The sequence below is a fragment of the Musca autumnalis genome, unplaced genomic scaffold (genome assembly GCF_047663935.1).
Source record: "Musca autumnalis isolate F117 unplaced genomic scaffold, ASM4766393v1 scaffold_1, whole genome shotgun sequence".
Classification (NCBI taxonomy): domain Eukaryota; kingdom Metazoa; phylum Arthropoda; class Insecta; order Diptera; family Muscidae; genus Musca; species Musca autumnalis.
The window spans coordinates 222,993,424-223,065,512 of NW_027411644.1; positions in this window are offsets into that span (position 1 = coordinate 222,993,424).

Sequence of the window (72,089 nt, forward strand, 5' to 3'; positions counted from 1 at the left end):
TAATAAATCATTACTCGCGGTTCGTTTCAACTGCAATGAAAAAACTAGTACAGCGTCTTCGTTTTTGCGAAAACAGAGATTTAAAAGTGTCACTGATAAGGGAGCTACATTCATTTGATCCCAAAATATAGTGTGTGATGCTACATCCACGGTTCTTGATTGATCGCCTTGAAATAGATATATATCGATGTAGATTTTCGTGGCGACACTGAAACCGGATGACGAACGAAATTGTATGCATTTTGGGCAAATTAGCGATATTTTATAGGTTTTTTTAATGCTAAGATGCAGCCGATGCTACATATAAATATATTCAGCAAAATCAGACCAGGAGTTTCAAGAACAAGTAAAAAAGTATCAGTCGGCTTTGCCTACAGAGATATACCCTCAGCCTGTGTATATTGAAAAAATTTTTTCCCAAAATACGTTTTAACAATTTGGGCGTTTGAACCGACAAAAATGTTGATTAGGATTAAATATCAAAAGTTTTGCGGAGGAGATACTAAAAGGGATGGATCGACATTGACCGTTATGGAAGTGGATCTCCAGCCACAACATATGGTGCCATAGGGGGTTTTTACACTCTTCGTGCTGTTTGCTCAAGAGGTATGGACTCGCCCCTAAAAAAAACTTTTACCATCGTAATTGAGGCTGCGAATGAAAGTTGCTTCAACAAAAATCAAAGTGATTCGATATTAGGTCTTAAAGTGAACTTATCCGAAATTTTGTGTGGGAAGTACCGGATGGAGTGGACAAATATAGTCCATAATTAAACCTGATTTAGATCTAGTATATATATTAGGATGTGTAAAGTATAGACCAATTCGGCCACTCCCTTCAAGAGTTACCGTACGAACAATTTTTCCGAACATTTTTGAACTTTTGTGGGGGAGGTACCCGAAGGAGTGGACCGATATGGCTTATCTTCAAACTTAAACTATGTTTGGACAAAATATTACTAAGGCCATATTGTGGACCGAATCGGCAGATCCGTACGAGAGTTATTTTGCGCTCCAACCACCTCACACGGTGTCATAGGGGTTTTTTGCAACTTTCATGCTATTTTCTCAGGAAGTATGGACTTGCCCCTGATGAAACTTGAACTGTCGTATGGAGGGCAGTGTATACAAGCTGCTAAAACAAAAATCAAAGCGATTCGAGAGATGGCCCTAAACTGAACTTTTCCGAAATTTTGTGTGGGAGGTACCCGAAGTAGTGGACCTATTGAGACCATATTGAAACTTCAATATACTCTGGTAGAAAGTTTACGCTATACAAAGTATGGACCAAATCGGTAGCTCCCTTCAAGAGTTATAGTGCGCACAAACTTTCCGAACATTTTCGAACTTTTGTGGGGGAGGTACCGGAAGGAGTGGACCGATGTAGCTCATCTTCGAACTTAAACTAAGTTTGGACAAAATATTACGAAAGCAAAAATTTGAACCGAATCGGTTCATCCGTTCGAGAGTTATCGTGCGCTCCAGCCAGCAGGACAGACAGACGGAGGGACATGGCTAGATCGACTCCAAATTGTCTGAAACACATTTGGTCTAAACATACTTGGGGTCTAAAACCATTATTTCGATGAGGCACATTTTCATCGTATCAAAGTGTATATACCCTCCTTAGCCTAAAGGCTGAGGGTATAAAAATAGTAGAAGTACTCCTTTAGATTTTTACCAATACTTTCAACTCTAGAATGCATGTGAAAACTATTTTTTTCAAACCAAAATTTATTTTTTGTTGCCCAAATATGTGCTTATTTTGCCTAAACATCCAAACTATTATCCCGATCATTATAATTTTAGTCTCATTTGATTCCCCGTGAAGTTTTTATTTAGAACTAATTTTTTGTAATTTTTGAAGATTATGTTGGCCTATGTTTTGAAATAAAGTCTGATTACATTAAAAGTTTTGTAATTTTTTATAAATTCCGCGAATACTGAGTAACATTTTACAAAGATTATGCAATCTACTCACTGACGTCTCTTCGTGTTAACTTTTTAGGGACAATTGTGTTCATTAAAATAATAAGCGTTTCTATACCCTCAGCATTTATGCTAACGAGGGTATATACACTTTCATACGGGCAAAATGTGCCCCAAAAGCTCGAAAATGTTCAGAAAATTTGTGCGCACGATAACTCTTGAAGGGAGCAGCCGATTTGGTCCATACTTTGCGCATCGTGAAATATCTACCAGACTTAGATGAAGTTCCAATATCAACTCAATCGTTCCGCTCCTTCGGGTACCTCCCTCACAAAATTTCGGAAAAGTTCAGTTTAAGGCCTGCTCTCGAATCGCTTTGATTTTTGATGTAACAACTTGTATTCACTGGAGCAAGTCCATACTTCCTGAGAAAATAACCTGAAAGTTGCAAAAAATCCCTTTGACACCGTGTGTAATGGTTGGAGCGCAAGATAACTCTCTAACTGATCTGTCGATTCGGTCCAAACTTTGGCCTTCGTAATATTTTGTCCAAACTTAGATTAGGTTCGAAGATATGTTATATTGGTCCACTCCTTCCGGTACCTCCCCCACAAATGTTCACAAATGTTCGGAAAAATTGTGCGCACGACAACTCTGGAGGAGAGTATCCGATTTGGTCCGTACCTTGAACATCGTAATATTTCTAGAAGACATAGATCAGGTTCGAATATGGACTGCATATGTCAACTCCTTGGGGTACCTCCCGCACAAAATTACAAAAAAAATAAGTTTACGGCCTTCTCTCGAATCACTTTGATCTTTGTTGTAATAAATTGCATTCGCTGTCGCCATTACGACGGTACAAGTCCATACGTCTTGAGAAAATAGCCCTAAAACTATAAGAACCCCTATGGAACCATATTAAGTGTCTGAATAAAGGGCACGAAAACTTTCGATCGGATCAGCAGATCTCGTCCAAATTTTGGCTTCCGTAATATTTTCCCAAGCTTTGTTTAATTTCGAAGGTGGGCACTATCGATGCGCAACATCCTTTCGGTTTGTAGAAACTCAATGCAATCCCGATATAACGAATATGTCGTATAGAGTTACAAAGGGGATTAATGTCATAGAGGTTATAAAAAGTTCGGTTTTTCTTCTCTAAAGTTCATTTCCAGTTATCACAATCTAACTTCAACATTTCACCATTATTATATATTATTGTTCCACAAACATCCCATAAGGGACAAGGGAGACTTCTCTCATATCAATGAGTTCACCCCGATTCATATTTAGCTCAATGATATGGGACCTACTGTTTATCGCCGAGTCCGAACGGCGTGTCCTAAGACACCACTTGTAGAGAAGTTTTACATGGCTGAAATACTCAGGAAAAGTCACCAACATTACGGGGTATTTTGCCAACGTTGAAAATTTTGATGTTTGCCTGGCCGGGAAATCGAAGCCACGACCTTCTGTGTGCAAGGCGGGCGTGCATACCATTGCACCACGTTGGCATCTTATTTACCGTTTAATGGTATTTGGTATACAGTAATCCGACATGGTATTTTATTAACTCAGTATTTTTCTCTATATAAACTACATTTATAATATTCATCTGAATATACTCTGCATGGTTTTATTAATTCATGAGTACAGCCTAAACGACTTCTTTGAATTAGGTACCTCGAAAAATATGAATAATTCGAATTCGAGAATGCAGATTGGACTTGTATCAAATATTTCCAATTCAAAATTTGGACATAATCGGCTGATTCGTTCGAGAGTTATCATGCGCTCCAGCCATATAGACAGACGGGCCGATTGGGCTAAATGACACCAAATTGTCTGAAACGGATTTTACCTACTGTTTATCACTAAATTTGTCTAAAATAAGATTACAATATTTTGAAACAAATTTCTAATTAGGTTCCGAGATATACTTTACGAAAACCAATATATGGTACATGTTATCCAATATATATTTCATTCCATGAACGTCCCCCTGCCCCTCCCCCCCCCCCTGCGTACGTCCCTGTTAGGACAAATAAAATAGCTCGCTTCATGTAAATTCTACGTTAATTTATTAAAACGTAGCGAGATACAATTATTGCGTTTGCTAGGCCATTTGAAAAGAATAAGTGATGATGAACCCTCTAGAAAGGCGTAAAAATACGGGCCGCATTGTGGTACACGCTGAACTGGAAGGTCAAGGCTTCGATGGAGTAAGTGGAAGACGAGATCAAAAAGTCCGGTATTCTAAATTGGAGAAATTTTTTTGTAGCTTAATATAGAAGAATGAAAATTTTTTCTTAGTCGGCTTATGGGACAAATGTTTTTTGACATAGCCTCAGTCATGACTATAACAGAAACTTCATTTATGATGCATAAATTTCACCAAATTCCATGCATATTACAAATTGACAAAGATAACATCAATGATTAGATCACATATTCCCTTGCACTTTGTGAAGATTATGGCTTACAAGGATAAGAAAAAAGCGAATCCCCCAAAAGGATGCACACATTTCGGAATTACACCAAAACGTAATTCCGTTAACAGCAGATGTTACCACAGAGTCACGTACATGATTTAAGGTGTAAGGAAATCACAAAATGATGAACTATTACACGTACAATCGATTTTTTTAACACGTGCCACAATTTCATGAGTTTTTTTCTTTACTGATATCAAAAAAAAAGAAACGAAAGGGAATTGTGAAAAGGAAATATTGGATAACTTTATATGAGGATTCAGAAATTCATTACAATTTACAAAAATTCTTCTCCTTTCTCAGACTTGAATGATAACATCTAAATTGCTTTTATGATAGTAGGAACTGAGATTTGAACTGCCTCTCGCACTACTAACAAACATTAAACCAGTATTGTAGTAAACCAGTATAGTAGTCAATTCATTAGAAAACGAAATAAAAAATACGGAAAACTTATTTACTGGAATAAAAAATCATTAAGTCAAGAACTTAAAATGGAAACATTTCTTAGAAAAAAATATTTCCTCTAAATTATATTTATGACACTATGAATTGATATCTGAACTTTGTGTCCCCTTCCCCTTTCCAACACAGTAACATGACTCCAGTAATGTAGTACATTTTTTTCTTTTACTCTTCATCTTCTTCTACTTTCTCTGACTTGAACGTTCATTATAAATACATACAACAACGACAAAAAAATAAAGAAAAAAACAAATTACATGTATTTTTCACTATCATCTTCATTCCTGGAAAATGACATGAAACAGTTTTGTACTGCAAGAAACATACCTCAAAATGTATCTTCATTCAAGAAAAGATTGCGTGTTCTCCAAGAAAACTGTCTAGGTTTTTGCAATTCATTCAGTTCATATCATCAGCATCAGCAAATGACTATCACCACCTACAGCACAGAGTGGAGTATCATCATCATTGGATGTCTTTTGTATATACAATGTAAGAAAGTTCTAAGTAAAAGAAGTTCATGGCTCAGCAGAAACGATTACATTTAAAATGAAGCCAACAACAACAACAGCAGATGTCTTTTTGTTCATCCAGTTTTGCGAGAAAAAAATATAAAAATTGTTAAATGTGTTTTATTTTCTTCTTTCATAGACAGTTTTGTAAAGTGCATTTCTGTCACAGCTGATGGCAAAAAAGAGAACGTTGATAATAAGAAAGGGAGCTGCTCCAGTCACCGTATCTCCACAACCTTAAGGGCATACTTTATGAAATTAATGTAGACTTTTATTTTCAGTTTTGTATTCCTAAAAACTTTCATAAATTATTTATCAACAGACATGGATTTGTTACAGTGCAAAGAACGTATTCTTTTAAATACAATTGAAGAAAAAATAACAGCAGCACCAATGGGACAGAGGGAGAGCGTACTTTATGAAATTAATGTAGATTTTTCAGTTTTGTATTCCTAAAAACATCTATAAGTAACACTGTACACCACAAAAAATAACACTATGCAACACTGAAAATGCAAACAACTTCTAATGGGCATTTTCTGAATGTACATACTGAGGCTACAAAACCCCTAATTGGGTTTCGTGTTGTTAAATCGGGTTTGGATTTTATAGCCTCATCTAAACCTGCTAAAACTTACTTAGTTGGCCCATTACAGAACATTTGTTCCATAGACCGAACTAAGAAAAGATCTCCATTCCTCTCTGTTTTTCGCTTGACTTTTTGGAATACCGCGCCTTTTCATTTCTTCATCCACTTGTATGCTCCATCGAAGCTTAGGCCTGCCGATTCTGCGTGCGCCGCCATGTGGCATGTATTCATACGCCTTTTTAGCGGGTTCATCATCGCTCATTCTCATGATATGGCATAGCCAACGCAATCGTTGCATCTCGATAAGTTTAACTATATGCATGTCTTTGTATAGTTTATATAGCTCGTGGTTCATACGACGTCGATATTCACCGTCAACGCAAATCGGCCCGTAGATCTTTCGAATAATTTTTCTCTCAAACACACCAAGCACTGCCTTATCTGCTTGCGCAAGTACCCATGCTTCGGAGCCATACATTAGCACGGGTAGTATAAGCATTTTGTATAGTGTTATTTTTGTTTGACGAGATGTGGCTTTGTTTTTAAATTGCTTACTTAGACCATAGTAGCATCTGTTGGCCAATACAATTCTTCTTCTTATTTCACAACTGATGTTGTTTGTTGTGTTTATGGCAGTGCCGAAGTCTTTAACTACCTCAAAATTGTAGGTACCAACTTCCACAGTTGGTCCGAGCTCTATGGACGCTATGCGCGTCGACACCATCAATTTGGTCTTTTCGCCGTTTACCGCCAGACCCACTTTCGCAGATTCTGCTTCGACCTTCCTAAAGGTATCAGTTACTTCCTTTACTGATCGTCCCATGATGTCTATGTCATCAGCATAGGCAAGTAACATGTGGCTATTGGTGTAAATTGTGCCATTTCTTTTGACATTGGCATCTCGTATTACCTTTTCCAGCAAAATGTTGAATAGGTCACACGAAAGGCTGTCTCCTTGTCTGAAACCTCTTTTGGTACAAAATTCTTCGGAGAGGTTCTTTCCAATTTTAACTGAAGACCTGGTATCAGTTAAAGTCATCTTACAAAGCCGGATGAGCTTTGCGGGGATACCAAATTCAGACATTGCGTGGAATACCTTTGATCGGAGGGGACTGTCGAATGCTGCTTTATAATCGACAAAAAGGTGAAATGTGTCGATCTGCATCTCTTGGGTCTTCTCTAGGTCAATGGTGGACTTGCCAGGTCTAAAGCCATTGGCTTTAGTCGTTCGCACAATATCCCTGACACTATCTTATAGACAATAGGGAGAAGACTTATGCCCCTATAGTTGGAGCATACAGTCTTATCTCCTTTCTTGTGGACGGGACATAGGATGCTCAGGTTCCAATCGTCGGGTACGCGTTCTTCCTGCCAGATGGTGCTAACTAGCTGATGCATACACCTTATCAGCGCGTCGCCTCCGGTTTTAAACAGCTCGGCTGGTAAGCCATCGGCTCCTGCTGCTTTATTATTCTTCATCCGGTTGATTGCTGTTTTTACCTCATCTGGGGCAGATCAACATAGGCTTTGAGTAGTCCTATATATACTCTTTTTATAATCAATCCTCTTCTAAATCTGGTATTTTCATCTACATTCACTCATTCTTTTTATTTCTCTCTCTCTCTCTCTCGTCTCATCACTCTCCACTTCCCTCCTTTCCCGTCTTTCCTAATACACCTTCTCCCATACAGCTAACTTCATCATCATCATCAACAGCCCCTGTATCACCATCTGCAGGCAAAAAAGCACCATTCAGAACACACATCACAGCCATGTCTCTTGCCATCATCACCGTATGCACAAATCACCATATACCCATAATACACATCACAGGCATGTCTCCTGCACACCATCATCTCCGTATGCACAAATCAACAATTAACCCAGAATATACATCACAGTCATGTCTTTTGCACATCATCATCACCGTATGCACAAATCACCATATACCCAGAATATACATCACAGCTCATGTCTCTTGCACACCACCATCACCGTATGCATAAATCACCATATACCCATCACCGTACATCATCATCTATAGACACGTAACATCATACAGCCTCATCCATAACAAACATCACATCACACTTCTACTTCACATCATCACCATTTATTTGTACACATAACCATATAGCCGGATCCGCAATTACTTCATCCATAGCCGACTTACATTCCCATCACATCATCACCATATACAACACATATACCTCAATAGTCAGGATGATCACAATGGACCTCAAGGTCTCCGAGTGGAGTGGCTGCCAGCACGGCAGCTGCGCATCCTAAACCTAACCTAACCTACCTCATCTTGGCCGGGCGGTATACATTCTATACCATCTTCTGGGATTGGATCTGTGGTATCATCGTCTTCGCTACTATTGGATACCAGCAGATTGGAGAAATGTTCCTTCCATATCCTGAGCACGCTATCTGTATCTGTTACCAGATTACCTTGCTGGTCTCTACAGGAGGATGTGCCTGTACCAAAGCCATCTGTTTGATGTTTCACTCTTTGATAGAATTTTCGGACCTCATTCTGGCTCCTGTACACCTCGATGGTCCGAATCAATGTTTGCGCCTCGGAACGATCGTACATCCAACACGCTGGATGAATGTCTTCCATCTATTACAACATGATCAATTTGATTACTTGTTCTTTGATCTGGAGACAGCCAGGTGCCCTTATGAATATCGAGATGATTAAATCTGGTACTGCTAACTACCATGTTTTTTGCAGCTGCAAAGTCTATCAGCCTCACACCATTGTCAGATCTTCCATTGTGGAGACTGAATTTCCCGACTGTTGGGCCAAAGATATTCTCCTTTCCAATTTTGGCATTAAAATCGCCTAGAATGATTTTAATGTCATGGGCAGGGCAACGGTCATATGTTTCTTCTAAGCGCTCGTAAAATATATCTTTGGTCTGTTCGTCCTTTTTTCAGTGGGAGCATGAGCGCAAATAAAGCTGATGTTGAAGAATTTAGCTTTTATTCGAATTGCAGCAAGTCTTTCATTCACTGGGGTGAAGCTTGATACCAGATGTTTTAGCCTCCGACTAACTACGAATCCGCAACCAAACTCATGCTTTACTTCATGGCAGCTATAATACAGTGCGTCACCTTTAGGTGTTGTTGTGACGCCTTTCCCAATCCATCGTATTTCCTGTATGGCAGTAATATCGGCCTTGTACTTTTCAAGTACGTCTGCCAATGCGAAGACTGCACCTTCTCTATAAAGAGAGCGAACATTCCAGGTGCAGATTCGCAGATCATGGTCCTTAAAACGTTTGCGTGGTACCCCAACTTTAGAGGGGTTTGTTTTTCTTTTCTTTCGTTTTTTCATAGTAGGATGTTTTTTCTAGGGGAGGGTTACTAACCCGACGCCCAAACCCAAGTTTTTAACGTTCTTATGGGTGAACGCGCGGCACATGTTAGCTCACTACCTTTAACGGGTGTTTAAGGCAGTTCCCCAGGTGACACCACGGGGAGGTCAATGTCCACTTGAGATGAAAGAGGGACCAAGATAAATCCTGGGCTTTGCCATGTTAAAGCCGGTCAAGACCGTTGCTTGGTATCATTCATCCCCTACGTCACCCTAAAAACGACACTTTATTCCCTTATCGGCGTTTTATCTCAGAAACTAAAAATAATTTTACTTCGCGGTCTTCAGCAACATTATAGCTCGACAGTAGAAGAACTTACGTGTTAAACGGACGAACTAGAAAAACTGCATGTAGAGCATCAAAATCGATAAAATATATGGAAGTTTACATAATTTCTGGAAATATGGTCAGTAGCAGCTAAACTATTGGGAGTTGAACCAAGTAACCTTTAAATGAGTTCACATTTTTAGGGATTCTTTAGGTTTTCACGATTTTGCTTGGAAACCGCGAGTCCTAAGTAAATGGGCCTAAAGAAAATTTTGTAGCTGTGAAAATTATCCACAAGATTGAACTTTATGATATATTAAATTAATTAAACTTATATATCTTGAAAATGGTACAACTTAGGAAAAAATAAATCATTCAATCTTATAAAGAATTTTCACAGCTACAACATTTTCTTTAGACTCATTTCGATACGACTTGCGGTTTCCAAGCAAAATCGTGAAAACCTAAAAAACCCTAAAATTGTGAATTTTGATCGCGATTTATTTAATGATCCCTCCGGCGATTTTTTCTGTTTTTTTTTTATTTTTCTTATCTATGAACATTGCTGTTTCAGAATCCACGAATTCTTCCCATGTGTAAGCGGTTTTCATCAAAAGTTAGTGAACTGAGCATGATATTGTTTTATAAGGAGGCGATACAGTCAGTGCATTGTCTCAATTTGAACTTCTATATATAAAAAACGGTAAAACCTACGAAAATATCATAAAGGTCAATCTGGTGGAGAATTTTCTTTAGGCCTATTTACATAGGACTTGCGGTTTCCAAGCAAAATAGTGAAAAACCTAAAGAACCCCTAAAAATGTGAACTTAAATCGCGATTTATTTGGAAAGCCCTCCGGCGATTTTTTTATACCCTCCACCATAGTATGGAGGGTATATTAAGTTTGTTTTTCCGTTTGTAACGCATTGAAATACTCATTTGCGACCCTATCCGTCTGTGGTAATCACTCCAGCATCCACAAAAATGGAGATAGAACGCTGAAATTTTTGGAAAATGCGTCTTTTGTTTGCAGGCAGGTCAAGTTCGATGATGGGCTATATCGGCCCACGTTTTGGTATAGCCCCCATATAACGGAACCCCCAATTTACGGTATTTTGCCGTTTTTAGCTACATTTTCAGACCGATTTAGCTATAATTTGACATTTAGGGTTCTTAAGTGTCAATATACTTATATAACAAAAGTTGTGGACATAGGTGCACGTTTTGGTATAGCCCCCATATAACGGTAACCCCCGATTTACGGTATTTTGCCGTTTTTGGCTACATTTTCAGACCGATTTAGCTATAATTTGACATTTAGGGTTCTTAAGTGTCAATAAACTTATATAACAAAAGTTGTGGACATAGGTCCAGGTTTTGGTATAGCCCCCATATAACGGTACCCCCCGATTTACGGTATTTTTAAGTTTTTAGCCACATTTTCAGACCGATGTAGCTATAATTTGACATTTAGAGTTCTTAAGTGTCAATAAACTTAAATAACAAAACTTGTGGGCATATGTCCACGTTTTGCTATAGCCCCCATATAACGGTACCCCCCGATTTACGGTGTTTTGACGTTTTTAGCTACATTTTCAGACCGATTTAGCTATAAATTGACTTTTAGGTTTCTTAAGTGTCAGTAAACTTATATAACAAAACTAGTGGACGTAGATAAATTTTTTCGAATAGCCCCCAAATAACGTTACTGCCCGATTTCAGGTATTTGGACGATTAAAGTCGCATTTCTAGACCGAATTAGCTATAATTTGATATTTAGGGTTCTTAGTGACCAAAAAACTTATATTCGAAAAAATTATAAACATAGGTATATGTTTTGGTATAGCCCCATATAACGGTATTTTGAGATTTTTACCTACAAGTTTTAACCGAATTAGCTGTAATTTGAACATTTGACATTTGAAGTTCTTAGTGGTCACCACACTTCTCCACCAAAATTGTCTGAAATTTTGGGAAAATGCGTCTTTTGTTTGCAGGCAGGTCAAGTTCGATGATGGGCTATATCGGTCCACGTTGTGGTATAGCCCCCATATAACAGTACCCCCGATTTACGGTATTTTGACGTTTTTACCTACATTTTCAGACCGATGTAGCTATAATTTGACATTTAGGGTTCTTAAATGTCAATAAACTCATATAACAAAACTTGAGGACATAGGTCCACGTTTTGGTATAGCCCTCATATAACGGTGCCCCCCGATTTACGTATTTTGACATTTTTAGCTACATTTTCAGGTCGATTAAGCTTTAATTTGACATTTAGGGTTCTTAAGTGTAAATAAGCTTATATAACAAAAGTTGTGGACATAGGTCCACGTTTTGGTATAGCCCCCATATAACGGTACCCCCGATTTATGGCATTTTGACGCTTTTAGTTACATTTTCAGACCGATTTAGCTATAAATTGACATTTAGGGTTCTTAAATGTCAATAAACTTATATAACTAGTGGCCATAGATCCATGGGAACAAATCTAGTTTAGTAAAAACTCTCCGATTTTTTTGAAATTTTTTCCAGAGGTAGGTATTTTTACGCTGATTACGGGAATATAAAATTTTCTTGGGGGACGGACCCGGTTACCCGGTTATTCGACCCGAAAGTCCGGGTACCCGGTACCCGATAGACCCGGTTCTACTGAACCGATTCTTACAAAATGGGTAGCGTTGGAAAGCTTATGAAACTACCTATCCAACAAGTGGTCATATGATGGGGTTATCTCCAGGGGTTCAGAAGTTATAACCAAAATACCTCTTTTTGGACCCGGGTTTTTCCATAAAACCCTCAAAAAGTCGAAAAAGGGCCCATTATGGGTGCTCAATTAATTCACGTAATTTTATAGCTCATACTTCAACCTTTCCAAAATGGTGCCATTTGTTATAATACCTTCACTGGGTCCAGAGTTTTTCTAAATTCATCACTTTTTTTAACTAAATTTTTTTCTAAGTAGCCGGCCTTCGGCCGGGGATTTAAGACTTTCTCCTATGGACAGGTTCAAATCTAGGGAATGGGAACAACATTTTCTTTTAAATTATAAATTTTCTCTAAGTAGCCGGCCTTCGGCCGGGGATTTAAGACTTTCTCCTATGGACAGGTTCAAATCTAGGGAATGGGAACAACATTTTCTTTTAAATTATAAATTTTCTCTAAGTAGCCGGCCTTCGGCCGGGGATTTAAGACTTTCTCCTATGGACAGGTTCAAATCTAGGGAATGGGAACAACATTTTCTTCTAAATTTTAAATTTTTCTCTCATTCTAAGGTCAATATCTCTGGACCCAGTGAAGGTATTATAACAAATGGCACCATTTTGGAAAGGTTGAAGTATGTGCTATAAAATTACGTGAATTAATTGAGCACCCATAATTGGCCCTTTTTCGACTTTTTGAGGGTTTTATGGAAAAACCCGGGTCCAAAAAGAGGTATTTTGGTTATAACTTCTGAACCCCTGGAGATAACCCCACCATATGACCACTTGTTGGATAGGTATTTTCATAAGCTTTCCAACGATACCCATTTTGTAAGAATCGGTTCAGTAGAACCGGGTCTATCGGGTACCGGGTACCCGGACTTTCGGGTCGAATAACCGTGTAACCGGGTCCGTCCCCCAAGAAAATTTTACATTCCCGTAATCAGCGTAAAAATATCTACCTATGGAAAAAATTTCGAAAAAATCGGAGAGTTTTTACTAAACTAGATTTAAGCCGATCCATGTTTTGGAATAGCCCCCATAAAAAGTTACCGACCGATTTCAGGTATTTTGACGTTTAAATTCACATTTCTAGACCGAATTAGCTATAATTTGATATTTAGGGTTCTTAGTGACCAAAAAACGTATATTCGAAATAGGTCCATGTTTTGGTATAGCCCTATATAACGGTACCTCGGTATAACGGATTTCGGTATCCCCATATAACGGATTTTCGGAATTTTGAGAATTTTACCGACAAGTTTTAACCGAATTATCTGTAATTTGAACATTTGACACTTCAAATTCTTAGTGGTCACCACACCTCTCCACCAAAAATTGTCCAGAAAGGTCGATGTATTGATAAAGCTCGCATATAAAAGTACCTCCCGATTTTCAGTAATTTGATGATTTTAGCTACAATATTAAACCGAACTAGCAGTAATTTGACATTTGAAGTTTTTAGTGGTCACAACACCATAAAAAATTGTCAACATAGGTCCATGTTTGGATATAGCTCCCATATAACGGCACCTCCCAATTTTCAGTAATTGGCAATTTTAGCTACAATTTTTAACCGAACTAACTGTAATTTGAAATTTGAAGGTTGTAGTGGTCACCACACATCTGCATCAAACATTTTCAACATAGCCCCAATATAACGATACTTCCCGATTTTCTGTACTTTGAGGATTTACTTAAAATGTTTATCCCCAAAACAAACCTCCCGATTTTCCGTTCCTTAGCTTTATTTTTTGGACGAACTTACAGAAATTTAAAAGCCAACAAAAATTCTGCAACAAAAATTGTTCATTTAAGTTCATATTATACGAAAATCGTATAGCCCACATAACTCCGAACTAGCTGTTAATAACATTTGAAGTTCCCACGTTATGTACCGATTTTCGGTATTTTGAGGATTCTAGCTACAATTTTTAACCGAATTAGGAGTTATTTGACATTAAAGGCTCACATCAAAAACTTTCAACATAGGTCCATGTTTTATTATAACCCCTATATAACGGTACCTCCCAATTTCTCGCACCAAAAATTGTCAACATACATAGTTAGATATAGGCAGCATAAAAAAGGGCCTCCCGAATGAATCATTTTATGTACATTATCTGACATTTTAACGTACCCATTTAAAGTTGGGGACAGGAATGAAAACTAATTATTCCATTTTACTTCAGAATATTTTATGGTGGAGGGTATGAAAAGTTCGGCCCGGCCGAACTTAACGCTTTTTTACTTGTTTTTTTTTTTTTTGTTTCTTGATATTTCTCATCTATGAGCATTGTAGTTTCAGAATCTGCAAAAACTTTCCAGGTGTAAGCACCTTCCATTTAAATTTGGGTAAGGCACACCGTGACGGTGTTTGTCGATTGGGTCTGTACTTTAATAAAATCCACATTTGAAGTTGTTTGCACAAAATTACCTTTAATCGGGCAGATAATTGAAGAGGCCCGAAAAATAGAAGACATGTGTATCGGCGTTTTGAAAGTTTACTTCGGGAAGTACCCTAAATGCATAGGGGAAATTCCCCCTACTTGTATATTTTTGGAAATATTCGAATTATGATTCCTTGGAATCCTTGCATTTTAGGAATATAGTGTCTTTGGCAATATTACTGCCAACAAAGCGAGAAATCTTTTTCCTACTAAATTTAACCCTCAAGCGAGTCATTAAAGGGGTTTTTTTGGTGCCTTTTTCCAACAACGTTTTAGACCCCCTTTAAAAAGTGATCGAATCGGATCCGAATATTCTACAAAATTTCACTGTAGGCCTTGGAATATATCAGAACCCTATATATTACCTGAAAGCCCAGAATCTGTTAAAATCAAACCACGTTTTAGGGTTAACGTTGTACTTTATCTATGTCATGGCGGAATAAGAAGTTGTTACATTGATAACGTTGTACCTTTATTATTGTGCCATGATCTATATTTATGCTAAGTTGTCCCACAAAACATCATTCTAGATGGATGATGTCAAAGACAAAAATATTCTCCGTTAATGAAATGAAATATTTGTTTACATTATATCACAATGAAATATCTATATTAGTTTTGCCAACAAAACACACAAATATTTTTTAATGAAATTTGTTTCGTTCATTTTTCGATGTGATGCATGAAACTAACATCAAACTTAATTGGTATCGCTAGTTGTTTGTGTGTGCGCTAGGCACTTAAGATTTTATGGCACATGCATTGTGGGAAAATTCTTCAATTATAAAATGTTTGTATTTTAAGAACATAGAGTTTAGTGATAAGAATTGTAATGAAAGGGTAGCCTAAGAAATATTTTGTATTGATACAGTTAAGTGAAATATTATTGTTGTTGTTGTAGCAACGCATATTCGTTCGTTCGTGTATTATTTCAGTTATCAAGTTCCTCTGTATCCAGACTCAAGAATTCTGCAACCTGGACTGGTTGCGTCACATGCTGGGCATATGTTGGGTATCGTGGCGTCAATTCTGGCCCAATACGAATTGAGGCGGCTGCATCGATGGGGATGGTTTCCAAGTACGGCATTCACACTGTATCTTCGTACTGCTTGCGTAACCATGTTGGTGTGAATGCGATTCAAGCCTGCCTGATAGGCTCGTTGATCTAGCGGTTCTCTTTTATACCTTTGGACCTCTCTCTCTAGATCATGAAGGTCTCTTTTGACGTGCCTGGGTGGGGGGCGCCTGTCCATTAAATCGTGACAGGTACTGCATCGACAACATCTTATTGTGCTGACGCACCGGTAAAACCTTCGCCTCCTCATGAAGATGGTCCACTGGTGTCATGAGGAGGCACCCTGTTGCAGTCCTCAGGGCGGCATTCTGGCAGGTTTGAATCTTCTTCCACTGCGATGCGCTAACCTTTGCGGACCACGCTGGCGCCGCATAGCTTACCACAGACCGGCCTATTGCATTGTAGGTGGTCAAGAAGGTTTCTTTATCAGCACCCCAAGTGCTGCCGGCCAGCGACTTGAGAACCTTGTTCCTACTTCTGATCTTATTGCAAATAGCTGTGGCATGCGCGGACGACTTGAACATGCTATCGAACGTTACACCCAGTATTTTAGGGTAGTTAGTGGTCGGAATCAGTGCACCATCGACCAATATGTTCAGTGGGAGCCTCATCTCAGCCGTCCATGTGGTAAACAGCGTGGCTGTGGATTTAGCGGCGGATATTTTCATATTCCTCAGATGGAAGAACTGCACTAGGTCAGCTATGTAGACATTTAACCTATCACATATGTCATCGACGATAGGACCCGACGCCAAGATCGTACAATCATCCGCATACATCACGATCTCTATGCCGTCTGGAGGGTGTGGAATTTCAGAAAGTTAGAGGTTAAACAGTTCCGGAGATATCACCCCTCCTTGGGGAACTCCCTGTTTCACTCTACGGGTTTTGGACTTCTTGTTTCTGAATTCTACAAACGACTGGCGTCCACACATATAGTTGATTACCCAACGTTTCAAACATGGCTGGAGATTAGTTTTCTCTATATCCTCGAACAGCTTGGCATGGTTGACGGTATCGAAGGCCTTCGATAGGTCAAGAGCCACCATGACTGTTCGGTCGCACGGCCTTTTCTGGTTCAGTCCTCTACTGATATGTGTGGATATGGCGTCTAATGCTGTTGTAGTACTATGCATTTTCCGAAATCCATGTTGATGTTGGGCAACTGGAAAACACCTTCTCATCGTGGGGAGGAGTAGCGCCTCTAGGATCTTTGCTACTGGCGACAGGAGTGAAATCGGCCTGTACGATTCACCTCTGCTGGCATCCTTGCCAGGCTTCAGTAGCGGGACCACCCTGCAAACTTTCCAGGCATCCGGTACAACATGGGTGGCTAACGATAGGTTGAGAATACTAGTTAAATACTCAACTCCAGGTTCATCCAGCAGCTTAAGCATTACCATCGATATTCGGTGCGGGCCCAACGCTTTGGATGATTTAGCGTTTCGGATGGCATCTGCAACATCGCTCATCGTAAATTGTGGTGGTACCACCTCGGCTGGAAGAGTTCTTCTTATACGGCGTAGCACACTTCTCTTCGCCCTATCATTCTCGGGGTGCTCTATGAACTGCCGGTTAAAATAACACGCGCACCTCTTTGGGTCAGTTACTGTCACGCCGTTGAAAGTAACAGCCGTTCTGTCATCCTTCTTTTCCGGACTCGAGAGTGATTTAACCGTTGCCCACAATTTACTTATTCCTGCACCAATGTTGCACTGCTTCAGATGGTCCAGCCACTTTTTCCACTTATGTTCGCCCACTAGCCTGTTGACTTCAAGAGTAAGTTCTCTAACTCTTGGGTCTTCGGGGTTCGTACGACGAAGCTCATCACGTTCATTTGCTAGTCCCGTCGCCTCTGCTGGGAAATTTGGTCTTATTTCGGGTATTCGACCAGCAGGTATGTAGCGAGCGGCTGCTTCAGTGATGATGTCTCGGAAAGTTCTCTCAGTTCCCGAGGATCTGAGGGGGTGGGCAATTGACTGAAGCGGTGATTGGTAAATTCTCTGAAACCTTGCCAATCAGCTTTCCCATGGTTCAGGAAAGTACGGCGTTCAGAGGTTATGAAGTCGGCTGGTCTGTTTACGGAGACGATGATAGGGAGGTGGTCCGAACTAAGGGAAATGACGCATTGCCAGGTTACGTCATTTATCAGACCTGGTGCCACAATGGTGATATCTGGCGAGCTGTGGCAGTTTCCTCTAATCCTCGTAGGAGCGTCTTCATTCACCGTGCAAAACGTGGAGCTATCGATTTGCTCTGCCAGCGCTGTACCCCGCTGGTCATTACCTAGGACGGAGTGCCAAAGCTCATGATGAGCATTGAAGTCCCCTAGCACCAGACGCTTATCGCCCTCTAACAGCGAACTAATATTGGGCATATAACGTCGGGCACAGCTTTTCATCGGCGGTATGTACACATTAAGCAGCTCTACCTCGGCAGTACCACACTTTACTGCTACCCCCAGACACTCCATGTATGGGTCACTAGAGCCAAGCTCAAGCGAGATACGTCTGTACTGGACAGACTGGTGTATTAGGAAGGCAAGTCCTCCTCCTACGCTTCTTGTGCGATCCTTCCGCAAAACGTTGTAACCATCACAACGTAAGCTACAGGTGGCGGTGAGCTTTGTTTCCTGGATCGCGGCGATCATGATGTTTTTCCGACTCATAAAGTCCACAATTTCACTGACCTTATTGCGGAGACCGTTGCAATTGAATTGCAGGAATGATGCATTTCCGGGCCGTTGAACAACAACATGTGGTGTTAGATGCTGTATTTGTTGTTGTTGTTGTTGGGGAGACTGCGGGGGCGTCTCGTATTCCGACGACGACGAAGAGTCAGACGACGACGTAGAAGACGCACTGGGTGATGCGCTGATGCAGCAAGCAGCAACATACCTGTCGCTGTAATCCCGGGTGCTACTAAAGGCCAGAGCACCCACGAAAATACACCCATTCCATACATCCATTACAACTCACCATTGTTGACATGTGGTGGATGCGGATCTGGCAAACGGAACAGATCCATACTGGCCCGGGGTTCATTTCTATCCCGGCACGGACCAGAAGGGCTCGGAGCAGGCATTCCGGGATAAATTGCCGCTCCCATGGTGAAAAAAATACACGAACACAAACACATAATTGTTGAGGTGACGGCCCCTGGTCGAAGATTCCTCCGAGTCAATCCGGTGCATAGAACCGGCCGTCGCGGGATTGATATTATTGAAATAAATCAGTGACTTACGACCACTCATTGTGTTAAGACGTCTGCGTCTTTTCTTATTTTTTACAGACGAGCTGCGGCTGTCTGTTGGATGCTCCGGCATCAAATTTATATTTATTCATTTTGGTCCTTCGAAAAATTGAGTTTTCCCCCACCCGTGGTAAGAGACTCAATGGAACTAGCGAAGGGATTTTTAAGCAGTTGACTTAAAAATCAAAACTGAAAAAAATACTCTAGCAATTGGCTTAGGAATTGCTAGAAGTGATTTTTAATTAACCGATTTATTGTTCGGTAAAGCGTTTGTCGTGGCTTGGACAACGACATAAAGTAAAAAATATTAAAATGGTCTCAAAACTGGATTTTAGCATTGAAGGTTTTGAGAAGAGGCTCCAGGAGCTGGAGTTAAAAGAACAAACTTGGCGATTTGCTCGAAATGTCGAGGAGCTCATCGCAACTTGTTCTCAAGTATGTGAAAGGGTATCCGTATACAAAGTAAACCAACTGAAGGAATGGGTCGACATCATAGAGGAAAATTTAAATCATCTGGAGCAGTTCGCGACCAGAATTAGTGCTGAAGTTTTCATACCTAGGATGGAAAAGTTAAAAGAAATTTGTGACCCGCTAATAGAGAAGATGTATAAAATCATAGTGCGTTCGATAAAATGGGACTTTCCATGAACCAGTAAATGAAAAAAAGTCGAATCTGAAAAAGTTTTTTTCGGAAAGCTGACAATTTGTTAGACCAGTGCGACTATGTGTCAAATAAATTGGAAAATATGGCAACGTATCTAGCTGAAGGATGGATTGTCACATTGAAGGAAATATATATAGAGCTAAATCTGTTATTTCCAAAGGTGACCGAGAATGAGTATTTGGGAGATTTGTTTTTCAAGTTAAATCGTGTTGAGATTATCTATAAGAAAACAATGTATGAGATAGATAGAATGCTCAGATCTCCAATCAAAATGTTTGTGCCCCCGGCAAGCCCTGACTGCCTAGGGAATCCCCTGTGGGACAGTGCACTTGAAAATGATGTAAATGCTGTCGAAGAAGAGATAGTATATAAAGATGAGAAAGAAGTTGCACCTGCGTTTGGATAGCGAACATATAGCGTTGCAACGCAAGATAGAATCTACGTCAAACGACAATAATGAAGAAAATGTTGTGTGCCAGCAGAATTTAAAAGAACAAATTATACCGAATTCCGATGAAGAAGCCGTTGTTGATTTTTTGTTTTATCCTATGGAGAAAATCAACGTTGAAGAAATAAATGAAACTACTTTGGACGAAGATGAAAAGGCTGGACAACAATTTGTACTAGAGCAGAAGCTGTTACAGGCCGACCAATTTGTTGACCTAGTAAAGCAAGATGACTTTAACTTAAACAAGTAATACAGTCCACTGAAAGAGAGAGAATTTATATGCAACCAAAAGGTACAGCACAAATACAGTACGAAAGATCCAAGAAAAAGGCAGTGGAGAAATCCAAATATAATAAGATGTCCAAAAGAAACCCAGGACGAACTCCGGCAAAAGGAATCACCAATGGTAAAATTAAGTCTTTTGCATTTTATAAATTCTCTAATTTTAGAAGACATTTGGAGCGTCCTTATACGTGTTCGAATTCGAAGATGAGAACTTTTGGTTCAATAAACAAGGAGTCACCTGGCAATTGAAGCATTTTTGGTGGTGGCATGACTGCCGGTGATGCAGACGCTACAAACGAGTTGAGAACTGATGTATCTGAACAAATTCAAGTGTTTAAAGATCCTGACCAGCAACATTCCCAAATTTTCATTGTGAAGTACCCGCATGTCGGGATCGATATAGTCCATATTCCAACCTGATGCACGACTGGATGAAATAATACAATGTGTAAAGTTTGCATAAATCAGAAACTCCCTGTGAGAGTTATCTTGAGGATCTGTCAATTTAGTTGGTGTCATCAAGTTTCTTTATGATTTTCGGCCATTCTCTCAGGAAGTATGGCTTTAACTTCTGCCGTCGTAAAGGAGGCTGCAAGAACAACCTGCTTTCAACTTCATGTTCACCGAATTTTGTGTGAAAGGTACCAGAAGGAGTGGACCGCTATAGTCCAAATTCGAACCCTACTTACGTCTAGAAGAAATAATATGATGTGCAAAATTGGGACCAAATCGATTGCTCTCTTCAAGAGTTAACGTTCGCACAATTTCACAGAAAATTTGGAACTTTTGTGTGGGAAGAAGGAGTGGGTCCATGTGGCCCATTTCCGAACTTAAACTAATATCGAGAAAAATATTACGAACTTCAAAACAGGGCTAAATTGACTCCAAATTGTCTGAAACGAATTTCCGCCAAACATACTTGGAGTTTAAAATCATTATTTCGATTAGACACATATTTGGTCGTATCAAAGTGTATTAACCATCTTTAGGCTAAATGCTGAGGTGTAAAACGACTAATATTTCGAGGTATTGCATTGCTTTTAACAAAGGTGATACACAAACTTCAGACCCAGTACAGAATTGTAATTTCCATCAGTTAAAAAAAAACAGGGAATTTCTGTATCATGATTTGAAAACTTTTCTATAATGATTGCGACATTTTTTAGCATGAGGTAAATGTAGTTCTTTGCAAACAAACCAAAACCATAAAGTTACCGACTTATATGTTCGACAATAGTAGTTCTGTTATTTTACAGGTATATTGCTACCATTTGCATCAACGGATAGGTCAAGAGTTAGTTTTCAAGTTTCGCCTTTTGAATTTGTCGGAGCATGCCCCCAAGAATTCAAAATATGGAACAAGAACTAGATTTGTATATTTTTTCCCACAAAAATTAGGGTCAATTTCACCCACTAACAACTATCCTATTTAGTCCGGTCAAAATAGACATGCGTATAAGGGGGAAATAGCAAAAATTCCCACAAAGCTGAATTTTGGTGGAGAGCTAGGGTTGGCCATTAGAAGCAACGTCCGAAAAGTTCCCATCGATCCCATGTGTGCAAAACAAGTTATTCGGGGTCAAAGGTCATTTTTGGAGGCATTATTCAGTTTTTTTTAATTTTTCTCATAAACGGTAATACTTAGCAAATGCCCGCTAAAGTAAAAGTTGTAGATTCAATAATTGTCTACAAGATTGGTCTTTATGATTCTTAAAAAAGACTTACCATTTTCGAGATATCTCGATCTAAAGGTCAAATAAAAAATTAGCCGCGTAAGTACATTATGAGGCGAACCGGTTAAAATAACGACACTATGTGTTAGATACTTCCGTAAGCTTTCAAACGATATCCACTTTGCAGTAATCGGTTCAGTAGAACCGGGTCTAACCCGGTTTTTAAATTTGGCCTTTCGGGTCTAATAACCGGCGAACCGGATCCGCTACCGTTGAAAATTATACATTTCCATAATCAGCGCAATAAACCCTACCATCGGACAAAACTTGACAAAAATCGGAGAGTTTTCGTTGGGGTCGTTCCCGTTGGGCTTTCGATTATACATGTGGGTTAAATGGGCTATTTTTGCATAAAATGACTCTAACATTGAACAACTCTACTAAACCCACTCCGATTTTGTTGGAATTTTTTTAAAAGATAGCTATAATTTCGCTCTTCAAGAAAATATTTTTTTTTTTTTGGGCGACAGACCCGATTACTTCGCTTATTTTAGCCGGTTCGTCTGAATATGTGCATATTTCCCTTATAAGTGCATAAAAACCATGTGTTTCTTAGAACAGCTATATCTCAAGAATGGTTCCTTCTAAGAAAGAAATTATAAGGATAAAACTTGTAGATAATTTTTCTGTCTACAATATTTACTTTAGTCACTTTTTAATTAGATCAACCGTTTTCAAAAAATAAATCCGAAAACCTAGTTTTTTTATGAACAAAAACTGGGTATATGCAAAAAGGACCATGAAATCGCAACAATATCGATTAGTTATCAATAAAAGCCGTACCTAAAATTTTCTGTGCGACATTTTTGCAGAACATGTCGAAGCTGAAAAATATCTTCTTGTGGTACTTTAATTGCGGTTCTTGAAATAATGGACGAAAAGGAAATGTAAGTAAGCGAGTTAGAAGGTCGAAATGTTCTACGAAAAATATCCTCATTAGCTTTGACAGAAGACATGTCATATGAAAAATAAGACAAAACAACAGAGAACAAAGATATAACGCAAATTTCTGATGCCTTATAGGTTCTCCAGTGAAAAATTCATTACGCCATAACTCAAAAGTTCGACTCACGGCGGATCTGCCATTTGGGGTTCTGTATATACTCATAAAGGGCTTTCACCCCCAAGAGGAATTTGCCATCCCCCAAAATTTCGGTTCAAGTGGTATCAGACCGTGAAGATGATTTTAAATGATTTTAAATAAACTATGTTGCCTGCGCTCAAATTGAAAGATGTAAAACTCAAAAAATCGCAGAAGGACCCCAGAATGTGTTAGATGAGTTCAAATTGTAGGGATCAATTGTGAAGATTGTTGCCGTAACAACAAGCGTGAATACCAGCTAAATGACAGGCTTTGTGGTTTGACTGCAGCAAATGTTCGAAGAGAAAGGTCGACCCACACCCACGCTTAGCATCATGTGCTGGATCGCGTTATTCGCATTGTCATGGATTATGAGCTCCATGGGTAGACTAAAACAATGCGAACAATGTATATACGTTGAGGAACGTCAGCCGAATAATAAAAATTGCTAGTCGCATGAGTATGAATTCATATTTAAGCAATAATGTTGAAAGTTTTGACCAAAATCCACGCAAATGCTGGCAATTTTTGAACGAATGCTTGGGAAGGAAGCTCAATAAGGAGATACTATTAAGAAATGATATGGGAGAAGTTGTTGATGACAATGCTGTTAAAACGAACACTTTCAATGACTATTTTCTGGATATTCCAAGAATGTTAAGAAGTAAAATACCATACAACGTTGGAGACCACTTTAACGATTTGCATAGCATAACACAATGTCCATCAAGATTTTGTTTATATTATGTCAATAGATCAGAGATTGATATTTTAATAGCAAATATAGATCCTAGTAAAAGTCCTGGTCATGACAGAATTTCCGGCAAAGTGTTGATTGCTTCGAAGTACTATATTAGTGAGCACTTAACATCAATATTCAATAGTATGATAGACACATCAATTTATCCGGAGATTCTTAAAATATCTAAGATAACTCCTATTCCTAAGTCTGGGAATGCAAGCAAAGTTTGTGATTTCCGTCCAATAGCGTTACTATCATTATTTGATAAAATATATGAAAAAATAATATATCAACAGTTGTCGACCTTTTTGGAGGAGACGGGACAGATGTATGCAAGACAATATGGATTTAAAAAACGAAGCGGCACTCAAGAAGCAATAGTAAATGTGGTAAACTTAATATGTGAGGGACTGGATTCGAATTTTGGTGGTGTCGGTGCAGTGTTTTACGATCTATCAAGAGCGTTTGATTTGGTCGATCATCAGATTCTGCTATCCAAGCTAGCACTTTATGGAATTCAAGGGAACGCGTTTAAACTAATAGCGAGTTATATTGCGAACAGAAAACAATATGTAGAAATCAACGGCATTAAAAGTGATATTGGTATTGTGGAGCATGGAGTACCGCAGGGCAGCGTATTGGGTCCCTTGTTATTCACAATTTATATAAATGACATATCTAATTTAGATCTATATGGAAAACTAATTATGTACGCAGACGATATTGCACTTCTATATCCATATAATCACGAACTAGTGCTAAAATGTCAAATGGAGCATGATGGTAACACTGTGCAACATTTTTAAGGTGATCTTGTGCAAACAATTCGAACTGTGGATTTTTTGAAAGTACAGACCCATACGACAAGAAACCCTAGTTGGGTTTTGTTGTGTCAGATCCACCTCGGATTTTATGGCCCCATCTAAACATGGTTAAATATTGAGTTTTTAAAGAAATTCGGGGCTATATCTCTGAAACCAATGCGAATCTTCTTCTGACCTCTGAAGCAAATTTGTAGATAAGGACAAGAATACAATATTTGGAAAAATAATTAACTCGAAAAACTACATTTATTGCCTAAAATTTCAAAATATATGCAAAAATACCACAATTTTTATACATTTCGCACCGTATCTCCAAAACCGTTAATTTTTTCTGAATATTTTCTTTTGGAAAAATATTCCCTGGAATGTAATACACAACTCTTCGGAACATGTCATTGTTATAAAATGCTTCTTTCCCGTTGTTTTCAGTACATTTCTCAACGACGATTTAATAAAATTGTCAATAATGTAGTGAAATCCGAAATGCGAGAATAAACCCTTGGTGTGAACTGTGTTTGAAATACGTGTTGTAAAAGATATGATGCAAAATACCCCTGAAACAACATGAAGTAAGTATTTTAGAGTTTCAGAATGTTCTAAAAGAATTGTTGAGAACTTTATTTGGAAGATTTGCAAAAGGTTACTTGGTTCAACTCCCAATAGTTTAGCCGATACAGACCAGAATTTCAGCAATTATGTAAAATTTTCTATATTTTATAGATTTTGATGCCCTAGATGGAGTTTTTCTTATGTGGCTTCTTCAAAAGATAAGTTCTACTAGTTTAGTGCTACAATATTGCTAAAGACAGCAAGGCCAAATTCCTATTCGTTTCTGAGATAAAGTCCTGATAAATGCAAAAAAGTGTAGATTTAGCCCGGTTTAGATGAGGCCATAAAATCCGAAGTGGATCTGTCAGGACAAAACCCAACTAGGGTTTTTGTAGTCTAAATGTGTACTTTCAAAAAATCCATACCAGAAGTTGTTTGCATTTACAGTGTTGCATAGTGTAATCTTATCATGGAGTACTGTCGATTGAACAAACTTATAGTTAACTCTAATAAGACGAAAATTATAAGGCTTCGACCCCGCTGTTCACAACATGACGCAACATTTAATATAACAATTGCCGATACGATTATTTATGAGAGTCTACCTCTTAAGTATTTGGGAATATATATGCAACATAATTTAACATGGAATCTGCATATTGATGAGTTAAAAAATAAGATTGCTCCTGCTGTAGGAATTCTACATAAATTCAGACAAAAATTTGATACCAGAACCAAACTTTTATTATACAATGCATTAATACAAAGCCATCTAAACTACATGGCACTGGTCTATGCTCATAGGAAAACTGCGCAATTGAAATCGCTCCAAAGAGTACAGAACAAAGCTCTTAAAATTTGTTTACAATTTGCCAAGGCTTTACCCAACTTTGCAGTTATATAGCAATGTAACCAAAAACATATTGCCATTGTATGGTACTTATAAATTACAACTGATAACATATATATATAAAGCAATTAATAATATTGGCCCACGTTCCATTCATTTTGACGTCAATCAAACTATGATCAACACCAGAAATAGAGCAAATCTAAGAGTAAAAAGATGCAGACTGGAAACATCGAAACAAAGAATAGAGCACAGTGGGTGCATAGAATTTAACCATATACCCGACAACATTAAAAATCTTTCTAGAATTTCCTCATTTAAACGAGAAATAAAGTTATACTTGTTAAGAAATATCGAAATAATTCTGATGTAAATTTTTCTTATTTTCTTAAATTTTCGTACCAGTTTCATGTGAATTGTTTCCATATTCAAAATTTTAAATGAGATAATACAGAATCCGTTCTTTATGAATTTTTGTACTTTTAGTAAGCCCCTATAAAGCTTTAAGGCGCTGGGGCAACAAATAACTTTTGTAATGAATTAAAACAGAAATAAATGAATTAAATAAAAAAAAATCACCAAACATAGAGTAAATCTTTGCACTGCACTTTTTAATGCTTAAATAGAAATAAAGCAAACTGGCAACTGTAGAGACGACATGAAGTTATTCTACCGTCATTTCACCGAGACGTGTGAAATTCTATTTGAAAAGTTTAAGCAGATCTCAAACATCAGCAGTTCACGCTGGAAGTCTCGTACCCGAAACAGGCTGTTCATTCATTTCATACTCATGGGCTGATCATTAGTTCAGTAGCCAATTGTTCCGCGCTGAAGATTTTGAAGAACTATCTGTAGTTCTGAAGAGCTCTGAATCTACATTGTCCGAAGAAACCAGTAATGTGAGCGTATGATCAAAGCTATGCAAGATTTATAAAAATATAAAAAATTGGAATGAAAGGACGATTCTTAGGCGAGAAATATCGTAGAAAACACAAAGGGTTATGATATCTCCGACTGCTGTAGTACCTGTTTTCAAGTCATAAGACAAACACTAATAAGCATAAAAGAATGGACTACACAGGTGCCATAGGATTCACAACTGGTATATTATGGATATGTAATCCAAACGCAGCAGAAGAGTCTTTAACATATAAAAAGAAAAGCGTCAAACCTTTTCAGGTGTTTTTATGTGGTGCTAAAGCTTGTGATTTATGAGAATTATATTTCTGCTTACAGTTACTTCAAAATTGCCCAAAAAGTTAAAAAAATGCATAATTCATTTTTATTGAATCACCTTATATGCATGTTTCAAACCACCAACACAAATTTCTGTCTAATGCTAACCTGCTAATCATTACCCCACGTTGGTGCATATTTGCTATGAACGTCACAAAATGTTTAAGGATAATCTATTGATATTTTAAAGAGTGCACTCAGTGTACAAAATACTCAAAAACGTCACCTTTAATTGATATTAACTTGCCTCACAGCAAAGGCTTTGCAGCTTCCTTCCTTAAACAGGACTCATTTCCATCAAACAAGAACGTCATTTATGATACAAACACTATTCAGAATTTTCAATTTGCCATTCATTAAAAGCTATGTAATCAGACTTTTGTGAACAAGAACAAAAGCCCTGTAGTTTTATGCTATGCGACCGTTACATGTCTTCGTTTCCTTTAGAACACTGTTTGGGAAATGCTATTGTCATGTCACATGATTTAATTAGGCCGAATCGAAGACATCTCTGACTGTTTGTCAATATGCATTTGGTTGTTTTGCCACAACTCCATTTTGAAAAAGGCTAACGTGCACGTAACAACCGAAGACTAAAAACAAACAATAGAAGGCGAAAGTTTCTTTTGAAAACAAAAAAAAAACAAAGGCACAAAATCCATAGAAAAAAGCATAAAAGAAAAATCAATGGTCCACGTATTAAGTCCAAAGCCATACACAAATGAAGACTATGCCAGCAAAGCCAAATTGGATGCAAGTCATTTTAATGGATTCAAAAATACACAAGGTCTCTTTAAATTTTTAAAGTTTGGTTCACAACTTGTGCGAAAAAGGAATTGGACCAGAAATATCTTTCTACGCCCAACAACGGATAATTGCATTTTAGAAAGGGGATTTGTTAACAATCTTCATTATGATGGACTCTTGTTATTGTGTCCAAATAATGTGATGTATTTTCTGGGCATAATATATTCTTATATGCAAATATAGATGAGGAACAAAGTCGTAATGTATCCTACAGCAAAAATAATGAAAGAAAAAATGTTTTGAAAAATTCACGTTTATTGGTCATTTGGTCCTTGAAAAAATATTGTATAAAAAATCCAGGGTTATTGTTGTGATGGTCCTTGAAAAATATTGTTTAAAAAATCTACGTTTTTGTTGTGGAGGTCCTTGAAAAATATTGTTTAAAAATTCACTTTTGTTTTTGTGGAGGGCCTTGTAAAAATATTGTTTAAAAAATCCAGGTTTATTGCTGTGGAGGTCCATGAAAAAATATTGTTTAAAAAATCCACGTTTACTGTTGTGGAGGTCCTTGAAAAAATATTGTTTAAAAAATCCACGTTTATTGTTGTGCAGGTCCTTGTAAAAATATGGTTTAAAAAATTAACGTTTTTTGTTGTGGAGGTCCTTGAAAAAAGATTGTTTAAGAAATCCACGTTTATTGTTATGAAGGTCCCTGAAAAAAAAAAATATTGTTCAAAAAATCAAATTGTTCAAATTATTGCGGAGGTTCTTGAAAAAATATTGTTTAAAAAATCCACGTTTATTGTTGTGGAGGTCCTTGAAAAAATATTGTTTAAAAAATCCACGTTTATTGTTGTGGAGGTCCTTGTAAAAATATTGTTTAACAAATTCACGTTTTTTGGAGGTCCTTGAAAAAATATTGTTTAAAAAATCCACGTTTATTGTTGTAATGGTCCTTGAAAAATTATTGTTTAAAAAATCCACGTTTATTGTTGTAATGGTCCTTGAAAAATTATTGTTTAAAAAATCCACGTTTATTGTTGTAATGGTCCTTGAAAAAATATTGTTTAAAAAATCCAGGTTTTTTGTTGTGGAGGTTCTTAAAAAATATTGTTTAAAGAATCCACGTTTAGTTTTGTGGAGATCCTTGAAAAAAATGTTTTTTTAAATCCAAATTTATTGTTGTGAAAATCTTTGAAAAAATATTGTTTAAAAAATCCAAGCTGATAGTTGTGGAGGTCCTGGGAAAACATTCTTAAAAACCCACGTTTATTTTGTGGAGATCCTTGAAAAATATTGTTTAAAAAATCCAAGTTTATTGTTGTGGAGGCCCTGGAAAATTATTGTTAAAAAATCCACATTTATTGCTATGGAGATCCTTAAAATAATATTGTTTAAAAAATCCAAGCTTATTGTTGTGGAGGTCCTTGAAAAAATATTGTTTAAAAAATCCACGTTTATTGTTTTGGAGGTCATTGAAAAATATTGTTTAAAAAAGTCCATGTTTATTGTTTTGGAGGTCCTTGAAAAAATAGTGTTTAAAAATCCACGTTTATTGTTGCGGAGGTTCTTGAAAAAATATTGTTTAAAAATCCACGTTTATTATTGTGAAGGTCCTTGAAAAAATATTGTTTACAAAAATCCACGGTTATTGTTTTGGAGGTCCTAGAAAAAAATATTGTTCAAAAAATCAAATTGTTCAAATTGTTGCGGAGGTTCTTGAAAAAATATTGTTTAAAAAATCCACGTTTATTGTTGTGGAGGTCCTTAACAAATTCACGTTTTTTGGAGGTCGTTCAAAAATATTGTTTAAAATCTCCATGTTTATTGGAGGTCCTTGAAAAAATATTTTTTTAAAATCTCCACGTTTATTGTTGTGGAGGTCCTTGAAAAAATATTTTTTAAAATGTCCATGTTTATTGTTGTGGAGGTCCTTGAAAAAAACATTTTTTAAAATCTCCACGTTTATTGTTGTGGAGGTCCTTGAAAAAATATTATTTAAAAAATCCAAGTTTATTATTGTGTAAGTCCTTGAAAAAAAATTGTTTTAAAAATCCACGTTTATTGTTGTGGAGGTCCTTGTAAAAATATTGTTTAACAAATTCACGTTTATTGGAGGTCCTTGAAAAAATATTGTTTAAAAAATTCAAGTTTATTGTTGTGGAGGTCCTTGAAAAAATATTGTTTATTGTGTTGTGGAGGTCCTTGAAAAATATTGTTTAAAAATCCACGTTTATTGTTGTGATGGTTCTCGAAAAATATTGTTTAAAAAATCCACGTTTATTGTTGTGGAGGTCCTTGAAAAAATATTGTTTAAAAAATCCACGTTTATTATTGTGAAAGTCCTCGAAAAAATATTGTTTAAAAAATCCAAGCTTATTGTTGTGGAGGTCCTTGAAAAAATATTGTTTAAAAAATCCTCGTTTATTATTGTGAAAGTCCTCGAAAAAATATTGTTTAAAAAATCCAAGCTTAGTAGTAGTAGTAGTATTTTTATTTATGCATTTTTTCAAATATGTTACATTTTACAATGGAAGCAATATATGTAAGTTATAAATAAAAATAATGTATCGTATGATATGAATACTGAGGCACTGGCCTATGGCCGTCTGCCTTCTATACAAAGGACGTTGTTTAAAAGATCGTTTTGCTCAAATTTAACTTTTAAGTAAAATCAAATTCAAATATTAGTTGATTTCTATACTGCATACAAACTCTAATAAAATTTGCTAGCTGATTCCAGTTTATCATATAACCATTTAATAAAGCAATTAATTCCTCTTCATTAAGCATAACCTTGTTGAAGAACATTACTCTGAATTCTTTTAAAGTAGGACATCGGCATAAAAAATGTTGTAAATTTTCAACTTCAGCCATGTTGCACAATGAACAAAGGGGATTTCTGTTAGGTCCAAACTTGTTAGAATTTAATTTGAGCATGTCGCTTCTGGCTTTGAATATCCACATTTTCTCCTGGTGAGTTATTGATGACCTTAGATAGACTTGACCCACACTTGGATCCAATTTCGCGTAAAAACGGCTTGTTTGATGAGCTCTGACATTATTCCATTTTTTTTCATTGAGGTATTGCAGCAGAGAATCTCGTTTTTCTATAATTTGGGTTTTAGTATTTGTTGCATGGAAAGGTTCAATTGAGTTTTCTGAAAGCATATTATTTAAATCTTTTGCCCAATATATCTGATGTTGAACAACCTTCTTTGCTAGTAGATGTGGCAGTCGATTGTCTCCATAGTCAAATAATGCTCGAATCACATAATCCAAATGACTTTTCAAGGCGAAAATATGGTTGTGATCAGTGAAAGTCTCAAGTTTTAATATGTATGATGGTGTACAAGTAGGTAGTCTCAATATCTTCCTCCAAAAATAAAACTCTAATTTATCAACCTCTTCGAAATTAGTGTATCCCCATATTTGGTTTCCATATTGTTGAATAGACCTACATACGGCCAGGAAAAGTTTCCACTTTGATGTGAGAGATACGTTTGGTTTATATAAGAAGGAATCCCATGTACAGTTTATGCTATTTTTGGCTGCGTTGTTTCGAGTTTGAATATGTTTCTTGAATGACAGCTTTGGTGTTAGTAACATTCCAAGGTACGTAAATTCTGACGTTATATTTATTGGTTGATTCTTATATTGCCATTGTTCACTTCGTGATAACTTTCCTCCTTTTCTGAACACCATTATCTTAGACTTATCCAAATTGACACTCATGTTCCATGTATCGCAATACTTTTCTAATTTATTAATCATTTGTTGTAACACGTGTACCTCATTTGCCAATATGACTATGTCATCGGCGTATAGCAAAATCCGTATATTAAGGTTATCCAACTGAATTCCGCCTTCAATAAACTCATGAAGATCGTTCAGATACAAAGCAAAAAGCAATGGGGACATCAGGCAACCTTGTTTTACTCCCGCAGATGTAGAGAACTCCTCTGACAGTTTATTTCCAGTCCACACACTGAATCTTGTATCTTTGTATACACTTTCTAGAAACTTGACCATTTTCGTCGACACACCGATGGAGCATAGTTTATAGATCATAGATCTCCTGGAGACATTGTCGAACGCAGCTCTAAAGTCAACAAAAAAGGCGTACGTTTTTTTGTTTTTCAACCAACTTAGTTGGACAATTGAGCATAAATTAAATATATTATCGAATGTAGAGTAATTTTTTCTGAAACCAGATTGATACTCATTTATCTTTTTATGTTTCTCTACCCATGTGAACAATCTTTCTGTCATTATACCCATCATAATTTTTGGTAAGGTATTCATAAATGATATTCCCCGATAATTTTGGGCCTGTGTGGCATCTCCTTTTTTGAATATTGGGTAAATAATGCTAGTTTTAAACGAGGAATCTACTTCTCGAAGGTTGTACATTCTGTTGCAAGACTTAACGATTTCCTGTAGTAGTTGTTCCGGTGCATATTTATAGAACTCGTATGGTATACGGTCTTCACCAGGGGCTTTATTAAGTTTTGCCTTATTAAGAGCGCGGTTAAGTTCCCTTAGATCAATAGGCTTGTCAAGGACGTTGTCTACCAGGAAGTTTGCCGCATATTGGATATCTGGAGAGTTCTGCGGTGGGTTGAGTAATTTTTCAAAATAGCTTTTAAGTTCTTCTGTTGAAACAAGCACTCTAGTCCCGCGAGATTCATTTCGTATTTCATTTGTCACCTTCCACCAATCTTTGCTATCATTAACATTATCTAATTTTCTTTCTAGTGATAAATTATATTGTTGTTTTGCGTTTCTGCAGATATTTTTATATTGAGCATTGCTGTCGACATATTTTCGCCTGTTCTCATTTGTGGGATTTCTTCTGAAGTTGTTTAGCAACATGAATGTGTTTTTTCTAGCATTGTAGCAGCGTAAATCAAACCATTTTTCCTTTTTTTCGAATTTAAATGACCCCGTGAAGCAGAATTTACTAGCATCCTTAATCATATTTGTTATTTCCGGAAAATTTAAACATTCTTGATAGCAACGGGATTCCACAAGTTCTGCCATTTTTGTTTGATATTGCGTTGTCTTATTTACTTGCCATTTTATTTGAGGTAGCAGTACATTGGTGTTTTCGATTTTACTCTTCCCTTTAAATATTAGTGATAAAGTGATCGGCATATGATCAGACCAGCTTTTATTTTCGATTCTAAACTCGCAAATGTTACTTAAAAGATTCTGTGAGACAGCACATATATCGTTCACAGATGTTCCCAAAGAGCTCACGAATGTAAATTCTCCACATTCATCACCTTTCGTCATTCCATTGGTTATTACTAATCCATGATCGTAACAAAATTCTATGAAGCTTCTGCCCCTGGAGTTTATTTCTAAGTCTTTAGACGTCCTTTCCCCCAAGCCTGCAGAAAACTCTGCTCTAATAACGTCTTCAATATCAATCTGCATGGTTCCAATTCTGATGTTTAGGTCGCCTATTACTATTGGATTCTCTATATCATTTTCTCTTAGAAAAGTGTCTAAATTTCCAAAATCATCTATCCACGTTGCAGATCTCATGTAAATCGGTATAAGGTTGAAAACTTTATTCTCCATTTTGATGCTGATGTAGTGTATTCCACATTTGCTTTCGTGTTTGTATTGTAATCCCGAGACATTTAAAGATTTTTTAACGCCAACAAGAATTCCACCTATTCCTCTACCAAAACGACTATTTCTGCTTGCAGGTTGCCAGGATATGTTAAAATCAGGAAAGTATTTGTTAAACCTGTCTATTTTTTCCATACATATATGCGTTTCTAGCAAAGCTATGACATCAAAATCGTTTATATATTTAAAGAAATCGGAATACAACATTTTATTTTCAAGGCCGTGGATATTGTAAGATAAAACTTTTAAAATATAATGTTCTTCAACGGTTTTGCTTTTACATATATTGCCAGATATTAGTTTTTTTGATTGATTTTATTTAACAGATACATATATTCAATATTAACGTTATCTAATTTGTCGCCATATAATTCCTTTAAAACATATTCAGCTTTAGTTCTTCCTGAAATCAGTTCCTTATTCTTTGAGAAATGCATCCATTTTGTTCCTATTTTAATGGAATCGTTTCTTACTAATATTTTATGCGATTTATCGACTTGAAGAATTTCATTTTTCAACTGTATTAGTATCTTTTTATTCTTTTGTTTTTCATCGCTCAGATCTCTTTCTATTTTAATATTTGTACCTGTTAAACTTTTTGCATTTTTGAATATCTTCGACGCCATTTCCTCAGTCTGCATTTCGGCTACTGCTCCAATTTTGTCATTATCCGTATATATTACTCTTGCCATTGTTATCTTAACATCAACAAGTTTCATAATTTTTCTACAGACATCTTCAACTGACTTTTTCGGTGAGCCGTGGTTTTTGATACCTTTGAAAACAACATTTTTTCTTTTACTTTGTTCAATCAAATATCTCAGTTTCTCTTGGTCCTTCAAACGTTCAGATTTTAGAATGTCTATTTCTGAACGTAATATATCGTTTTCAGACTTCAAGTGTTCGCATTTTTTATCAATGTCTGAAATATGCTTTTTTATGTCTTCGACATCGTTTTTAGTGGAAACGTTTTTTAGTTTATCATCCAAGCTTATTGTTGTGGAGGTCCTTGAAAAAATATTGTTTAAAAAATCCACGTTTATTGTTGTGATGGTCCTTGAAAAAATATTGTTTAAAAATCCACGTTTATTTTTGTGGAGGTTCTTTAAAAAATATTGTTTAAAAAATCCACGTTTATTGTTTTGGAGGTCATTGAAAAATATTGTTTAAAAAAGTCCATGTTTATTGTTTTTGAGGTCCTTGAAAAAATAGTGTTTAAAAATCCACGTTTATTGTTGCGGAGGTTCTTGAAAAAATATTGTTTAAAAAATCCACGTTTATTGTTGTGAGGGTCCTTGAAAAAATATTGTTTAAAAAAAACAACGGATATTGTTTTGGAGGTCCTAGAAAAAAATATTGTTCAAAAAATCAAATTGTTGCGGAGGTTCTTGAAAAAATATTGTTTAAAAAATCCACGTTTATTTTTGTGGAGGTCCTTGTAAAAATATTGTTTAACAAATTCACGTTTTTTGGAGGTCGTTCAAAAATATTGTTTAAAATCTCCATGTTTATTGGAGGTCCTTGAAAAAATATTTTTTTTAAAATCTCCACGTTTATTGTTGTGGAGGTCCTTGAAAAAATATTTTTTAAAATGTCCATGTTTATTGTGGTGGAGGTCCTTGAAAAAACATTTTTTAAAATCTCCACGTTTATTGTTGTGGAGGTCCTTGAAAAAATATTATTTAAAAAATCCAAGATTATTATTGTGTAAGTCCTTGAAAAAATATTGTTTTAAAAATCCACGTTTGTTGTTGTGGAGGTCCTTGTAAAAATATTGTTTAACAAATTCACGTTTATTGGAGGTCCTTGAAAAAATATTGTTTAAAAAATTCACGTTTATTGTTGTGGAGGTCCTTGAAAAAATATTGTATATTGTGTTGCGGAGGTTGTTGAAAAATATTGTTTAAAAAATCCACGTTTATTATTGCGGAGGTTCTTGAAAAATATTGTTTAAAAATTCACGTTAATTGTTGTGGAGGTCCTTGAAAAAATATTGTTTAAAAAATCCACGTTTATTGTTGTGGAGGTCCTTAAAAAAATATTGTTTAAAAAAAGCCACGTTTATTGTTGTGGAGGTCCTTGAAAAAATATTGTTTAAAAAATCCACGTTTATTATTGTGAAAGTCCTCAAAAAAATATTGTTTAAAAAATCCACGTTTATTTTTGTGGTGGTCCATGAGAAAATATTTTGAAAAAACCACGTTAATTGTTGTGATGGTCCTTAAAAAAAATATTGTGTAAAAAAATTCACGTTTATTGTTGTGGAGGTCCTTAAAAAATATTGTTTAAAAAACCAAGTTTATTGTTGTGGAGGTCCTTGAAAAAAATATTGTTTAATAATTTCAAGTTTATTGTTGAGGAGGTCCTTGTAAAGATAATTTTTTGAAAAATTAACGTTTATTGTTGTGGAGGTCCTTGAAAAAATATTTTTAAAAAAATCCACGCTAAGTCTTGTGAAGGTCCTGGAAAAATATTGTTAAGAAACCCACGTTTATTGTTGTGGAGGTCCTTGAAAAATATTGTTAAAAAAATAATGTTTAAAAAATCCACGCTTATTGTTGTGGAAGTCACTGAAAAAATATTGTCTAAAAAATTCACGTTTATTGTTGTTGAGGTTCATGAAAAAACATTGTTTGAAAAATCCAAGTTTATTGCTGTGTAGGTCCTTGAAAAAATATTGTTCAAAACAATATTGTTTATTGGCTCACGTTTATGGCTCCTTTGGTCCTTGTCACTATTGACCCTTTAGTTTAAATAACCTACTGTAGGGCATTTTACAATCAATATTTTGGGTCGTTAAAAATTTAAATCAAAGCATGAATTTTCCATAATGTCCCGACCCCATGGCACAAACAAAGTCATAAAAGCATACCACAATGTATGTGTTGTCCGGCTTATTTGCCAAAAAACTCACAAACACACGCAATGACCCACACAACAAACCATGGAGAGGTTGCATGCATGCGGTTCTGCATGGAATGCAATGTGAACTTCATTAATTTCATAAAATCTTCACTTAAACCAAGGGGAAAATTCTATTAAATTTATGCATGTGATGCAGCTCCCCACATATCTATTGTAGAGTGGTAGGGATTTGATATTACATAATTACGATTTGTTGCCGAAGCCCTTAAGGAACATTGGCAGATGTTTTTTATAAAGAAAAAAAATTACAAAGCAAAAAGTAACATTGAATTATATTATTTTCAATTCTCAACAAAAAAAAAAGAATTCAAGAAGAATTGGGTGATTGGGAGCAACCAACCACAAAGTTTCTTTTTTCTGCAATTTACACTTGTCCCATTTCCAGCGTAACACTCTATCCACTCCATTTCTCGGTATTACTTTCTCCTCAACTTAATAATGAAATCTTAATTTAAATAAAGTTCAAAATACACTCCAACCAACCAACCATCAGCAAATGAAAAGTGAAAAGGGGGATGAACTGCAACCAAAATAATCCAGTACAGTAATTTTCCACAAAATGCACCACAGAACTATCCAATTATCCCAGACAACAATCTCCACATAGTGTGGGGCCAAGCGACCGTCTAACCATCCAAGCAAGAGACAAGACCAAGAGAGCAACCAGTGCTTAAGTTGTGATTACATATTTTGTTATGTCCTGCTGAGCTTCTCAGCCTCTGCCTTATCCATAGCCTTTTGCCCTTTCAATTCATCATCGTGATGATGTTGATGATGGCAGTGATGCCTTCCTGCCTGCTCAACCATGCAGTGACAGAAATACACAACTCAACGAATACTGGAAATTTTATACATATTTTATGTAATTTATAAAGAATTAAGGGCGAATAAATGAATGAGAAATAGCTTGATGATATGTTCGAAATAAGAAGCAAAACTCATCATCATCATCCATGAGGGAGCATGAAATGGACGATGGATGAGCCACTGAAGAACCAGCAACATCAATAGTGATGATGGATAAATGAAAGAATAAGCTTAAAAATAAACTACCAAACGGTTAGAATAGGGACCTAATGCAATCTTCCAAGTCTGAGTATCAACAGCAGCAACATAATTAAAAGTTTTCATTTTGTCAATATTAAGGAAATGGTAAGCAAAATAGCACAAGTAAGGAAAGGATTTAAATCAGGAATAAAAGCGAATAGAACTTTTACAATTTCACTTCATGGGTTTTGGTAAGTAAGAACTTACTTACTTATTAACTTACATACTTAGCTGGCCATCTACAGAACATTTGTTCCATAATCCTACCATTCCCTCGATTTATTGTTTTATTTCGCCAATTCGGGATATCGTGTTTTCTGATGTCCATTTGTTTCCCCCATTGTATCACGCAACAAAAGAAGTGCAGAAATCGGAAGTGACCATTATCTCGTTTTAGCAGAGGTAAAACTAAAACTATCCCAGCAGAAAAAGAAGAATGTCGACTCACAAAGAAAAACCTTTGATATCGAGAAACTAAAAAACAGCACAACCAAAAATATGTTCATAGACAAAGTATGTAATATCAACATCAAGTCCCTTGATACACTAGAAGAGAAATGGAAACGATTTAAGGACAACGAAACGGAAATATGCACGACAGTTTTAGGAATGAAGGGAAAACAATGCCGATTGGGTAACGAGTGAAACATGGGAACTAATTGAAGAAAGGAAAATCGTCAAGGGCAAAATGCTTTCTGAATATGCTGAAGACAAGTTGGAACTATTCAGAGAGAAGCACAAACAATTATCCAAAGATATTAAAAAGCATGTAAAAAAGGACAAAAAGTCTTACTATGGTAAAATGGGGAATGAGGCTCAGACAGGGAACTCAAAGAACTCTATAAAATTATAAGGAAATTGAGTGGCAAGGATACACTCATAAGTAACACGCCTGTAGAAGATAAAACTGGGTCTCTCGTGACATCAAAAGACGAACAAACAAAAGTATGGAAAAGACATTTTGAAAAAACGCAGAACATCAGCCAAAACCACCAAGCACAATTCCTCATCTCAAAAATACATCCCACAAATGCAGAGGCAAAAACAGAAAATCCTTCAATTGCTGAAATAGAAGAAGCGATTAATACCCTAAAACGCGGTAAAGCCCCAGGCAACGACGGTATTCCAGCAGAATGCTTTAAAGTCTGTAGCAATATACGAGGTCAGTTCGGAAACATCTTAGCCTAGCACAAAAAGCGCGGTATAAACTGAAAAAATTTAAGTGTTTTGGAAACTTCCATCTCTGTTATGAACACATGTTAAATTTTGTTTCGATCTGACAACTCCTTCATATAGAAAAAGGTGTTCAAAAAAGAAGCATCCGCAATTTTTTTTACAATGGAAAAATTATAAATGCGTGCTGTCATTAAATATTTACGTAAAAAAGGTTTATCGGGACAAGAAATTCATAGTGATATGGTGAATGTGTTAGGTGAAAGTGCTCCTTCATATGCAACAGTAAAAAATTGGGTTGCTGAATATAAACGTTGTCGTACAAGCATTGAAGATCAACCACGTAGTGGACGTCCAAAAACAGCAACAACAACAGAAATTGTAGCCAAAGTGCATGATATGGTATTAAATGATCGACGAATAAAAGTGCGTGAAATTGCTAATATCATGGGCATCTCAAGTGATCGAGTCCATTTAATTTAGCATGAAGAACTACAGATGAAAAAGCTTTCTGCAAGATGGGTGCCGCATTTGTTAACAGTCGATCAAAAACGCATAAGAATGAAAATTTCTCAAGCTTGTTTGGATCGTTTTAAGCGAAATAAAATGGATTTTAAGCGTCGTTTCATAACTGTTGATGAGATATGGATCCACCACTATACTCCAGAGACAAAAGAACAATATAAACAATGGACTGAAGCTGGAGGAAGTGCCCCAAAGAAGGCAAAAACAATTCAATCGGCTGGTAAGGTTATGGCAACGGTTTTTTGGGACTTCAAAGGTATTTTATTGATTGACTATCTGCAAAAGGGTAAAACAATAAATTCAGAGTACTATTGCAACCTTTTGGATCAATTAAATGTACAAATTCGAGAAAAACGTCCTGGCTTACAACACAAAAAAATAATTTTTCATCAAGACAACGCACCACCTCACAAGAGTGTTTTAACAATGACTAAAATCAACGAATTAAAGTACGAGTTGCTTGACCACCCACCCTGATTTAGCTCCCAGTGACTTTTACTTGTTCCCAAATCTAAAAAAATTCCTTGCTAGCAAGCGTTTTACCTCAAATGAAGATGCAATTACAGTTGTAAACCACTATTTTGAAGACCTTGAGGAAAACTATTTTAATCAAGGGATAGAATTGCTAGAAAAGCGTTGGACTAAGTGTATTGAAGTTTCAGGAGATTATATTGAAAAATACAAATATTTTTGAAAAACTAACTATTCTCTTTCATTAATAGGCTAAGAAGTTTCCGAACCGCCCTCGTAATGGCTGAAAAACTACACCCGTTATTCAAACAGATATGGGAGGAGGAAACTATCCCACAAGACTGGAAAGAATCAATTATAGTGAAACTTCCTAAAAAGGGTAACAGAACAAAATGTGGCAACTGGAGAGGCATATCCTTACTCCCATCAACACTACAAATTTTCAACAAAATAATTTTAAATAGAATAGCCGAACCATTAGAAAAATTGTTGCGAAAAAACCAAGCTGGTTTCCGAGCAAGGAATTCATGCATCGACCACATATGCACAACAAGAATCATCATCGAACAATCCGTAGAGTATAACGCAAGTTTATATCTAGCATTTGTGGACTATGAAAAAGCGTTCGATGCCCTACATAGAAAATACATATGGAGCTCACTTCTATCAAAAGGAATACCCAAGAAACTAGTGACAGAATGTGGACCGTTTTGAATATCTTGGTAGCATTTTATCAACAAAAGGAGGTACCACGGAGGACGTTGATAACCGTATTAGAAAAGCCCAAGGAACGTTTGGGTCGCTGAAAAACATTTGGTCATCTGAGACATTAAATATAAAAACAAAAATTAATATCTTCAATTCTTGCGTGAAATCTACGCTACTGTATGGATCCGAGACATGGCTTACCAATACCACAATAACCAATAAACTTCAAGTATTTATAAACAGATGTCTTCGCAACATATTAAAAATATGGTGGCCACAAACTATATCTAACGAACGTCTCTGGAATATAACAAATCAACAGGAAATAAAATCTGCAATCACTCAAAGGAAATATGGCTGGCCCGGCCACACTCGTAGAAAAAGCGAAACTGATATTTCCCACTCAGCTCTCCATTGGAATCCCCAAGGACGACGCAATAGAGGCAGGCCGAAAACAACATGGAGAAGAACACTAACAACAGAAACCAACCTATCAATCGATCAATTAAAATATATAGCAAATGATAGAAATGGATGGAGAATTTTTGTAAATAGACTAAGTTTATAATGTGTTACACGTTTATAAACATGTCATAATAAATAAAATAAATTGTATCACGATACGTTTAACTATACTGATGTCGTTGTATAGCAGATACAGCTCGTGGTCAATGCGACGTCGATATTCACCGTCAACCCATATTGGCCCGTATCTGCATGTGTAAGTACCCATGATTTGGATGCATTAGCACGGGTAGTAACAGTGTTTTGTAAAGTGTTTCTTTTTAAAGTAGCATCTGTTGGCAACATGTAGAAGCACCCTTTCTTTTAGAAATGGTCTATAGAGGTCTTTCAGAAAGAGTCTACAGAGTACCCTTTCTTTCAGAAAAGGACTAAAGAGTACCCTTTCTTTCACAAAAGGACTAAAGAGTACCCTTTCTTTCAGAAAAGGACTAAAGAGTACCCTTTCTTTCAGAAAAGGACTAAAGAGTACCATTTCTTTCAGAAAAGGACTAAAGAAGCACCCTTCCTCTCGGAAAGGGTCTATAGAGTACCCTTTCTTTCAGAAAAGGACTAAAGAAACACCCTTCCTTTCGGAAAGGGTCTAAAGAAACACCCTTCCTTTCGGAAAGGGTCTACAGAAGCACGCTTTCTTTCAGAAAGGGTCTACAAAAGCACCCTTTCATTCAGAAAGGGTCTACAGAAGCAGACTTTCTTTCAAAAAGGCACTAAAGAAGCACCCTTTCTTTCAGAAAGGGTCTACAGAAGCACCCTTTCTTTCAGAAAGGGTCTACAGAAGCACCCTTTCTTTCAGAAAGGGTCTACAGAAGCAGACTTTCTTTCAAAAAGGCACTAAAGAAGCACCCTTTCTTTCAGAAAGGGACTATAGAAGCATTCATTCTTTTAGAAAGGGTCTATGGAAGCACCCTTAATTTCAGAAAGGGCCCATTTGCTTCAGAAAGGGTTATAGAAGCACCCTTTGTTTCAGAAAGGGTTATAGAAGCACCCTTTGTTTCAGAAAGGGTTATAGAAACACCCTTTGTTTCAGAAAGGGTTATAGAAACACCCTTTGTTTCAGAAAGGGTTATAGAAACACCCTTTGTTTCAGAAAGGGTTATAGAAGCACCCTTTGTTTCAGAAAGGGTTATAGAAGCACCCTTTGTTTCAGAAAGGGTTATAGAAGCACCCTTTGTTTCAGAAAGGGTTATAGAAGCACCCTTTGTTTCAGAAAGGGTTATAGAAGCACCCTTTGTTTCAGAAAGGGTTATAGAAGCACCCTTTGTTTCAGAAAGGGTTATAGAAGCACCCTTTGTTTCAGAAAGGGTTATAGAAGCACCCTTTGTTTCAGAAAGGGTTATAGAAGCACCCTTTGTTTCAGAAAGGGTTATAGAAGCACCCTTTGTTTCAGAAAGGGTTATAGAAGCACCCTTTGTTTCAGAAAGGGTTATAGAAGCACCCTTTGTTTCAGAAAGGGTTATAGAAGCACCCTTTGTTTCAGAAAGGGTTATAGAAGCACCCTTTGTTTCAGAAAGGGTTATAGAAGCACCCTTTGTTTCAGAAAGGGTTATAGAAGCACCCTTTGTTTCAGAAAGGGTTATAGAAGCACCCTTTGTTTCAGAAAGGGTTATAGAAGCACCCTTTGTTTCAGAAAGGGTTATAGAAGCACCCTTTGTTTCAGAAAGGGTTATAGAAGCACCCTTTGTTTCAGAAAGGGTTATAGAAGCACCCTTTGTTTCAGAAAGGGTTATAGAAGCACCCTTTGTTTCAGAAAGGGTTATAGAAGCACCCTTTGTTTCAGAAAGGGTTATAGAAGCACCCTTTGTTTCAGAAAGGGTTATAGAAGCACCCTTTGTTTCAGAAAGGGTTATAGAAGCACCCTTTGTTTCAGAAAGGGTTATAGAAGCACCCTTTGTTTCAGAAAGGGTTATAGAAGCACCCTTTGTTTCAGAAAGGGTTATAGAAGCACCCTTTGTTTCAGAAAGGGTTATAGAAGCACCCTTTGTTTCAGAAAGGGTTATAGAAGCACCCTTTGTTTCAGAAAGGGTTATAGAAGCACCCTTTGTTTCAGAAAGGGTTATAGAAGCACCCTTTGTTTCAGAAAGGGTTATAGAAGCACCCTTTGTTTCAGAAAGGGTTATAGAAGCACCCTTTGTTTCAGAAAGGGTTATAGAAGCACCCTTTGTTTCAGAAAGGGTTATAGAAGCACCCTTTGTTTCAGAAAGGGTTATAGAAGCACCCTTTGTTTCAGAAAGGGTTATAGAAGCACCCTTTGTTTCAGAAAGGGTTATAGAAGCACCCTTTGTTTCAGAAAGGGTTATAGAAGCACCCTTTGTTTCAGAAAGGGTCTAAAGAGGCACCCTTTGTTTAACAAAGGGTCTATAGAATCCTCCTTTCTTTAAGGAAGGGACTATAGAAGCGCCCTTTTTTCAGAAAGGGCTTATAGAAGCACGATTTGTGTCAGAAAGGGTCTATAGAAGCAGCCTTTCTTTTAGAAAGGGTTCATCGAAACACTCTTTCTTTCAGAAATGGTTTATCGAAGCATCCTTTGCTTCGGAAAGGGTCTATAGAACTTCTCGAATTGGTTCGAATATGGACTATGTTTGTCACTCCTTCGGGTACCTATCACACAAAATTACGGATAAGTTTACTTTCAGACCTGATCTCGAATCACTATGGGTTTTTTGAAGCATCTTGCATTCGCTGCCTCAATTACAACGGGGGCAAGTCCATACTTCTTGAGAAAACAGCCCTGAAGATGTAAAAAAAAACCCTATGGCACCATATATATGTATGTAATGGCTGGAGAGCACGATAGCTCTCGAACTAACCGATTTGGTCCAAAAATTGGCGTCCTCATATTTTGTCATACTTTCAGTTCGAAGATAGGCAATATCGATCCACAACTTCCGGTACTTCCCCCAAATATTAAAAAATGTCACTTAAATGGTATGTATGCACCATATCTGTGGAACAAATTTGGCCAAACTTTGGATCTCCTAATATTTCGTCCAAATTTAGTTTAACTTCTGAAATGGAGGTAACTTAAGGTACCTTTAGAAATATATACCGATGCTGTTCGTTGTTGTCCTGCTTACAGCGGTATTATTTTTTCCGTTGACAAGTCCATGCTTCCTGGCATACTGGTCCATAAGTTATACGCTGACCCACTGAAATGAATAGTGGACGCGATATCTATCGAAAAGATATGACTCCCAAAATAAGAGACACTTCCATAATGGACTATGTCGGTCCATTCCTTTAAGTACCTCCTCTGCAACACTTTGGAACTTTAATCCTTATCCACATTTTCGCCGTCAAGTTCAAATGTTCAAAAGAAAAGGCCACAAAATAATGAAAAGACTATAAATACATTCGATCTGACCGTAGATGAAAGTTTCAATTCACATAGGCTGCGCCCTTTCTTTCAGAAAGGGTCTATAGAAGCACCCTTTCTTTCAGAAAGGGTCTATAGAAGCACCCTTTCTTTCAGAAAGGATCTATAGAAGCACCCTTTCTTTCAGAAAGGATCTATAGAAGCACCCTTTCTTTCAGAAAGGATCTATAGAAGCACCCTTTCTTTCAGAAAGGATCTATAGAAGCACCCTATCTTTCAGAAAGGATCTATAGAAGCACCCTATCTTTCAGAAAGGATCTATAGAAGCACCCTATCTTTCAGAAAGGGTCTATAGAAGCACCCTTTCTTTCAGAAAGGGTCTATAGAAGCACCCTTTCATTCAGAAAGTATCTATAGAAGCACCCTATCTTTCAGAAAGGATCTATATGTATGTAATGGCTGGAGAGCACGATAGCTCTCGAACTAACCGATTTGGTCAAAAATTGGCGTCCTCATATTTTGTCATACTTTCAGTTCGAAGATAGGCAATACCGATCCACAACTTCCGGTACTTCCCCCAAATATTAAAAAATGTCACTTAAGTGGTATGTATGCACGATATCTCTGGAACAAATTTGGCCAAACTTTGGATCTCCTAATATTTCGTCCAAATTTAGTTTAACTTCTGAAATGGAGGTAACTTAAGGTACCTTTAGAAATATATACCGATGCTGTTCGTTGTTGTCCTGCTTACAGCGGTATTATATTTTCCGTTGACAAGTCCATGCTTCCTGGCATACTGGTCCATAATTTATACGCTGACCCACTGAAATGAATAGTGGACGCGATATCTATCGAAAAGATATGACTCCCAAAATAAGAGGCACTTCCATAATGGACTATGTCGGTCCATTCCTTTAAGTACCTCCTCTGCAACACTTTGGAACTTTAATCTTTATCCACATTTTCGCCGTCAAGTTCAAATGTCCAAAAGAAAAGGCCACAAAATAATGAAAAGACTATAAATACATTCGATCTGACCGTAGATGAAAGTTTCAATTCACATAGGCTGCACCCTTTCGCTCAGAAAGGGTCTATAGAAGCACCCTTTCTTTCAGAAAGGGTCTATAGAAGCACCCTTTCTTCAGAAAGGGTCTATAGAAGCACCCTTTCTTTCAGAAAGGGTCTATAGAAGCACCCTTTCTTTCAGAAAGGGTCTATAGAAGCACCCTTTCTTTCAGAAAGGGTCTATAGAAGCACCCTTTCTTTCAGAAAGGGTCTATAGAAGCACCCTTTCTTTCAGAAAGGGTCTATAGAAGCACCCTTTCTTTCAGAAAGGGCCTATAGAAGCACCCTTTCTTTCCATGTTCAAGTCCGTCAAGACCGTTGCTTAGTATCTTGCATCCCCTACGTCATCCAAATGGGTTTTAATACGTCTACATCAATAACTTATCCTGATTCATTTTATTTTATTAGCATTGACCTCCGCTTAGAGCTAATAACGTGTTGTTGGTTCGCCAATATGATATAATCCGGGTTTCAATTTTCTGGAGTTGGTTGAGACGGTTCAGAAACAAAGATTTAGAGTTCGTGGAAAATTTGTTGATTGCATTCATCATTTGGTTGATGGTCGAACAACGATGATCAATATGATGATCGTGAATGACGACTATTCTTCTTCTTTATTTCCAATGAACTCTTTGGGGAACATAGGGCCGTCTGGACCAAAGGCCTTTGATGGTTTGGATTTGGAGATAACTCTTTCAACTTCACATGATGTGAAGGAAATAGGTTGCAGGTCTCTTTTTATAGACTCCACCATAGCATTGAAGGTACTCTGACTTTGTTTTTCCGTTTATAATGCATTGAAATAAATTCTGAGGTGATATAGCCAAGTGCACATATACGTCTGTTACAAACACTATAGCGTCAACAACAATTGAGCTAGAACGCTAAATTTTGGCACCCCTGTTTTTTTTTCATAGGTAGGTCAAGTTCGAAGATGGGCTATATCGCACCTCGTTTTGGTAAAGACCCCAAATAACAGTACCTCAGGATTTTAAATATTTTGAGGATTTGAGCATTTTTGTCCGAACCATATGTAATTTGACATTTGAAGTTCCCAGTGGTCATGGAACTTCTCCACCACAAATTGTCATCATAGATCCACAATTTAATAAAGACCTCATATAAAGTTTTCGGCCGATGGAACACATTTTTAGATACAATTTCTTGCCTAATTTAGGCATTTGGGGTATACTTGGTCATAAAATATATCCATCTAAAATTTTGGCACGACATAAAACTAATAATTCCATTAATTTTATGGTGGAGAGTATATCGAAGACGACAGCTGGGAGATTTTTATTTAATTTTGAACCATATAAGCTCCTTATTGTGCATCAAAGCTGCTTCGAATTAATATTGCACTGGTAAAGATGCTCTAACCATTTGGAGCTCCTGTGCTCTAGAACAAGCACATCAAGCTTGGCACTCAGCTGCTCTATTCGCTTATCAGCTGGATTTTCGGCATGAAGTTCGTTGCATTGTTGTACCAATCTAGTTGTCTTGGATGGAAAATTTAGTCTCATAAGAGGAATTCTGCCAGCTAGAATGAGACGCTTAGACGCTTCGAGAACTGAACGAAGTGCTTTGCGTTGTTGTGCTAATATGGATGTCATGAATGGAAAATGTTGGTCTCATAAGATGAATTCTGCCAGCTAGAATGAAACGCTTAGGCGCTTTGAGAACTGTTCCCCTGAATACTTGCTCACCCTTTCTGGCCCATGATGGTTGCAGGATGGACTCAGGGTGTCTTCAATGAATTTGAATTGAAGCCACGTCAGTTAGCTTTATTATAATTCATGAAGGTGCGTAAGTCGGCCTCAAAGAAATCGCAGTGTTCCTCTACAGTGCCCAGTAGCGGAATTTTGTAAATAATTTTTTGGCTACCGACCGGGTCGAACTTGTCATATCCTCTGCCAGAAAATAATGAACAAATGTCCAAAATAGGCCATAAAATCTATCTAAAAAAGTCTTCTATCGGTCGGAACCTTTTGATGAACATTTTTGATGGAGAAGTTTTGGAAACTCAAATGTCAAATTACAGGTAGTTCGGTCAACAAATGTGGCTAAACTTCTGAAAACACCTAAAATTGGATGGTACCGATATATGGGGTATAACAAGTAAAAAAGTATCAGTCGGCTTGGCCGACAGAAATATACCCTCAGCCTGTGTATATTGAAACAATTTTTTCCCAAAAACGTATGTATTTAGAGGGTTTTAAAAATTTTGGGCGTATGAACCGACAAAAATGTTGATTAGGATTAAAAAGCAAAAGTTTTGCGGAGGAAATACTTAAAGGAATGGATCGACATTGACCATTATGGAAGTGGATCTACAGCCACTACATATGGTGCCATAGGGGGTTTTTACACCCTTCGGGCTGTTTGCTCAAGAAGTGTGGATTTGCCCCTGAAAAAACTTTTACCATCGCAATTGAGGCAGCGAATGTAAGTTGCTTCAACAAAAATCAAAGTGATTCGATAGCAGGTCTTAAAGTGAACTTATCCGAAATTTTGTATGGGAGGTACTGGATGTAGTGGACAAATATAGTCCATATTTGAACCTAATCTATATCTGGTAGATATATTAGGTCGTGTAAAGTATTGACCAATTCGCCACTCCCTTCAAAAGTTACCGTACGAACAATTTTTCCGAACATTTTTGAAATTTTATGGGGGAGGTATCTAAAGGAGTTGACCGATATGGCTTATCTTCGAACTTAAATTATGTTTGGACGAAATATTACTAAGGCCAAATTTTGGACCCAATGGGCAGATCCGTTCGAGAGCTATCTTGGGCTCCAACCACCTCACACGGTGTTATATGGGTTTTGTGCAACTTTCAGGCTATTTTCTCAGGAAGTATGGACTTATCCCTGATGAAACTTGTACCGTCGTATGGGGGGTAGTGAATACAAGTTGCTAAAACAAAAACCAAAGCGAATCGAGAGCAGGTCCTAAAATGAACTAATCCGAAATTTTGTGTGGGAGGTATCCGAAGGAGTGGACCGATTGAGTCCATATTGGAACCTCATCTAAGTCTGGTAGACATTTCAAAAGTTCCAAATTATGGACCATATCGGTTACTTCCTTCAGGAGTTATCGTACGTACAAATTTTCCGACCATTTTCGAACTTTTGTGGGAGAGGTACCGGAAGGAGTGGACCGATATAACCCATCTTCGAACTTAAACTAAGTTTGGACAAAATATTACGAAAGCCAAAATGTGGACCGAATCGGTTGATCCGTTCGAGAGTTATCGTGCGCTCCAGCCAGCCAGACAGACAGATAGACGGACGGACATTGCTCAATCGACTCCAAATTGTCTGAAACACATTTCGTCCAAACATACTTGGGGTATAAAACCATTATTTCGATGAGGCACATTTTGCCCGTATGAAAATGTATACACACTCGTTAGCATAAATGCTGAGGGTATAAAAAAATCATGGACCTACGTATGCTGAACAATGTTGGTGTAGAAGTTTCGTGACCACTGGGAATCTCAAATATCAAATTACAGGTTGTTCGGTAAAAAAATGTAGATTACATCCACAAAATACCAAAAAAACAGGAGGTATCGTCATATGGGGCCTATATCGAAATATGGAACTATATAGACAATTTTTGGTGGAGAAGTTTTGTGACCACTGGGAATCTTAGAGGTCAAATTACATGTAGTTTGGTTCAAAATTGCATATTAAATCCTAAAAATACCGAAAATCGGGAGGTATCTTTATATGTGGGATATACCAAAACATGGACCTATATTGATAATTTCTTGTGTAAAAGTGTTGCGATCACTGGGAACCACAAATATCAAATTACAGCTAATTTGTGACCACTGGGGATCTCAAAAATCAAATTACAGGTAGTTAAATAAAAAATGTATCTATAATCCTGAATTTAGGTAAAATCATGAAAATATCGAATACCGAAACGTGGGCCAATATAGCCCATCTTCTAATATGACCTGCCTATTATTGTGGACCCTAGAGTGATTACAACATACGGACATACATAGACATTTCTCTTCATTAGTGACCCGTAGTGAAATTTTAAGATTTACAGATTTGGTGTATTTTGAGACATATAGTAAAATTTTATGGCGAACTATTTTGTAGAATATTTGGATTTGATATGATCACATTTTAAAGGAGTTTTTGAAAGACGAAAAAGACACCTTTGATGACCCTCATGAGGTTTAAAATTTCTAACAAAAATATTCCCACATCCTTCACTGTAAAGTTGCCAAAGAGACTACATAACTAAAATGCAAGAATTCCAAGATATCTTAACTAGAATATTTCAAAAAAAAAAAAAAAACTAGATATGGGCGGAATTTACCCCGCCGACTTTGGTTACTTTTCGATGTAAACGTTAAAAACGCTGATACCCGTGTCTCATATTTTTAGCTCTACTTTCATATTCTACTCAGTTTTCCTCGTCATATTTTTTGTTGTCGCACAGTGTAATCAAATAACATTAATCACAAGACTCAAATATGGGAAATAATAAAATCTACATGACCACATTACAACGTAAAACTCACAAAGTTCCTGATTAGCCAAAATCGATGTAAATTGGCAAGACTTATTGCGGTGTAAACCGGTGTAAGCTGTTGGTAAACATGCAGAACACTTAATTTTACAGGGCCCAGTTGCGGAAACGACGAAAAGGAAGAAACGGTTGAGCATCTTCTCTGTTCTTGCCATGCACAACTGCAACAAAGATTTAAAGCTCTTTCACGAACTTGCTTAGTCAACCGAACTAAGGCAGGCTGGATATAAATGATATAGCCACCACGTAAACCAACAGTTTGGAGACTACCAATCGAGGCTATCCAAACGCAATCCATATTCTCTCTAGGATGGTAAGACACGATTCTCAATCTGATTAAAGCCATATTTGTGGTTTGAAATAAATTATAAAATTTGCTTCAATTTTGTTAGTATTTTAAATTTATTTCTTTCGAGTCGCGCTATTATGATCTAAGATGTACATTGACAAATTAGGAGTTTACCGAAGTCCCTCACATCAACCGTAGTGCTACGCGTTCCACGGGTCCGATCATCGGACATTTAGATGTGATTTTTGGTGGGTAGAACGAAGGCTACACTTTGTAACTAGCATTCATATGTAAATCATTCGAAAAATGCTTATACGAACTTTTTTCATTTATACCCTCCACCATAATATGAAGGGTATAATTAAATTTGTGATTCCGTTTATAACACATCGAAATAGATAGAAGATAGAGCTTTGTAATTTGGTATAGAAGATTCTATTACTACTAGGATGTTTGGTATGGGATATGGCGGTCCACGTTTTCATATAGCCCCCATAGAACGGTACCTCCCGATTTTCGGTATTTTGAAGGTTTTAGCCCCATTAACACACCGAAATTGCTAAATTTGGTATTTAATCTTCGTTGGGGATATAACACTTTCCACCTGAAATTTGTCTGTAAAGGTCCATGTCTCTATATAGCCCTCATAGAACAGTATCTCCCAATTTTCGGTATTTTGAAGGTTGTGTGCTCAATATAACACCGAAATGACTGAAATTTGGTAATTAGTCTTCGTTGGGGGTATACAACTTTACACATGAAATTTGTCGGTATAGGTCCATGCCTTATAGCCCCCATAGAACCGTACCTCCCGATTTTCGATATTTTGAACATAGTTGACATTTGACATTTAGTTTATGTTGATGGTTCACGTCTTCATATAGCCCACATGGAAGTGTACCCTCCGATTTTCGGTGTTTTGAATGTTTTAGCCAATAGTTTAGGAATAACTGAAATTTGGTATTTAGTCTTCGCTACAGGTACAAAACATTTATGCAAGTAAAAAAACATGCCTTGGAAAAAATCAAACAGTATAGGTCCGAGGCACCAGAAAACTATCTGACCTAGGCAACAAGCAGTTTTACCAGGATTCATTTGACTTTGGAAAGTTTGGCAGTTTTTAGCCATGTGCTGGGCTGTTTACAGTGGCTTGATTGAGACACCTCCAAAACATGGCTTTTGAACGCGTTTACAGCATCTTCTGGCGACGAAAATCGTTGATCACGCCTTTTTTCTTTATGTGCTGGAATCAAATGAAGTCATTGGATCCCCAGTCACGGCTGTACGGCGTATTCCACTTTTTGTCCGGTCAAACAGGCACTGGTTTGAATCGATGTGTGAGAGCTTGCATTGTCATGATGCAGAACGATTCGTCTTCTTTTGTTCGTTTTTCGAATTTGTCAGGAGACTTCAGGCAAACAAATTGTAGTGTAACACTCAGAATTAACCGTCCTACATTTATCACGCCGTGTAGTCGCCACACGGTCAGTTTTGCAGAAGAAACAGGCGACAATTTGCTTCGAAGGTCTTCTGCCATGAACAACTTTCGTAGGATTTGGCTCGTTTTCGAAGACCCAAACGGTCGATTCCTGCTTTAATTCGGGCTCCTAAGCATAGATCAAAGATTCGTCGTCTGTGACGATCTTATAAATGTCGTTTGAGGCACCGCGTTTGTTTTTATTCACAATTTCCTTGCACCAATCCACAAGAGTCTTTTTGAGGGATTGAGTAGTTTTGCAGGATCTAGCGAGAACAATCCAATTTAGCGGCCAGGTGTTCATGCAATATCAAATGTTAGTTGGTGGAAGAAGTGCCTGAGGTTGCCTTTTTCTCACGGTATATAACATGGGGATCTTGCAATATCCGTCCACGCACAGCATAATGTTTTTCCTTCATTTTTGGTGAGTGTCGCCCACGATTGAATTCATTAAACCAGTTTTTTTTCATAGTGCTATAGAATGGTCCTTTTATCGAACCAATATTGCTGTAATTTAATATTGTGTGTTGCCAGAGGATACAAAAACTCCATTCGGAAAATTGCTAGTATTGGTCCATGTTTTGAAAAGAACAACAATGTCGTCACATGAGGACCCTTTTAAAGGGAGTATTTGTTATCAGTTAAGATATTCTGCTCCTTTCCTTTCATAAAAGAAAGGAAACAAATTGTGGAGGTGGAGGGTATAAGAAGTTCGGTCCGGCCGAACTGAACGCCGTTCTTACTTGTTTAATATTCAAATGTATCCTATAGTCCGAATTGGTATCCTTATTTTTTAATGTTCAACTCAAATACTTTGGTAAGTTTCTTTCCTACCATTTGTATTTATCTTCTTTTATCACAAGATTGATCCTTAATTTTTTGTATTTGTTATCTTCTTTCATTTTTCGGAAGTTTATTGACAATTGATGGTGGCTTGGAACGCTATGACGCTGGCAACATTGTCACATGGTTATCAGAGACCAAGGTTCGAATCCTAGCCTCGGTCATGCTGAAATTATTTTATTTTTGGCTTATTGTTAGTTCATAATTGCTAAAGTTTGTCTTATCGAAATTCTAAACGTTCTCATTATTCCCAAATCTCAACAATAAATTGCTTAATGTGAAAAGTTATTTAAAATGTAACTCACTAAAAAATATCCATTAAATATGTACATATCTACGTAGCTATCATAGATATTTGTCTTGTCATAGAATTGACGTTGAAATATTGCACTTTCCGGACAAAAGATGGTCCGATGTTAATAGAATTCGCATAAGCTATTAGAGCAGAACGGAAGTTAAAAAAATTCAAACTTTCATCAAAGCCAACTACACACATAGAGGGAGAGAGAAATGGAAGCCAAACAGGACAACACCACCCACCAACAACAACCAAAGTTTCAGTTAATTTCACAGCATCAAATTGCAAGCAGCATGTTTTGAACTGTATATTGTTTACACTAACTTGCACTTGTATTTTCTCCATTTGCACACTCCTTCCTCTCTGCGTTGCTCACTTTATTCCGCCACAGGGATGCTGAGAAATAAATGAGGATTGGTTGGTCAACATAACTGGTTATGGCAAGTTATGAACTGCAAGAACAACAGCAGCAACAACAACAAAACTTAACTAAATGAAGTTTCTAAACTAAATTTTAACAATTTCGTGGTAATTTCAAAACTGTGTAACAGTGACTTTTACGGACACTTGTGCATTGGTAATTAAGGTTGTAAGGTAAATGAATTTTTAATAAATTTCGTATAAAACATATTTGATAAATTTGTTCTCACAGAAATGGATGTGTCACAAATATGAAAAAGTGATTTTTAAACCAGTTCTATCGCGGTAAATACATGTAACACAATTTAGAAGATATTTAGTTTAATAACTAAAAATTTGTGTTGATGTAGTCCAACGTTTCACAAAAATTTTAGGCTAAAAATTGAAAAAATTGATTTCTGGAATAGAAGGGGGACAAATGAGTCGTCTTTGGAAACGAAACGATCGTCGCATAGTGGTTGATGTGTGTGTGTAGGACTTCGCTAGATATCAATTTTTCAATGTAATCTCCTTAGGTCATAAAAAGCTCGATTAATTAAATTAATTAAATCTCACAAATAATGGCCTTCGCCCCTAAAAAGGCAAAAACTTAAAAATAAAAATCAAACAACCGGAATTTAAGATAAATGAAATACTATATTGGCCTAGACATGTTCTTCTTACGACTGAGCAAGTACTTCAAAAACAATATTTCTTCAGACAGGTTGTGAAACGTGATAGCCTCATGAATTGAGAAATGTGTAAAGGTATCTGAGACCTAGTTCGGTTTTCTCAGCGAGATCGTGAAGGAACAATATTCCTACAGCTTTACATATTCGTTACATTTGTTAGGGCAGGCACAGAGGAGGTACTCATCCGCTTCCTCCTCCACTTCGATTCCCCACCAGCAGCAGTGGTACGTGGTTGATTTAGGTACTTAGCATGGCTACCAATAGCCCAGTGACAGGTTAAGAATTTGGGAGTCTGTTAGAGGGGGATACTGCTATGGCTATTCCGCCTATTTTCTTTCCCATTGTTGGCCAACCCACAAGTGTTCCATATGTGAGTATTGGTCTAATTATGCTGGTGTACATCCATGACATTTAGGATTAAGGCCCTAACGGCTCTCAAAAATTTTGCGACATGTTTTTGGCGTGATCTGATACGTTCTTTTCTTGACCTCTTAGTCTTTGATGATTGGGTATTGAATATTGCTATTTCAATCACTACATCCTTTTTATACCCTCAGCATGTATGCTAACGAGGGTATATACACTTTGATACGGGCAAAGTGTGCCTCATCGAAATAATGGATTTAGACCCCAAGTATGTTTGGACGAAATGTGTTTCAGACAACTTGGAGTTGATTTAGCCATGTCCGTCCATCTGTCTGGCGCACGATAGCTCTAGAACGGATCAACCGATTCGGTCCAAAATTTGGCTTTCGTAATATTTTACCCAAACTTAGTTTAAGTTCGAAGATGGGTTATATCGGTTTACTCGTTCCGGTACATCCCCTACAAAAGTTCGGAAAAGTTCAGTTTAGGACCTGCTCTCGAATCGCTTTGATTTTTGTTGTAGCAACTTGTATTCACTACCCCCCATACGACGCTATAAGTTTCTTTAGGGGCAAATCCATACTTCCTGAGAAAATAGCCTGAAAGGTACAAAAAACCCCTATGACACCGTGTGTAGTGGTTGGAGCACAAGATAACCCTCGAACGGATCTGCCGATTCGGTCCAATATGTGGCCTTCGTGATAATTTGTGAAAACTTAGTTTAAGTTCGAAGAAATTCTATATCGGTCCACTTCTTCAGGTACCTCTCCCACAAAAGTTCAAAAATGTCGGAAAAACTGTGCGCACGATAACTCTTGATGGATGTGACCGATTTAGTCCATACTTTACACATCCTAATATATCTACCAGATATAGATCAGGTTCCAATATGGACTATATTTGTCCACTCCTTCGGGTGCCTGCCACACAAAATTTCGGATAAGTTCACTTTAAGACCTACTCTCGAATCACTTTGATTTTTGATGAAGCTACTCGAATTTGCTCCCTAAACATCTATCGAAAAGATATGACTCCCTAAATAAGATCCACTTCTATAATGAACTATGTCGGTCCATTCCGTCAAATACCTCCTCCGCAACACTTTTTAACTTTAATCCTAATCATCATTTTTTGTCGGCAAGTTTAAATGTCCAAAAAGGGCCACAAAATTCTGAAAAGACCCCAGACATAGGCTGAAGGTATATCTCTGTGGGCAAAACCGACTGATACTTTTTTAATTGTTGTAATTTAATTGCAATAGACTCCGAGTTAAAATCGACGAAACAGTGAACAGACGATACAGACCATGGTCGCGGTGGTACAGAAAACCAAGCTCCACAAACGTACTGATGAATGATCGCACAAGAAGTTGAGGTGGGGGATTAGCTTTCATATTGCCCCACAATGGCATGCTCTCGTAGCAGTACTTGCTCGGGCGTTACCGTGAGAGCCATCCCAATCACCATACGGTGGGCAGGACCCCCATGTAGAAAGAGATGTAAAACGGTACAAGAGAGCAAGGTGTCAACAGGCTAATACGAGGGCGGTTTTATTGTTTTCTTAAGTAGTCTCCAGCATGATTTATAAACTTCTTCGTGTGCTCAAACTTCTTGGAAAAGCACTTTTTCCACTCCGAATGAGACACCTCCAAAACATGGTTTTTGAATGTTTTTACAGCATCTTCAGGCAACAGGAATCGCTGACCACGCTTTTTCCTTTATGTGCTGGTATCAAATGAAGTCATTGGACCTCCAGTCAAGGCTGTACGGCGGACGATCGATCAATTCCACGTTTTGTCCGGTGAAACAGGCGCTGCACACTGGTCGAAACCACTGATCTAGCGGCGCGAAAGTCAAAAAATCGAACTGCAATATTGCGAAATATTTTCCATTGTATCGATTTTGATTTTTTCTTTTTTGTTGTTGTAAATATTCACTCAGTTATTCACTATCAAATACAAGTGTTTTTGTTGCATCAGATATTACAAAATTGTAGCAAAAAAATTAACTTCATATTTGTTTAAATGTTAAATAAATTCGTAATGAAACTGGACAAGATTTATTTTTAATTAATAGCAGAGGGTGTGATTTAAATTATAAAAATTACTTTGGGGTCTGGAGGTACTTAGTTATATAGCAATAAATTTTAAACAAGTGAGAAAAGGCTATATTCGGTGCGGGGCCGACAATGTGATACCTTACACCATTAACTCTGTGCATAATCTGTTCACTCGAAAACATTTCTTTTAGGAAGATACGAAAGTTTTCACCTATCTGGCTTTTATACCAAATGACTTAAGGCGAACTGAACCAAAATAATTAATATTTAATTTTATATTTGACTACTATCGACATCACCAACTTTAATATGCTTCTACCTCTGAGAGAAAATTTCGTGATGATCCGATCAAAATTCCGACCTGTAGTGTAATTGCAGAAAAAGTGGAAAAAATGGATGTATTAACGACGCCAAACTACTTTGCATATTTCTAAATATGGGATTTTCTACTTTCATAGTCGGGCTTTGCTTTTAGATGGTCCCCAACCAAATGTGTGATATCCGTCATTATTATTAAAATCGCAAAAATTAAAAATTGGGTTCTATTAGCGACAATTGCCATATCTTCGTTGTTTGACCATCTACGACAACCTACGTTACATCGTTGTAAAGGTGACATTTTCTACTTTCCTCGCCAGTACTTGCTTTTTATATACCCCTTATAGACGCTGAGATGCTCCAAATAAATTTTTTGCTCGTTACGACCCCTAAATATTATCCGGACATCACCAAAATCAATAGGCTTCTTCCTCTGTGAGACATCCATTAACCCACGAAATTTCGTGGCGATCCGATCAAAATTGCGATCTGTAGCGTGATTTCCAAACAAATTGAAAAATGGGATGTATTACCGATTATTGCGATATCTCCGTTATTTGGTCACATACGCCGACCTACTTTCATATTAAGGCTTTGCTTTCGGAAAGTCCTTAATCAAAGATGTGATATTCGTCATTATAATTAAAATCGCAAAAATGAAAAGTTGGGTTTTAGTTGCGACTATTGTGATATCTTCGTTGTTTGATCACCTACGAGAACCTACTTAAAATCATTAAAACGGTGATATTTTCTATTTTCATTGTCAGGCTTTGCTTTTGGTATACCCCTTATAGAAGCTGAGATATTCGCTTTGGAAAAAAAACGTTGTCTTTTATCCAAATAAATTTTTTGCTCATTACGACCCCTAAATATTATCCGGACATCACCAAAATCTATAGGCTTCTTCCTCTGTGGGACCCCCATTAACCCTCAAAATTTCGTGACGATCCGATCGAAGTTGCGACCTGTAGCGTGATTTCCAAAAAAATTGATAAATGGGATGTATAACCGACTATTGCGATATCACCGTTATTTGGTCACCTACGCCGACCTACTTTGCATCATTATAAAGATGGAATCTTCTACTTTCATAGTCAGGCTTTGCTTTTGGAAAGTCCCCAACCAAAGCTGTGATATTCGTCATTACTTTACATCATTAGAAAGGTGATATTTTCTACTTTCATTGTCAGGTTTTGCTTTTGGTATACCCCATATAGAAGCTAAGATATTCGCTTTGGAAAAAAAACGATGTCTTTTTATCCACATAAGTTTTTTGCCCATTCCGACCCCTAAATATTATCCGACCATCACCAAAATCAATAAGCTTATTCCCCTCCAGGATCAACGTTTAAAATTTCGTCACGATCCGATCAAAATTGCGATCTGTAGCGTGATTACAAGGTTTAGATGGACAGACGGACGGACGGACAGACGGACACACATAGCCAGATCGACTCAGCTCGTCGAGACATTCATTTTGGTATATATAAGTAAGGGTCTACGACCATTATTTCGATGCGTTACAAACTTTTTGGCCAAAACCAACTTACAATACCCTCCCCACATAGTTAATTTTTATAGGGTTTTTATTGGTTTTACGCGCTTTTTCCATAGAGTGCATCTTGTAAACTTGGCCGAACTTGGGTTCGATTATTTTTTAGGGAATTAAATCGAACTCTTTGGATACGGAATAACCACATTAGGGCTGCAAATATTTGCAAATCTTCTGAGAACTGCACTTTTAACATATGGGGTTTTGCTTGAAATTAATACTAATTTAGCTGGGCATTTGTATGTGAGCTATATCAAAATATGGACCTATCATGGGAAATGTTTGCAAGGAGGAGTTCTACCCCCGGAGACCTTAAGATACCATATTATAGCTAAATCGTGAATCGGGGGGTGCCATAAAAAGGGGCTACATCAAAACATAAATCCGCATTAAAAATGTTTTGTAAGAGGATTTTACACGCAGTGATAACACAGAATGCAAAATAACAGCAAAGTCGATTGAAAAATGTGGTCATGATATTCAAAATACCTTAAATCGGAAGGTACGGTTACATGGGGACAATATCGAAACGTGCACCTTTGTCCATAATTTTTGGTAGAAATGCTTTGAGACCGCTAGAAACCCTAAGTACAAAATTACAACTAATTTGCAACGAAAATGTGCCTTAAATCCTCCAAATACGGAAAACATATCTCAATTCGTTTTTAAGTCATTAATATCGCGCCGCTAGATCAGTGTTTTTGACCACCGTGCGCTGGTTTGAATCGATGTGTGAGAGCCCACATTGCCATGGTGCAGAATGACTTGTCTTCTCTTGTTCGTTTTTCGAATTTCTCCGGAGACTTTAGGCAACCAAATTATAGTGTACCACTCTGAATTTACCGTCCTATATTTCTCAAGCCGTATAGTCGCAGTCAGTTTTTCTGAAGAAAGAGGCAACCTTTAGCTTCGAAGTGCTTCTTACATTAATAACTTTCGTTTGATTTGGCTCGCTTTCGCAACCCAAAACGGCCGATTCCTGCTGTTGTTTAAGGCTCCTAAGCATTTGAAGCACCGCGATCGATTTTATGAACAATTTCTTTGAACTAATTCACAGGAACCTTCTTTTGAGAAAAATCTATTTTTGCGCCCAGTTGATTATGCAAAATCAAATGTAAATTGTTGGAAGAAATGTCCAAGGATGCCTCTATCCCACTGTAATTAACATGGCGATCTCGCATTATCCGTTCATGCACGGCATATTTTTTCTGGCACAACGACCGATTTTGGGCGACCCTCACAACCTTCATTTTTTTGGCTAGGTTTACCACGGTTGAATTCATTAAACCATTTTTTCATAGTCTTATAGGTTGGTCATTTATCGACATACAAAGATTTAATTTGATCGATACACTATTGTTCTGATTATCCACGTCGAAAGTTGTGAAAAATTCGTGGACGGAAATGTTTACAAGTAAATTTCACTTTTTTGCAAAGTGATTTTTTTCATGTCACTGTAAACAACACATAAAATGGTTGTACGACAAACTGTCCTGAGTAAATCTAGGCAAAAAAACTGTCAAACTTTCCAAAAAAAATGCAAATGGCGCCAGGCAATACACGTTGTTGCCTAGGCCAAGAAGTTTTGGTGCAACCCTCGTATAGCAGGTTCGAATAGCATTGACACAGATGCAGTCGCAGATGCCATAAACAACTATAGTGAGAATGCGGTCCTTACAGAACATCCGCCACGATAAATCAGGGTAGTTTTGGCTCAACTACGCTTGGGACGTGGCAGCTGTCTAAATTCCTGTAGGACAAGGATCGAGATACCGTGTAAAACATATACCCAGCATGCGGCACAGGCCGGCATGACAGACTGCACTTTTTCCACTGCCCTAACAAACCTACTTACTAATTCAGTAGCTTTGTGACAACATCCCATTAAAGCGGCCTAGCCCATCACTTAAATTACTCTTTCTTTCTCATCTGAACTTGGGGCCTGTAATTGGGACTACCGTGGTGCGATGGTATTCGATTCCAAACCAGACAAAATCTCACTTCCAATGGTTATGCCACCACCAATAACCCTCAACCATGTACAATTTTCTACAAGACGAACTCGGCCATAAGGAGTAGGTTACATATCATTCAGTTAATGTGAGTCGGGGTATAATCATATGAGAGAAGTCTCTCTTATTCCTTCTAGGATGTTGAACACATGAATGTAATATGCATTGAGAGAACTCAACTACAGTCACTCCGTTAATATTAGCAGCTTAGAATATTCTGTTAACCACTGTCAATCTCCGCTAAATAATTTCGATTTTAATTTAGCACGGCTTTTGCAGCTTTCCAACTTTGCAATTTGCGTGACACCACTGCTTATCCTCTGTTTCACAATTTATCCATACTCCACAACGGCGATGACAAGAACTTAATTTCCATTTCTCGAAAATATTTTCACATTCAGTGCATTTTGATAAGTTGCACTGACTGACAAATTCGCTGGCTCTTTCACATTGGTTGCTGACTGGCCCACTTTATACCATAGAATCCGCTCGCAGCCATCATATTAATGGACTGAGTGCATGGACATTTGGTTGGTCAGACGGTCGGGCGGGCAGGCGGTCGGTTCATTCCGTTGCTTGTATGCCAAAGGACTAAAAGTGCTAAATTTTGCTCGTGGTCTCTTTGTCTTTGACATTGAATTAGTGAAATTTCTGTGAACTGACTTTACTACGGGATTCGTTTTCCAAAGCTAATGGATTTCACCGTTGTTGTTGTTGCTGCTGTTGTTCTTGTTATTGTGGTTTTTGTTGGACACTTAAATGGAACTAGGCGTCAGTTGATTGATTATTGAAACGATTAACACTTTCAGTGTTGAAAATCGCATTAATAATGCAAACGATTTACCATCGCCATTATTCGTGAAGGTGTTACGAAATGTCTTCAGCTTAAAACTACTTTGTTAAGTTGTTTGAAAACACGCAATCTAGAATAGTAGAAAAACGAAATTGAAGGGAAGTAGCAGAAAAGAGGATTTAAAGATTTTAGTAAATTTTCGGAAATGATGGGACAAAGGGAAATAAGGCGACTGGTTAAGTTCTTAAGAAAATATAAAAAACCTATCACAACATACAGGTGAAAGTTTCACAAGGCTTCTTGCATAGATATAGCAGATGGTATAATGGGCAACATTTACTAATCGATAACAACATTATTTTCAATGTTGAATGCTGGTGATGAATGATTGATGTGATTAGGCGGGAGTTGAGTATACGCCACCCATGACTAAAATATTAATATTTTCAGGTAGCATCTACACAATCAAGAAATTATTTAATTTTTAATTTATTTTAATTTAATTTTTGACTCCTACCCACTTCCACCATATTTTATTGGTCTTCCAAAAACATGTTGCAATTATCAATTAATTTCGCATTTCTTCCTTAGCCCCTCATCACTATGGCAATCAACATAATGACCATGTTTCCGACCATGTAATTTGAGTTTATGCAAAATTTATCACGAACTTGGCTATTAGTAATTTTAAATTACGCCGTAAAGTAAACTTAAATCACTCATAGAATGCAAGTAGTTGTGGGCGTTGCAAATGTTGTGGGCGGTTCCTAAAGGTGGTGTCAGTAAAAATGTTATAAGAACGACTTACGGCGGCTTATAACTGCTCTTAAATAACTTTATTTTCTTGTTAGCAGCGTTGAAACATTACAAACACCAAACAATTGTTCAATTTATTTAGCTGGGACACCAAAACAAGTAACGAATTGCTATTGGGAAATGATGCTAACCATTGGCATAATGCGTGTAGTAGTATGTATATAAGTACCTTAGGTGTAAATTGAAGATCAGTTCGATGCATTATTATACACTACAATGTGGGAAGGGTTCTATAAGTTCGTTCGTCGTAGACCCCCAATGTTATATACCATTTTTTCATATCTCGACGGGATAAAGCTATGTGTGCCCGTCTGTCCGTCCGTGTGTCCGTCTGTCCATTATAAATTGTAATCAAACTCCAGGCCGCAATTATGGACCGATCGTCACAAAATTTGGTATGGAGGTCGGTTTCACATCAGAATATATCGCTCTTGTTATAGGTGATGATCGTGATATGTTTAGGGGGTGAAATGCTCCATCCCATTTGTCAATTTTTGTAATCACGCAATTTTAGTCGGATCGTCACGAAATGAGGGTTGATGGGGGTCCTGAAGGGGAAGAAGCCTATTTATTTTGGTAATGGTAGGATCATATTCAGGAGCCGGAATGGGCAAAAAACTTCTGAGGAGAAAAAGTCAAGGTTTTATTCTTATGCGAAAATCTCCGCTTCTATAAGGTGTATGGAAGTAAGGTGTATGGGTGTATGGAAGTAGAAGTGGTTTAGGTGTTTAGGTGTGACGGATTAGGCCATGGTGGACCTCATCTAACACTGACGTATGCTTTCCAATAAAAAATGTTAAACAAAGATTACTTTAAAAACCCAACGATGACAACATTTCCTCAACGCCAATGGACAATGATAATGATAAGCCAGGACCGGAGAGATCCAGTCTATGTCGACTGGACAGTAGAACAGCAGGAGAAGATATGATGTTGTGAGGGATAGTCTGACAGAGCAAACCAGAAAATTGCTATCTGGAGAATAACAGATAACAGTTTATCGGATGCCGAACTTGAAGATCACAGTCCGGCCTCGGCCTTAGTAGAAGGCTCTAATTTTGAAACAGGACTCCCAATAGGGCTGTCCATCGGTCGAGGCCTATATAACTAGAGTTCCGAGGCAGGACACTATTGATGAGGGATCCTTCATAAAATAGTTGACCGAGAATGTTTTCACAACCTCAACTAGTGTCGTTAATCGGAGAAGTCTTACCGTATTTCGACGCACTCGCTCTGGCAGTTCATCGGAAGGGACCCTCAGCTATCTTGATGAGGGAGTGCAGATAGATCAGGTGGTAAGCAAATTCGAAAGAAGATACATTCTTTTGCCAAGAGAGTCACTGAAGTTCTCTCCCTCATCCCAGTGTCCACAGAGACCATGTATAGTGCAACGTCGATATCGACCTCGATTGCCCCTAAACGTCACATCGGGAGCGATGGTGACTTGGCTCAGCGCCCCTCGAATGGTTCACTCCTTTTGACCTCAGCTACCCCTAAGATTGAAGGATGTAAAATTAGCACAAGTCAAGGACACAGAAAGCTATAAAGACTGACTGGGCATCCTCTACCTGGACGTGTGTTTTCAACCAAAACCAAGGGCAAGATACCCAACCAAAGTCAGGACTCCAAACGTTCTGCCTCCTCTGTCTGCTATCAAAAGACTCAGAGCCGGAAATATAGCAATACCAAGGTAGTCTCACAAAGCAATACGGTATATTCCGGATCTTTTTTCTCTGGTAGCAGCACTGAAAAGAGAAGAACTTCGAATGACCGTTATCGATGGAGCTGATCTTGATTGGAGAAGGAACCCCGATGAATAAATTGACCGCGAATGTTCCCACCGCCTCAACTGTTTCTGTAGTCCGATGCACTACCTCGACGAGAGAGTGCAGGGTAACAAGATCAATATCAATATGGTGACCAAATTCTTAAGAAGATACCCTCATTTGCCAAGAAAAATATTATCATTTTCTCTCTCTCACTCTCGTTAATCGCTGGCTAAAGAGAAGAAGTATTAAACCTAGTCAATCTCGATGAGAGAATGCAAGTTGATCAGGATCAATAGCAAGGTGGTGGGCAAATGTAAAATGAGATAACCTCACTTGCCCAAGAAATCTTATCAACTTATCTCAATGTCAAAATCGAAGCCAGTCGCCCCAAAAAGGGCATATCGGCAGCGAGGGTGACTTGGCTCAACGTCCCACAAATGACTCACGCCTTTTTAACTCCACACCTCCTTCAATACATCTCAAACATGACAGATGTAAAATTAAAGAGATGAGTCTAGCCCAGAACAAGTAAAGGATGCAGAGAACAGAAAAGACTAACTCGGCACCTTCTACTTACACGTGTATTTTCAACCAAAACCAACCATTCTCCTAAAAAAACCAACCATTCTCCTTGGCCTAAAGGCCAAGGGACCCATCCCCAAACGGACTCCAAACGTTCTATCTCCTCTGCCTGCTATTAAAAGACTGAGAGCTGGAAGCCTCAAAAACTAAACAAAGCATCACGGTATCTTCCGGATAATTTATCTTGGATAGCAGTACTGAAAAGAGGCCAACTTCGAGTGGCGGTTATCTAATCATGATTGAAGAAGGAACCTCGACCAAAAATAATGTTTCCACCGCCTCAACTAGTGCTGTTAATCGATTCGCGAAAAAGAGGAAGTCTTTCCGTAGGTCGATACATTCCCTCAGGAAGTTCACAGGAATGGACCCTCGTTCATCTCTATGAGATTGCACTCGCTCAGTATTGATCAGGATCATTATCAATATGGTGAGCAGATTCGAAAGAATATACATTCATTTGCCAAGAGAAATATTGATATTATCAAGATCTCTCTGATTACAACGTCCACAGATTGCAAGTTGACTTCATCGTCAACATCGACCCCAATTGCCCCCAAGACCACATCGGAAACGATGGTGACTTGGGTCAACGCTCCATGAACGATTCACCTCTTTTGACATCAACTCCTTCTTTAACGGGAGGACACCCATTAAAGCTGCAAGGTATAAAGTCAAAGAAGATGGAGCAGCCCAAAAATAAATAAGGAATATGGAAATCTGGGAAGACTAATTCGGCACCGGTCCCTGGTTTCAACAAAAACCAAACTTTCTCCACCAAAGAAAAAGTTGAAGAAAGTTGGGTCAACGGAGGAACCAAACAAAAAGACGAAGAGACCCAAATAGAAAAAGAATTTCAAACCTTCTAGCTCATCTACTTAAGAAGATACCACTGCCAAGGTAGCCACACAAACTATCTACGGGTAACAGCAATGAAAAGAGACGAACTTCGAGCGGTATTTATCGATATAGCTGACCCAGATGGAAAAATCTGTGAAAATCGATTTCTGCATATCGAAGATCGTCTGCGAGATATTGTGTTCTCGGGTCATAGGGATCCTCCCAAATATAGGAAGACTTCGCCTATAGGGAAGTCAATATTATCTGCTGTGAAAACTAGGAATCCTTAGATTTCCTTATTCATCGAACTCTAGGAAGAATGCCCACTAGCCGCTGTAAATATGAAGGATATCCTCTGTAGAAGGGTATTATCTATATGGGTGTCACCGCCCCTGTGGACCTTGCACGCGTACAGACAGTACACCGTAGACAGAATCGCATCCTCCAGACAAGCTCATGGAATATCATCAGCCACAGTCCGGATAATGGGGATCTTTAAATCAGGCTGTCAATTGACACTCAGGTACATGCATATCTAAGGACACATATGGACAAACTGCATTTTGGTCTGGGATGGATAAGATTTCGCCTAACACCAAGGTTCTAATGCCTTTGTGGCAGCAACTACTTTGCATTACGCTGCACGTCTTCTAGCCCCCACAATGTCTGATGTTGACATCGCCAACTCCAACAATGTTGCAATCGACAACTTGATCAAAACACCTGTGTGCCACTTTATGCTGCGGTCAAAACAAGGATATCAGGATAAGGTCTGCCAAATGTTGACACAACTAATCCAGCAGCAACGCTTACAATGCAATCTGACCAACGAAGAACCAAATTCCTACTTTCCCTAAAGAAGTCAGGCCAGAAATTGCCCAAGGATCGATGACATCGTGCTAAACACCTGCCCAGCATGCAGCACAAGCCCGCAAGACCCATGGCACCTTTTCAACATTCCTGCCAAACCTACCCGGGAGGTTTGCAGTTACATCCCATCGAAGCAAAATCATTTGTTATTTCTAGTGACATCATCTGGAAGAGCATCTTTAAGTATAGCTTGGGTTAAATTTTTATAATAATAAGTTTCAGGACGTTAATCGGAACAATAAGACTAAAAGTCGTCAGCATACGATTGACAACTTTTCATTGGAATTATAAACGGTCATTGTAGCTGACTTGCCTTTTACATATGAATCAGATATTTTGTTTGTTTCTGCTAAGTTACATTACATCTGCCAAAATGCCTTCAAAAGTTTTAACTTTATGACGATAGATACGATCCTTTATTCGATGATGAAGCATCCCATATCCATTTTGCTAGATGAATGTATCAATAGGTTCAGGAATGAATGTATCTGTAGGTTCATTCTTACTTTGTATAAGTTCATATATTGCCGCATACATTCGCCAAGCTGGTTTCGGTGGGACAAAGGTCTCACGTAACATTTTAATGACGTCATTGATAGTTTTTGATTTAGATTTAACATCACTCAACCATTATGCAGCATGGCCCTAAAGTAGCATCGGCATGTCATTAACTGCATTAGCATCTACAAGCCTTCAAGCTGGTATGTGCTTATATCGGATATAAATTCTTTGACATTCACAGAACATCGTTCCCCATTGTATCTTGCTGAGCAAAGCCTGAATGTATTTCTAATAACAGAATACGAAATTACAGTACATTGGCATCTCCTTCACTTTAAATTTCCACGAAAATGTTCATAATTGTTTAAAAACAGGACATATTGAGTTCATTTCGGATTCAAATTCATTAATGCCCTAACTCAATTGGGAAAAAACATTTGTAGCAAACAGCTTAGTAAAATGTATCACATTGTTGGCCATCCTGTACTCTGTTTGTTGTTTTTGGTGTAGCAAATTGAGTGATTTTTTACAAGAATTCTACAACAGCTCTCACCTAACTCACTACCAAGGTATTAATTTACTTATGTATGAGTGTGATGCAATCATCGGCGTAATACCGGTATCCATGTTCCAAAGAATTCTACACACACTCTTCGTGTGTTTATATTCTATGTGGAAAGGATGTTTACATGGTTTAACAGATATAATCGTATTTCTGGGCTTCATTCCATGTTCTTCTACCCATCCAGTATATCACTTCATCTCATGCTCCTCCTGCTCCTCGTCCTCATGAGTTTCTTGTATAAATACAAACTCAGCTGGTACAACCTGGTACCATGGTGCAACTCCTTCAACTAACTAACAATGTTTCATTCTTTAGTACCTGGGCTATAAATTTTTAATTACTTTTTATAAAAAAGTTTTCTTCTTTCTCCTGTGCAATTGTTGTTGTTTGCGTTCTATCTTTGTGCTCAGTAATGTTGAATGGTATACGGTGGCGAGAGAGTATGATAGTAGTCTGATATATATGTAAGATCCTTAACATCCGGTTAAACAAAAGTTGTTGCAAACAACAACAAAACACCCATCATGAATCCACTCGTTGCAACACATTCCTTAAAGTGGTTAAGATTAAAGTCAAGTGATATTCCATTTGTGCCATGTGATGGATGTGACTTTTTTTGTGTCATTGTGTTGGAACACAATGTTGTCGTTATTGTTGTACTAACTGCAACTTTTGTTTGCTGGTTGGTGTTCCTTCTATTTCGTTCAACTTGGATGATTACCAAAAAATCGGTTGTCAAATGTGCATTGCTATGCAAAAACTAAAAGTGTTTGATATGCAAAGATGAAACGAATAGTGAAGCTAAAGCTGTGAAAGAAAGAAAGGAAAGTGGTTGTGTTTTCAACATTAATTCGTGGTATGTGATTTAAGATTTCCCAAGATGTTTAGGTAATACAGAATTCTGTTCTGGAAGGTATAAGCAAGATCTTTCAGCTCAGAATAGGGTTATATCTATCTATAGATTCAAATGCAGGGAGGGTTTTGCTGATTTAGGGATTAAAACCATTTATTTATGACAGCTTCAGAAGCAAACGAAATCTTAAAATCAAACCGGAATTTTTTGCAATTGCGAGCTATATGCATTACTTCCTTTCTCATAGATGACCAATTTCGGTATACCCTAATCTCACCGAAAGTTCCAACAGAACCATCAAAAAGATGATCTTCAAGTAAGCTGAAACTGGTACAGCGAAATTTACGATTTCTTGTTCGAGATATGAATGGCTATCTCTATAACCACGTCGGAATAAACAGAATATAGACCCGCTTATTTTATTCAGTGTTACGAACCAGGACATCCAAAAACCATGTACTAAGATACAGTCATGGGAACTGGCGGCACAGCTAAAACATCCGAAGAGCGAAGATCAGATCAGCAGGCATTTTATAAAATAGTCCGGCAACAACTTTGTCAAGCTGCAGTGCAACAACGTCGGCATTATAATCTTCGTCGCCTCCTGCGGCAATTAGTTGATTTTAGAAAAACACTGATTCTCACGGGTCTTGTGTGGTTCCGGGACAATCCGGTATCGAAGAACCAACCGCCGTGAGATTGATTCCCTATCTGCATGATCTCTACCTGTTCTATGTTAATATCAAAAATAATATATTACATACATACATAAATGAGAAGAATTAAGATAAATAAACTTGCTCATACATTTCCGTGTGGAGTTATTTTTTGTTCATTTTTTTTCTCCCATCGGACGCCTCCCCAGGTGGTGGATAGGGGAACGCTCATCAGATATGGCGGGTACCGCAAAAATAAAATATGCGGGGCGAACCAAAAAAAAAAAAAGGGAAAACAAAGGCAGCGTCTGATCAACAGTTGGCGGCAGCAAACAGCGTCTGAATTCCAGGAGGAGCGGCTGAATTGAAGAAGGAAAACTACAAACCCTTTAGAAGGCAACGGGAAACCACTAAAGTAACATCCCTAGAAAATCATACAAATGCTATGGATATAAGAAATAACACACGGCCCTCAGTCTCCGGCCAATCGAGGGTGCTAAGAATCCCCGGAGGTAAAAAAAAATAAAACAAACATAAATATCGGAACTTGGAATGTAAGAAGCCTTTACGAACCAGGAAAACTAAACAATACCATACACGAAATGAAAAGAATGAAGATAGATATACTAGGAATCAGTGAAACATGGTGGACCGAAAGTGGCGAATTTAGATCACAGAATACGAAAGTATATCATTCGGGAAACAACGAGGGTGTTCACAGGAGAGGTGTTGCAATCATTGTAGAGAATAAAATAGCCGATTGTGTAAATGGATACATCCCATTATCGGAGAGAGTTATGATGATAAAAATATGTGCCAAACCACTTAATATATGTAAATATTATCCAGGTCTATGCACCTATGTGTGATGCAAATAACGATGAAATAGAAACATTTTACAACGATGTTGGACAACTTATGAAAATGACAAAGCCACATGAGATCACGATTATCCTAGGAGATTTCAACGCCAAAGTGGGACAAATAGAAACAACCGATGTTACGGGAAAATTCGGACTAGGCACCAGAAATGAAAGAGGGGACAGGCTTATACAATTTTGCCAAGAGCACAAAATGAAAATAGCCAATACTCTATTCTGCCATCACCAAAGACGACTGTATACATGGAGATCGCCACAAGACAGTAGAGAAAATCCTGTTAGAAATCAAATCGACTATATAATAATAAATCGACGATACTGTTCTTGTGTTTTGAAATGTTCCACATATCCCGGAGCTGACGTCCCCTCCGACCATAACCTCCTATTATGTAAAATTCGCATAAAGTTGGGAATGCCGAGAAAAAAGAACCAAAAAAGCAAACCTGATGTAGAAAAACTGAAGGATCCATCAATAAAACAAAGGGTAAAAGAATATATGAACACCGAACTTAATAGTGTCAACAGAGAATACACTGAAGATTTGTGGGATAAAATGAAAACAATTTTTAAAACAACCACAAATATCCTAGGAACAAAAGCAAACCAAAAGGAAGAATCCTGGATCACAGCAGAGATTCTAGAACTTCGCGAAAAACGAAAAATATACAAAAACAGCAACTACGAAACTTATTGGGAAATAAACCAAGAAATTAAAAATGCCACACGAGCTGCAAAGAACGCCCAGTTAAACAAACAATGCGAAGAAATTGAAAAGTTACAGAGTTTACATGACGACTTCAACTTACACAAAAAATTAAAAGAAGCATCCGGAATATACCGGAAAACTCATCCCGCTCTACTCATAGATGAAAACAAAAAAGCTATTTTCGAGACAGAAGAAAGAAAGTGTGTTTGGTACAAATATATTAAAACGACATTTACAGATGATGAAAGACCAGAAAATAACAGTATCACCGAATCGGACATGACAGGAAACCCGATCACCGAAGACGAAATTAAATCGGCAATCCAATCAATGATAGATAAAAAAGCCGCCGGCCCTGATGAAGTACCCGCTGAAATTCTTAAATTAATAGAAGATAACAACATTCAGCTACTGTTGAAACTCTGCAATCATATTTATGACACAGGACAATACCCAAATGACTGGCTACAGTCCACGTTTATAGCTATACCAAAAAAAGCAAATGCCCGAACATGCGGTGATTACAGACTCATTAGTCTAATGTGCCATGTCCTAAAAATATTCATTAAAATACTACACAAAAGGATATACCCCAAGTGTGAGGCATATATGGGGAAGACACAATTCGGCTTTAAAGAAGGCATGGGAACGCGAGAAGCACTGTTAAGTATTCAAGTCCTTATCCAAAAATGCAGGGATGTCCAAAAAGATATTTTCTTATGTTTCGTCGACTACGAAGAAGCCTTCGACACGGTCAGGCATGAAAAATTGATGGAAATTTTGATTGATACCGGTATAGCAGAAAAGGAAATAAGATGCATAAAAAACCTTTATTGGCAGCAAACTGCAAATATTCAAGTCGATGGAGAACTAGTGACACTGTATTAATATCCAAAGGCGTTAGACAAGGATGCATCCTTTCACCATTATTATTCAACATATATTCCAATAAAATATTTCAAGAAGCAGTAGAAAACGAACAAATTGGTGTAAGGATAAACTACTCTGAAGTAATAAATAATATACGATACGCTGACGACACAACATTAATTGCCAGTAGTCTACATGACCTACAGAGACTAGTTACCTTACTCAATGAAAAAAGCGAATTTTACGGTCTAAAAATAAATATTAAGAAGACGAAATATATGGTAATAAGTAGGAGAAATAACCAAAACAGCACATCGCTCATAATAAAAAATGATGAAATAGAACGGGTAAGGAACTTTAAATACCTCGGGGTCCTCATAAATGACCAATGGGATGCATCAAAGGAAATAATGTGCCGAATTGAAGTAGCCAGACAATCTTTTTTCAAATATTATAAAACATTAACAAGTCATGACATCAACATTGCAACGAAGATGCGATTTATTAAATGTTACATATGGTCCACTTTACTTTATGCTTCCGAAACATGGACATTAAAATCAACGGACGAAAATAAATTGAACGCGTTTGAAATATGGATTTATCGCAAAACTCTAAAAATTCCATGGACAGAGCGTGTACCAAATGAAGAAGTGCTACGAAGAATGCACACAGAACGACAGCTGCTTACCACCATAAAAAATAGGAAAACATCTTATTTCGGACACATAATGAGAAATGAAAAATACTCAATCATCCAGAACATAATAAAATGCCAAATTGAGGGAAAAAGGCCAAGAGGAAGAAGAGAAATGTCATGGATAAAAAATATTCTAGACTGGACAAATACGCC